This window comes from Taudactylus pleione, unplaced genomic scaffold, assembly GCF_031769625.1.
Source record: "Taudactylus pleione unplaced genomic scaffold, aTauple2 ptg002645l, whole genome shotgun sequence".
In the NCBI taxonomy this organism is placed as follows: domain Eukaryota; kingdom Metazoa; phylum Chordata; class Amphibia; order Anura; family Myobatrachidae; genus Taudactylus; species Taudactylus pleione.
Genome location: NW_028287022.1, coordinates 243,463 through 315,551, shown reverse-complemented (window position 1 = coordinate 315,551; position 72,089 = coordinate 243,463). Strand labels below are relative to the sequence as shown.

The window sequence follows — 72,089 nt, the reverse complement described above, 5'->3', positions numbered from 1 at the left end:
GTTACTGTACTTATGTACCAGTAATGTCTACACCCAGGCCTGGCATTGTGTCTGATCTATTGTACCCTCATTGTACCCAGCAGCAGCCGGTTACTGTACTTATGTACCAGTAATGCCTACACCCAGGCCTGGCATTGTGTCTGATCTATTGTACCCTCACTGTACCTCAGCAGCAGCCGGTTACTGTACTTATGTACAAGTAATGCCTACACCCAGGCCTGGCATTGTGTCTGATCCTATTGTACCCTCACTGTACCTCAGCAGCAGCCGGTTACTGTACTTATGTACAAGTAATGCCTACACCCAGGCCTGGCATTGTGTCTGATCTATTGTACCCTCACTGTACCTCAGCAGCAGCCGGTTACTGTACTTATGTACCAGTAATGCCTACACCCAGGCCTGGCATTGTGTCTGATCTATTGTACCCTCACTGTACCTCAGCAGCAGCCGGTTACTGTACTTATGTACCAGTAATGCCTACACCCAGGCCTGGCATTGTGTCTGATCTATTGTACCCTCACTGTACCTCAGCAGCAGCCGGTTACTGTACTTATGTACCCAATAATGCCTACACCCAGGCCTGGCATTGTGTCTGATCCTATTGTACCCTCACTGTACCTCAGCAGCAGCCGGTTACTGTACTTATGTACCAGTAATGTCTACACCCAGGCCTGGCATTGTGTCTGATCTATTGTACCCTCATTGTACCCAGCAGCAGCCGGTTACTGTACTTATGTACCAGTAATGCCTACACCCCAGGCCTGGCATTGTGTCTGATCTATTGTACCCTCACTGTACCTCAGCAGCAGCCGGTTACTGTACTTATGTACAAGTAATGCCTACACCCAGGCCTGGCATTGTGTCTGATCCTATTGTACCCTCACTGTACCTCAGCAGCAGCCGGTTACTGTACTTATGTACAAGTAATGCCTACACCCTGGCCTGGCATTGTGTCTGATCCTATTGTACCCTCACTGTACCCAGCAGCAGCCGGTTACTGTATTTATGTACAAGTAATGCCTACACCCAGGCCTGGCATTATGTCTGATCCTATTGTACCCTCACTGTACCTCAGCAGCAGCCGGTTACTGTACTTATGTACCAGTAATGCCTACACCCAGGCCTGGCATTGTGTCTGATCTATTGTACCCTCACTGTACCTCAGCAGCAGCCGGTTACTGTACTTATGTACAAGTAATGCCTACACCCAGGCCTGGCATTGTGTCTGATCTATTGTACCCTCACTGTACCTCAGCAGCAGCCGGTTACTGTACTTATGTACCAGTAATGTCTACACCCAGGCCTGGCATTGTGTCTGATCTATTGTGCCCTCAATGTACCTCAGCAGCAGCCGGTTACTGTACTTATGTACAAGTAATGCCTACACCCAGGCCTGGCATTGTGTCTGATCTATTGTACCCTCACTGTACCTCAGCAGCAGCCGGTTACTGTATTTATGTACAAGTAATGCCTACACCCAGGCCTGGCATTGTGTCTGATCTATTGTACCCTCACTGTACCTCAGCAGCAGCCGGTTACTGTACTTATGTACAAGTAATGTCTAAACCCAGGCCTGGCATTGTGTCTGATCTATTGTACCCTCATTGTACCCAGCAGCAGCCGGTTACTGTACTTATGTACAAGTAATGCCTACACCCAGGCCTGGCATTGTGTCTGATCTATTGTACCCTCACTGTACCTCAGCAGCAGCCGGTTACTGTATTTATGTACCAGTAATGCCTACACCCAGGCCTGGCATTGTGTCTGATCTATTGTACCCTCACTGTACCTCAGCAGCAGCCGGTTACTGTACTTATGTACCAGTAATGCCTACACCCAAGCCTGGCATTGTGTCTGATCTATTGTACCCTCACTGTACCTCAGCAGCAGCCGGTTACTGTACTTATGTACCAGTAATGCCTACACCCAGGCCTGGCATTGTGTCTGATCTATTGTACCCTCATTGTACCCAGCAGCAGCCGGTTACTGTATTTATGTACAAGTAATGCCTACACCCAGGCCTGGCATTGTGTCTGATCTATTGTACCCTCACTGTACCTCAGCAGCAGCCGGTTACTGTACTTATGTACCAGTAATGCCTACACCCAGGCCTGGCATTGTGTCTGATCTATTGTACCCTCACTGTACCTCAGCAGCAGCCGGTTACTGTACTTATTTACCAGTAATGCCTACACCCAGGCCTGGCATTGTGTCTGATCCTATTGTACCCTCACTGTACCTCAGCAGCAGCCGGTTACTGTATTTATGTACCAGTAATGCCTACACCCAGGCCTGGCATTGTGTCTGATCCTATTGTACCCTCACTGTACCTCAGCAGCAGCCGGTTACTGTACTTATGTACAAGTAATGCCTACACCCAGGCCTGGCATTGTGTCTGATCTATTGTACCCTCATTGTACCCAGCAGCAGCCGGTTACTGTATTTATGTACAAGTAATGCCTACACCCCAGGCCTGGCATTGTGTCTGATCTATTGTACCCTCACTGTACCTCAGCAGCAGCCGGTTACTGTACTTATGTACCAGTAATGCCTACACCCAGGCCTGGCATTGTGTCTGATCTATTGTACCCTCACTGTACCTCAGCAGCAGCCGGTTACTGTACTTATGTACCAGTAATGTCTACACCCAGGCCTGGCATTGTGTCTGATCTATTGTATCCTCACTGTACCTCAGCAGCAGCCGGTTACTGTACTTATTTACCAGTAATGCCTACACCCAGGCCTGGCATTGTGTCTGATCCTATTGTACCCTCACTGTACCTCAGCAGCAGCCGGTTACTGTATTTATGTACCAGTAATGCCTACACCCAGGCCTGGCATTGTGTCTGATCCTATTGTACCCTCACTGTACCTCAGCAGCAGCCGGTTACTGTACTTATGTACAAGTAATGCCTACACCCAGGCCTGGCATTGTGTCTGATCTATTGTACCCTCACTGTACCTCAGCAGCAGCCGGTTACTGTACTTATGTACCAGTAATGCCTACACCCAGGCCTGGCATTGTGTCTGATCTATTGTACCCTCACTGTACCTCAGCAGCAGCCGGTTACTGTACTTATGTACCAGTAATGTCTACACCCAGGCCTGGCATTGTGTCTGATCTATTGTACCCTCATTGTACCCAGCAGCAGCCGGTTACTGTATTTATGTACAAGTAATGCCTACACCCAGGCCTGGCATTGTGTCTGATCTATTGTACCCTCATTGTACCTCAGCAGCAGCCGGTTACTGTACTTATGTACCAGTAATGCCTACACCCAGGCCTGGCATTGTGTCTGATCCTTTTGTACCCTCACTGTACCTCAGCAGCAGCCGGTTACTGTACTTATGTACCAGTAATGCCTACACCCAGGCCTGGCATTGTGTCTGATCTATTGTACCCTCACTGTACCTAAGCAGCAGCCGGTTACTGTACTTATGTACCAGTAATGTCTACACCCAGGCCTGGCATTGTGTCTGATCTATTGTACCCTCATTGTACCCAGCAGCAGCCGGTTACTGTATTTATGTACAAGTAATGCCTACACCCAGGCCTGGCATTGTGTCTGATCTATTGTACCCTCATTGTACCTCAGCAGCAGCCGGTTACTGTACTTATGTACCAGTAATGCCTACACCCAGGCCTGGCATTGTGTCTGATCCTTTTGTACCCCTCACTGTACCTCAGCAGCAGCCGGTTACTGTACTTATGTACCAGTAATGCCTACACCCAGGCCTGGCATTGTGTCTGATCTATTGTACCCTCACTGTACCTCAGCAGCAGCCGGTTACTGTACTTATGTACCAGTAATGCCTACACCCAGGCCTGGCATTGTGTCTGATCTATTGTACCCTCATTGTACCCAGCAGCAGCCGGTTACTGTATTTATGTACAAGTAATGCCTACACCCAGGCCTGGCATTGTGTCTGATCTATTGTACCCTCACTGTACCTCAGCAGCAGCCAGTTACTGTACTTATGTACCAGTAATGCCTACACCCAGGCCTGGCATTGTGTCTGATCTATTGTACCCTCACTGTACCTCAGCAGCAGCCGGTTACTGTACTTATGTACCAGTAATGCCTACACCCAGGCCTGGCATTGTGTCTGATCTATTGTACCCCTCACTGTACCTCAGCAGCAGCCGGTTACTGTACTTATGTACCAGTAATGTCTACACCCAGGCCTGGCATTCTGTCTGATCTATTGTACCCCTCATTGTACCCAGCAGCAGCCGGTTACTGTATTTATGTACAAGTAATGCCTACACCCAGGCCTGGCATTGTGTCTGATCTATTGTACCCTCACTGTACCTCAGCAGCAGCCGGTTACTGTACTTATGTACCAGTAATGCCTACATCCAGGCCTGGCATTGTGTCTGATCTATTGTACCCTCATTGTACCCAGCAGCAGCCGGTTACTGTATTTATGTACAAGTAATGCCTACACCCAGGCCTGGCATTGTGTCTGATCTATTGTACCCTCACTGTACCTCAGCAGCAGCCAGTTACTGTACTTATGTACCAGTAATGCCTACACCCAGGCCTGGCATTGTGTCTGATCTATTGTACCCTCACTGTACCTCAGCAGCAGCCGGTTACTGTACTTATGTACCAATAATGCCTACACCCAGGCCTGGCATTGTGTCTGATCTATTGTACCCTCACTGTACCTCAGCAGCAGCCGGTTACTGTACTTATGTACCAGTAATGCCTACACCCAGGCCTGGCATTGTGTCTGATCTATTGTACCCTCACTGTACCTCAGCAGCAGCCGGTTACTGTACTTATGTACCAGTAATGCCTACACCCAGGCCTGGCATTGTGTCTGATCTATTGTACCCTCACTGTACCTCAGCAGCAGCCGGTTACTGTACTTATGTACCAGTAATGCCTACACCCAGGCCTGGCATTGTGTCTGATCTATTGTACCCTCACTGTACCTCAGCAGCAGCCGGTTACTGTACTTATGTACCACTAATGCCTACACCCAGGCCTGGCATTGTGTCTGATCCTATTGTACCCTCACTGTACCTCAGCAGCAGCCGGTTACTGTACTTATGTACCAGTAATGTCTACACCCAGGCCTGGCATTGTGTCTGATCTATTGTACCCTCATTGTACCCAGCAGCAGCCGGTTACTGTACTTATGTACCAGTAATGCCTACACCCAGGCCTGGCATTGTGTCTGATCTATTGTACCCTCACTGTACCTCAGCAGCAGCCGGTTACTGTACTTATGTACAAGTAATGCCTACACCCAGGCCTGGCATTGTGTCTGATCCTATTGTACCCTCACTGTACCTCAGCAGCAGCCGGTTACTGTACTTATGTACAAGTAATGCCTACATCCTGGCCTGGCATTGTGTCTGATCTATTGTACACTCATTGTACCCAGCAGCAGCCGGTTACTGTACTTATGTACCAGTAATGCCTACACCCAGGCCTGGCATTGTGTCTGATCCTATTGTACCCTCACTGTACCTCAGCAGCAGTCGGTTACTGTACTTATGTACCAGTAATGCCTACACCCAGGCCTGGCATTATGTCTGATCCTATTGTACCCTCACTGTACCTCAGCAGTAGCTGGTTACTGTACTTATGTACCAGTAATGCCTACACCCAGGCCTGGCATTGTGTCTGATCTATTGTACCCTCACTGTACCTCAGCAGCAGCCGGTTACTGTACTTATTTACCAGTAATGCCTACACCCAGGCCTGGCATTGTGTCTGATCCTATTGTACCCTCACTGTACCTCAGCAGCAGCCGGTTACTGTACTTATGTACAAGTAATGCCTACACCCAGGCCTGGCATTGTGTCTGATCTATTGTATCCTCACTGTACCTCAGCAGCAGCCGGTTACTGTACTTATGTACAAGTAATGCCTACACCCAGGCCTGGCATTGTGTCTGATCTATTGTACCCTCACTGTACCTCAGCAGCAGCCGGTTACTGTACTTATGTACCAGTAATGCCTACACCCAGGCCTGGCATTGTGTCTGATCTATTGTATCCTCACTGTACCTCAGCAGCAGCCGGTTACTGTACTTATGTACAAGTAATGCCTACACCCAGGCCTGGCATTGTGTCTGATCTATTGTACCCTCACTGTACCTCAGCAGCAGCCGGTTACTGTACTTATGTACAAGTAATGCCTACACCCAGGCCTGGCATTGTGTCTGATCCTATTGTACCCTCACTGTACCTCAGCAGCAGCCGGTTACTGTACTTATGTACCAGTAATGCCTACACCCAGGCCTGGCATTATGTCTGATCCTATTGTACCCTCATTGTACCCAGCAGCAGCTGGTTACTGTACTTATGTACCAGTAATGCCTACACCCAGGCCTGGCATTGTGTCTGATCATATTGTACCCTCACTGTACCTCAGCAGCAGCCGGTTACTGTATTTATGTACAAGTAATGCCTACACCCATGCCTGGCATTGTGTCTGATCTATTGTACCCTCACTGTACGTCAGCAGCAGCCGGTTACTGTACTTATGTACCAGTAATGCCTACACCCAGGCCTGGCATTGTGTCTGATCTATTGTACCCTCACTGTACCTCAGCAGCAGCCGGTTACTGTACTTATGTACCAGTAATGCCTACACCCAGGCCTGGCATTGTGTCTGATCTATTGTACCCTCACTGTACCTCAGCAGCAGCCGGTTACTGTACTTATGTACAAGTAATGCCTACACCCAGGCCTGGCATTGTGTCTGATCTATTGTACCCTCACTGTACCTCAGCAGCAGCCGGTTACTGTATTTATGTACAAGTAATGCCTACACCCAGGCCTGGCATTGTGTCTGATCTATTGTACCCTCACTGTACCTCAGCAGCAGCTGGTTACTGTATTTATGTACAAGTAATGTCTACACCCAGGCCTGGCATTGTGTCTGATCCTATTGTACCCTCACTGTACCTCAGCAGCAGCCGGTTACTGTAGTTGTGTACAAGTAATGCCTACACCCAGGCCTGGCATTGTGTCTGATCCTATTGTACCCTCACTGTACGTCAGCAGCAGCCGGTTACTGTACTTATGTACCAGTAATGCCTACACCCAGGCCTGGCATTGTGTCTGATCTATTGTACCCTCACTGTACCTCAGCAGCAGCCGGTTACTGTATTTATGTACAAGTAATGCCTACACCCAGGCCTGGCATTGTGTCTGATCTATTGTACCCTCACTGTACCTCAGCAGCAGCTGGTTACTGTATTTATGTACAAGTAATGTCTACACCCAGGCCTGGCATTGTGTCTGATCCTATTGTACCCTCACTGTACCTCAGCAGCAGCCGGTTACTGTAGTTGTGTACAAGTAATGCCTACACCCATGCCTGGCATTGTGTCTGATCTATTGTACCCTCACTGTACGTCAGCAGCAGCCGGTTACTGTACTTATGTACCAGTAATGCCTACACCCAGGCCTGGCATTGTGTCTGATCTATTGTACCCTCACTGTACCTCAGCAGCAGCCGGTTACTGTACTTATGTACCAATAATGCCTACACCCAGGCCTGGCATTGTGTCTGATCTATTGTACCCTCACTGTACCTCAGCAGCAGCCGGTTACTGTACTTATGTACAAGTAATGCCTACACCCAGGCCTGGCATTGTGTCTGATCTATTGTACCCTCACTGTACCTCAGCAGCAGCCGGTTACTGTATTTATGTACAAGTAATGCCTACACCCAGGCCTGGCATTGTGTCTGATCTATTGTACCCTCACTGTACCTCAGCAGCAGCTGGTTACTGTATTTATGTACAAGTAATGTCTACACCCAGGCCTGGCATTGTGTCTGATCCTATTGTACCCTCACTGTACCTCAGCAGCAGCCGGTTACTGTAGTTGTGTACAAGTAATGCCTACACCCAGGCCTGGCATTGTGTCTGATCCTATTGTACCCTCACTGTACCTCAGCAGCAGCTGGTTACTGTATTTATGTACAAGTAATGCCTACACCCAGGCCTGGCATTGTGTCTGATCTATTGTACCCTCATTGTACCCAGCAGCAGCCGGTTACTGTACTTATGTACAAGTAATGCCTACACCCAGGCCTGGCATTGTTTCTGATCCTATTGTACCCTCACTGTACCTCAGCAGCAGCCGGTTACTGTATTTATGTACAAGTAATGCCTACACCCAGGCCTGGCATTGTGTCTGATCCTATTGTACCCTCACTGTACCTCAGCAGCAGCCGGTCACTGTATTTATGTACAAGTAATGCCTACACCCAGGCCTGGCATTGTGTCTGATCTATTGTACCCTCACTGTACCTCAGCAGCAGCCGGTTACTGTACTTATGTACAAGTAATGCCTACACCCAGGCCTGGCATTGTGTCTGATCTATTGTACCCTCACTGTACCTCAGCAGCAGCCGGTTACTGTACTTATGTACAAGTAATGCCTACACCCAGGCCTGGCATTGTGTCTGATCCTATTGTACCCTCACTGTACCTTAGCAGCAGCCGGTTACTGTACTTATGTACCAGTAATGCCTACACCCAGGCCTGGCATTGTGTCTGATCTATTGTACCCTCACTGTACCTCAGCAGCAGCCGGTTACTGTACTTATGTACAAGTAATGCCTACACCCAGGCCTGGCATTGTGTCTGATCTATTGTACCCTCACTGTACCTCAGCAGCAGCTGGTTACTGTATTTATGTACAAGTAATGTCTACACCCAGGCCTGGCATTGTGTCTGATCTATTGTACCCTCATTGTACCCAGCAGCAGCCGGTTACTGTACTTATGTACCAGTAATGCCTACACCCAGGCCTGGCATTGTGTCTGATCTATTGTACCCTCACTGTACCTCAGCAGCAGCTGGTTACTGTATTTATGTACAAGTAATGTCTACACCCAGGCCTGGCATTGTGTCTGATCTATTGTACCCTCATTGTACCCAGCAGCAGCCGGTTACTGTACTTATGTACCAGTAATGCCTACACCCAGGCCTGGCATTGTGTCTGATCCTATTGTACCCTCACTGTACCTCAGCAGCAGCCGGTTACTGTACTTATGTACAAGTAATGCCTACACCCAGGCCTGGCATTGTGTCTGATCTATTGTACCCTCACTGTACCTCAGCAGCAGCCGGTTACTGTACTTATGTACCAGTAATGCCTACACCCAGGCCTGGCATTGTGTCTGATCTATTGTACCCTCACTGTACCTCAGCAGCAGCTGGTTACTGTATTTATGTACAAGTAATGCCTACACCCAGGCCTGGCATTGTGTCTGATCTATTGTACCCTCATTGTACCCAGCAGCAGCCGGTTACTGTACTTATGTACAAGTAATGCCTACACCCAGGCCTGGCATTGTGTCTGATCCTATTGTACCCTCACTGTACCTCAGCAGCAGCCGGTTACTGTATTTATGTACAAGTAATGCCTACACCCAGGCCTGGCATTGTGTCTGATCCTATTGTACCCTCACTGTACCTCAGCAGCAGCCGGTTACTGTACTTATGTACCAGTAATGCCTACACCCAGGCCTGGCATTATGTCTGATCCTATTGTACCCTCATTGTACCCAGCAGCAGCTGGTTACTGTACTTATGTACCAGTAATGCCTACACCCAGGCCTGGCATTGTGTCTGATCATATTGTACCCTCACTGTACCTCAGCAGCAGCCGGTTACTGTATTTATGTACAAGTAATGCCTACACCCATGCCTGGCATTGTGTCTGATCTATTGTACCCTCACTGTACGTCAGCAGCAGCCGGTTACTGTACTTATGTACCAGTAATGCCTACACCCAGGCCTGGCATTGTGTCTGATCTATTGTACCCTCACTGTACCTCAGCAGCAGCCGGTTACTGTACTTATGTACCAGTAATGCCTACACCCAGGCCTGGCATTGTGTCTGATCTATTGTACCCTCACTGTACCTCAGCAGCAGCCGGTTACTGTACTTATGTACAAGTAATGCCTACACCCAGGCCTGGCATTGTGTCTGATCTATTGTACCCTCACTGTACCTCAGCAGCAGCCGGTTACTGTATTTATGTACAAGTAATGCCTACACCCAGGCCTGGCATTGTGTCTGATCTATTGTACCCTCACTGTACCTCAGCAGCAGCTGGTTACTGTATTTATGTACAAGTAATGTCTACACCCAGGCCTGGCATTGTGTCTGATCCTATTGTACCCTCACTGTACCTCAGCAGCAGCCGGTTACTGTAGTTGTGTACAAGTAATGCCTACACCCAGGCCTGGCATTGTGTCTGATCCTATTGTACCCTCACTGTACCTCAGCAGCAGCTGGTTACTGTATTTATGTACAAGTAATGCCTACACCCAGGCCTGGCATTGTGTCTGATCTATTGTACCCTCATTGTACCCAGCAGCAGCCGGTTACTGTACTTATGTACAAGTAATGCCTACACCCAGGCCTGGCATTGTGTCTGATCCTATTGTACCCTCACTGTACCTCAGCAGCAGCCGGTTACTGTATTTATGTACAAGTAATGCCTACACCCAGGCCTGGCATTGTGTCTGATCCTATTGTACCCTCACTGTACCTCAGCAGCAGCCGGTCACTGTATTTATGTACAAGTAATGCCTACACCCAGGCCTGGCATTGTGTCTGATCTATTGTACCCTCACTGTACCTCAGCATCAGCCGGTTACTGTACTTATGTACAAGTAATGCCTACACCCAGGCCTGGCATTGTGTCTGATCTATTGTACCCTCACTGTACCTCAGCAGCAGCCGGTTACTGTACTTATGTACAAGTAATGCCTACACCCAGGCCTGGCATTGTGTCTGATCCTATTGTACCCTCACTGTACCTTAGCAGCAGCCGGTTACTGTACTTATGTACCAGTAATGCCTACACCCAGGCCTGGCATTGTGTCTGATCTATTGTACCCTCACTGTACCTCAGCAGCAGCCGGTTACTGTATTTATGTACCAGTATTGCCTACACCCAGGCCTGGCATTGTGTCTGATCTGTTGTACCCTCACTGTACCTCAGCATCAGCCGGTTACTGTACTTATATAACAGTAATGCCTACACCCAGGCCTGGCATTGTGTCTGATCTATTGTACCCTCACTGTACCTCAGCAGCAGCCGGTTACTGTACTTATGTACAAGTAATGCCTACACCCAGGCCTGGCATTGTGTCTGATCTATTGTACCCTCACTGTACCTCAGCAGCAGCTGGTTACTGTATTTATGTACAAGTAATGTCTACACCCAGGCCTGGCATTGTGTCTGATCTATTGTACCCTCATTGTACCCAGCAGCAGCCGGTTACTGTACTTATGTACCAGTAATGCCTACACCCAGGCCTGGCATTGTGTCTGATCCTATTGTACCCTCACTGTACCTCAGCAGCAGCCGGTTACTGTACTTATGTACAAGTAATGCCTACACCCAGGCCTGGCATTGTGTCTGATCTATTGTACCCTCACTGTACCTCAGCAGCAGCCGGTTACTGTACTTATGTACCAGTAATGCCTACACCCAGGCCTGGCATTGTGTCTGATCTATTGTACCCTCACTGTACCTCAGCAGCAGCTGGTTACTGTATTTATGTACAAGTAATGCCTACACCCAGGCCTGGCATTGTGTCTGATCTATTGTACCCTCATTGTACCCAGCAGCAGCCGGTTACTGTACTTATGTACAAGTAATGCCTACACCCAGGCCTGGCATTGTGTCTGATCCTATTGTACCCTCACTGTACCTCAGCAGCAGCCGGTTACTGTATTTATGTACAAGTAATGCCTACACCCAGGCCTGGCATTGTGTCTGATTCTATTGTACCCTCACTGTACCTCAGCAGCAGCCGGTCACTGTATTTATGTACAAGTAATGCCTACACCCAGGCCTGGCATTGTGTCTGATCTATTGTACCCTCACTGTACCTCAGCATCAGCCGGTTACTGTACTTATGTACAAGTAATGCCTACACCCAGGCCTGGCATTGTGTCTGATCTATTGTACCCTCACTGTACCTCAGCAGCAGCCGGTTACTGTACTTATGTACAAGTAATGCCTACACCCAGGCCTGGCATTGTGTCTGATCCTATTGTACCCTCACTGTACCTTAGCAGCAGCCGGTTACTGTACTTATGTACCAGTAATGCCTACACCCAGGCCTGGCATTGTGTCTGATCTATTGTACCCTCACGGTACCTCAGCAGCAGCCGGTTACTGTATTTATGTACCAGTAATGCCTACACCCAGGCCTGGCATTGTGTCTGATCTATTGTACCCTCACTGTACCTCAGCATCAGCCGGTTACTGTACTTATATAACAGTAATGCCTACACCCAGGCCTGGCATTGTGTCTGATCTATTGTACCCTCACTGTACCTCAGCAGCAGCCGGTTACTGTACTTATGTACAAGTAATGCCTACACCCAGGCCTGGCATTGTGTCTGATCTATTGTACCCTCACTGTACCTCAGCAGCAGCCGGTTACTGTATTTATGTACCAGTAATGCCTACACCCATGCCTGGCATTGTGTCTGATCTATTGTACCCTCACTGTACCTCAGCATCAGCCGGTTACTGTACTTATATAACAGTAATGCCTACACCCAGGCCTGGCATTGTGTCTGATCTATTGTACCCTCATTGTACCCAGCAGCAGCCGGTTACTGTATTTATGTACCAGTAATGCCTACACCCAGGCCTGGCATTGTGTCTGATCCTATTGTACCCTCACTGTACCTCAGCAGCAGCCGGTTACTGTACTTATGTACAAGTAATGCCTACACCCAGGCCTGGCATTGTGTCTGATCCTATTGTACCCTCACTGTACCTCAGCAGCAGCCGGTTACTGTACTTATGTACCAGTAATGTCTACACCCAGGCCTGGCATTGTGTCTGATCTATTGTACCCTCACTGTACCTCAGCAGCAGCCGGTTACTGTACCTATGTACAAGTAATGCCTACACCCAGGCCTGGCATTGTGTCTGATCTATTGTACCCTCACTGTACCTCAGCAGCAGCCGGTTACTGTACTTATGTACAAGTAATGCCTACACCCAGGCCTGGCATTGTGTCTGATCTATTGTACCCTCACTGTACCTCAGCAGCAGCCGGTTACTGTATTTATGTACAAGTAATGCCTACACCCAGGCCTGGCATTGTGTCTGATCCTATTGTACCCTCACTGTACCTCAGCAGCAGCCGGTTACTGTACTTATGTACAAGTAATGCCTACACCCAGGCCTGGCATTGTGTCTGATCCTATTGTACCCTCACTGTACCTCAGCAGCAGCCGGTTACTGTATTTATGTACCAGTAATGCCTACACCCAGGCCTGGCATTGTGTCTGATCCTATTGTACCCTCACTGTACCCAGCAGCAGCCGGTTACTGTACTTATGTACAAGTAATGCCTACACCCAGGCCTGGCATTGTGTCTGATCCTATTGTACCCTCACTGTACCCAGCAGCAGCCGGTTACTGTACTTATGTACAAGTAATGCCTACACCCAGGCCTGGCATTGTGTCTGATCTATTGTACCCTCACTGTACCTCAGCAGCAGCCGGTTACTGTACTTATGTACCAGTAATGCCTACACCCAGGCCTGGCATTGTGTCTGATCTATTGTACCCTCACTGTACCTCAGCAGCAGCCGGTTACTGTATTTATGTACCAGTAATGCCTACACCCAGGCCTGGCATTGTGTCTGATCTATTGTACCCTCACTGTACCTCAGCAGCAGCCGGTTACTGTATTTGAGTGCAGGATATACTTATACCCCACCCCATTAATTACTACAAAATCTCCACTAATGTAATTTCCATGACATCGCTATTAGATTAAGTCCCCATCATGACGGGGAAGATGAGAAACTGAATGGAGCTGCTGGATGAGTATTGTTCTATTGTATAGATGATTCTTGCAGCTCGCCATTGTGTGACATCTGTTCGTGTTCTCATTATACAGCAGACACAGAGCTGACTAATACAATCTGCATTGTGGTTTATCCCTTGGGTTCCGCAATCATTGCAGTGGCTGCAGCTGGCGTTGTAGTTCTCAGTACTTATTCGTAACCTCATTTATACATCGCTCCCAGTGCTGGAAATGACTGAAGACCCTCAGAGGGGACCTTGCAGCATTGCTGTACAAAACACGGGAACACTGTGTGTTCTACATAAAGCAGAGGCCCACATGTCAGAGGGAGACCCTGATGTAATGCAGATGGGTGGGGGGGGTGGCACAGTACCCCCAGCTGTCGTGTGTTTTCCAGGGAGCCAAAGATCTCCTAGGGCTGTCAGAATGTTCTAATTATCATATGTTTATTACACAGCGCTTTAATTATTTAATCATCCACATCAGTCACTGCCCCCACTGGAGCTTAGAGTCAGTTCTCTATCACATGAAGACCCTCACTCATTAACTCACCTTTACTCAAGGGTTAACCTTTTAGCATGAGTTTAAACTCAGGCAAACACAGGGAGAAAATAACAACCGTCATCCCTGTACTTAATGCGTCAAGTGTGCCCCGCACATATTAGACTGTAAGCTCATTTGGCCAGGACCATCTTTACCTTCTGTTTTATGTTAATGTATGTAATTTGTTTGCATAATACCCCCCCCCCAATGTTCAGTGTTGCATCATAAGTTGCCGCCTAATATATACAAGATGATGATAATATACAACCAGCGCACAGATAGGGTCCTGGTCAGAATGAGACGCACAGCCCCAGCGCTGTGAGGCAGCCACGCCATCGCCCATTGCCGCTAATTATCATAGGTCTGGGACATTTTACCATGTACAAGGTCTTTCCATGAGAAAATAAACGTATTTCAGCGATGGACTGGGAAATACATACAGTACAGTACTGATGCATTAAGTGAGATGAGAGGACCCTCGGTTCAGATTTTCCGGGACCCTCCGATTTTACCCTCCTATGTCGTTCATTAATTCTCTATGCGTTTGGGTGAATTCCATTATGCATATGAACTATGAGACTCTGACATGCTGGGGGGATAGTGAACGGAGCTACGCAGTGATTTATACATTTAATTTGGAAGAAAAAATATACAAACCTAGAATTACACCAGGTTACTAAACACGAAAATGTGACCTCTGTGTTAGGGCTCATCCTCTGGCAAGTAGAGGTTTCTGTCTACTGGGAGTCCGAATTGGAGAGTGGTTTGTATGGGGTCAGGAATGTTCATTGCAGATATTGGCTCCTCCTGGCCACTGTGGTCCTTTATTGCCATTTAATTCCAGTATCACTGCACAGACCCTTCTTTTAAATCCCCTGTGATTTTCTTATCTCAGAACGCAGGGAAAACCTCTCCGATGACCCCAGATCCAGAGACGGTGACCAAGCCGACCTGCCCCTTCCTCCGGAAATGCCAATACTGATTGATCGCCACGCACTGAAGGATATCCTGGGAGCGCCGAAGTATGAGATTGAGGTACGATCTTTCCCTGCCGAGGCTGAGGCCTGACCACGTCGCCTCAATCCCTTCCCATGCACGTACAATTCTTAGTATTGTTTTACAGATCCATTTATTAAGCACCGTTTGTGCCGTTATGATTTACAGCTGACAGTCTGGTTCTGTTCATTCAAACCGTTTATTTAAACGATGACACAGTAGGCAGCCATTTTGTTTAACTGCAGATTATTATTTTTTTTGTGGCGATTTGTAAATTGGAGTAAATCAGAATCATAATATAGTTTACATTACTTGCAATCTCTACTATTATACATGTATACAGCGCCTCAAGAATAGTGAGTTTGTTGGATATATTTTCAAGTGCAAATAAATATAGAGGACTGACTAGTTGTGTTACATATACATGGCGCAGAGAGCTTCATAGGGAGACCTACGGAGTCCGTCTAGGTACGGCCAGGAATCAGGATTATAACGGCTACTGTGAGGGACAAGGCGCCGCAACGGCGGGAAAGTGACGGGGGGAGATGTAGAGAGAGGTGAAAAGTGTGGAGAGGTTGCCCATAGCAACCAATCAGCTCCTATTTATTATTTTCTAGACTGTACTTGATAAATGCTGCTTCAAAGCTGATTGGTTGCTATGGGCAACTTCTCCCCTGGTCTCCACTGCTCAATACATCTACCCCAGGATTTGAATGAGGTTCTGTAGCCAAGTACATTATTATTATTATTATTAAAGCTACATTTTAAATATCTTGCTCCTCCCACACTGCCGGCAGCTCCTCCCTTATTCCAGCGCAATTCTGTGCAAATGAGGAGAGAGTGTAACATTATAACTGTGTAATAATGATGTCCCTGATAGCATTGTGAGTAGTAATGATGCTGCCGTTCCTTTCTATTTTTAACATTCACTTCCATGCACAATATTATTATGAGACGAGCTAGAAAATGTCATATATATGTAACGAAATGGATATGAAGTCCCGGTGTCATATCCCGACGCTGGCAGCCCGAAGGGAGACGATCCCGTCAGGGCGGGTAAGTACACTATCCCTACCAGTCTCCCTCCCCCCCTACCCACACCCTAAACCTAACCCTCCCTCCTAGGGGTGACTAACCCTAACCCCCCCCCCCCCAAACCTAACCTTAACCCCACAACACTCCCTAAACCTAACACCCCCCAAAAACAAACAAACCTTAACCCCACTACGCTCCCTAAACCTAACACACCCCCAAAAAACCTAACCTTAACCCCGCTATGCTCCCTAAACCTAACCTTAACCCAGTACACTCCCTAAACCTAACACCCCCCAAAAAAACCTAACCTTAACCCGCTACACTCCCTATACCTAACACCCCCTTCAAAAAACCTAACCTTAACCCCACTACGCTCCCTAAACCTAACACCCCCTTCAAAAAACCTAACCTTAACCTCGCTACGCTCCCTAAACCTAACACCCCCTTCAAAAAACCTAACCTTAACCCCGCTACGCTCCCTAAACCTAACACCCCCCAAAAAAAAACCAACCTTAACCCCGCTACGCTCACTAAACCTAACATCCCCCTAAAAAAACCTAACCTTAACCCCGCTATGCTCCCTAAACCTAACACCCCCTTCAAAAAGCCTCACCTTAACCTCGCTATGCTCCCTAAACCGAACACCCCCCCCAAAAAAGCCTCACCTTAACCCCGATATGCTTCCTAAACCTAACACCCCCCAAAAAAACCTCACCTTAACCCCGCTACGCTTCCTAAACCTAACACCCCCCTTCAAAAAAACCTAACCTTAACCCCGCTATGCTCCCTAAACCTAACCTTAACCCAGTACGCTCCCTAAACCTAACACCCCCCAAAAAAACCTAACCTTAACCCGCTACACTCCCTATACCTAACACCCCCTTCAAAAAACCTAACCTTAACCCCACTACGCTCCCTAAACCTAACACCCCCTTCAAAAAACCTAACCTTAACCTCGCTACGCTCCCTAAACCTAACACCCCCTTCAAAAAACCTAACCTTAACCCCGCTACGCTCCCTAAACCTAACACCCCCCAAAAAAAAAACAACCTTAACCCCGCTACGCTCACTAAACCTAACACCCCCCTAAAAAAACCTAACCTTAACCCCGCTATGCTCCCTAAACCTAACACCTCCCCCCAAAAAAGCCTAACCTTAACCCCGCTACGCTCCCTAAACCGAACACCCCCCCCAAAAAAGCCTCACCTTAACCCCGCTACGCTTCCTAAACCTAACACCCCCCCTTCAAAAAAACCTAACCTTAACCCCGCTACGCTCCCTAAACCTAACACCCCCCCAAAAAACCTAACCTTAACCCCGCTACGCTCCCTAAACCAAACAAAAAACCTAACCTTAACCCCGCTACGCTCCCTAAACCTAACACACACACCCCTTCCCCTCCCCGTGGCGAACGCAAAGGGTGCCCCAGACTTAACCTCTTTGGGGCTGGCGTCCTTTGGCATTCCGGCGTCCGGATTAAGATGGGCGTCGGTATTTTGGCGCCTATCTTAATTAAGTCCCTTGTCGGAATTTCACTACGGGGTATTGAGACCGGTGGCATCGCGGCCGTCGGTCTCATAACTACATCCCATATGTAACACCGTGGTTATATCGGGAAGATCTAAGGCCTTCGGCCTAAAGAGACAAGTGACTGACGGTAAGGGTCATTTACTATCCATGAAACACGGGGAGATTCAGTGCTTCTCATTTCATGCAAATGTGCCAACCTGCCTTCCGAGCCCACAACCCACCTTGGGAGATGCCAGGCACCTGGCAGACGGCACAGTTCATTGACGGTGAGGAAACCGGCGTCCACATCACACGATATAAGTATATAATGGTAAATACTACAGGATGTCCATATATAGCTGTTAGCCAAAAAGTATTAGGTGCAAAACAATGAGGGGGAAAGGGTGTAGACGGGTGAAGGAGGAAATGAAATGAAGTGACGTAGAGGACGGTGACGGGTGACCTAGATACAGTGAGACGTGTCACACAGGGGACTGCAGGAAACGTGACCAGAGAATAATAATCCATAAGAACAAGGTTAGTACTTCTTAGTGTGTATGGGTGGTAATGCTGCTGCTGCACCTCTTGGATGGTGATCACTACTAGCCACTAACCAATTACTATGGATCAGGACTGCTTAGGTAACGAGCAGAGGCTGCGCTCAGATCACCGGGATCATCTCAAACCGCATTTGTGCTTCTGTGACGGTCACAGAATATAAAGCCGTCATCTTGGCGAAGAAGAAAATCGGCTCCATAGGGGAAAGAGCCAGATCCTGGGGCAGCAGTCTCCTTGCAGTGCTCTACAATACATATTTGATGATGCACATTGGTATCGCATAAAATATTTCTCTAACGAGAGACCGCTCTGTGCCCGGCGCCGATCGCCACAGGCCTCAGCCCTTAAGTACTCTCCCGCTGCAGTACAGCAATACGCACAGATATTAAATGGAGGTTTTAATATATTCTGATTACATTTAGTGCACCTCTGGCACGTCAGGGCTTACCCCTTTTGCTGCCACAGCTCCGGGCAGTGAGTCTCCTGGTGCGGCAGCGGCCATATTGGCCACAATGTCTTTAGTTCCCGTATGCTGCCTGGCCATTGCGACTATATGCAGGTAGCAGACAGCCCTCCGCGTCACATTTACCAGACAAGCTAAAGCCTCACACCGCAGGGTGACCGCAAGGGAACGGAAGACTGGGGGAGGTCCCCGGGCAGGCCAACGGGCAGGCTCTGGAAAGTGAGAATATGAGAGGGGTTTATAAGATTGTAAGGGGTGTGGGGGTGAAGAGAGCGTGATTTGGTGAACTGCCTGGTATGATCACATTTCTGCCATTATTTGCCTAGTTGAATCATTAAACCATTGTTAAGGTGCTGTGAAGGCCAGGGGCAACTAATAAGGCTGACCTGCAGGCAAGTCTGGTGCCTACACACGGAGCGATCAGGCAACGATATCGATGTCTGATCGTTCTGCTCCCTCCGTGGTGCGCTGGATGATCTATATCGATCATCCAGCACACCACCAATTTACCAATGACTATAGCGATCGCAGGTCCTTATAGTAACCTGCTCGATATTGTGCAGGTTGGCCTGCGATCAACAATCGCGGGTCCTTATAGTAACCTGCTCGATATCGTGCAGGTTGGCCTGCGATCAACAATCGCGGGTCCTTATAGTAACCTGCTCGATATCGAGCAGGTTGGCCTGCATGCACGGCCGATGGACGATATCGTTATCATCCATACGTGCCCGCGCATCGCAGGTCGTTGGTGGGTTGGAAGGGGCCAAAAACTGAACTCAAATCGTCCAGTTTTGTCGTACCGTGTGTACGCAGCTTAACAACTAAACATTACCCTGGTATCCTCACTGCGGTCACCCACTAAAGCTGGAAAGTCACCTAATTGCATTATCTCCATCCCTTAATGCACAATTAAAGATCTCATCCCACAACTCCATATCTACTTTTGTACATAGGTGCATTCTGAGGCTCTGTCCGCAGACCCCACATTCAGCAGGTACCCACAGAAAACCAGGACTATCCCCTCCGTTGTTGCCTTAATCTCGGCACACCAAGCTATCCATCCACCTATGTGACTAGACGTAATCCGCCAAACATTGCTGCATGACGGCACCGAGCCCTCCTTATATTTGCGGCCTACTGTGCTCCTAATTTGGCGATTATTGTGAGGGCAGCTTTGTGTATCTCAGACATCCTGGATAACACAATACAGCCAGACACAGTATGATCAGAGTCCTGTGGAGAAGGGGACTCAGCTCGCAGGAGGCTTGTGCTGGGGACAGTGCGCTGCCTTCTGGGGATTTGAGGTTTTGTGACGGGGCACGTGCACCTGAAAGAAATCCTGCAACAAGGGATCTCCGCTGGCACAATGAGGCAATTGGAGCTCTTAAGTGGATTAAAACTACATCGGAAAAGCCATCCTTTGTATTCAGGCACGGCCCCTCCTGATGCTTCTGCTGCTGTAAGAGAACGAGGATAATGGGGTATGAATACAGCAGAAGGGTGATAAGACTGGGAGGATTGTGCCACATCTGTACCCAGCAGAATTCTGGTGTTTCCCGTGCTGGTCTCAGCCCATTATAGAGACCCTGGCATACAGTATGATCTGTGTGTTGCCAAAAGCAAGAATTTTGCATCTGATTAATTGTTTTTTACTGGGTTGAAGGTGAAATCCCTCCGCTCCTGTTGCGTGATTCATTCCGTGACCAAACCCATAACCAGCAGTGACGGGAAATCGCCCCTTCATATGAAGGTCATCTCCAACTTCTGATTGGCTTTTATTTTATATCCACAGATAATTTCTCTAAATCATCATAACCTCCCCACACTGCCATCCACCATAACCTTCCCTCACTGCCATCCATTCCCCACACTGCCGCCCACCGTAACCTCCCCACACTGCCGCCCACCGTAACCTCCCCTCACTGCCATCCATTCCCCACACTGCCGTCCTTCATAACCTCCCCACACTGCCGTCCTTCATAACCTCCCCTCACTGCCATCCATTCCCCACACTGCCATCCTTCATAACCTCCCCACACTGCCGTCCACCATAACCTCCCCACACTGCCATCCACCATAACCTCCCCTCACTGCCATCCATTCCCCACACTGCCATCCTTCATAACTTCCCCACACTGCCGTCCTTCATAACCTCCCCTCATTGCCATCCACCATAACCTCCCCTCACTGCCATCCATCATAACCTCCCCTCACTGCCATCCATCATAACCTCCCCTCATTGCCATCCACCATAACCTCCCCTCACTGCCATCCACCATAACCTCCCCTCACTGCCATCCATCATAACCTCCCCACACTGCCATCCTTCATAACCTCCCCTCACTGCCATCCATTCCCCACACTGCCATCCACCATAACCTCCCCTCACTGCCATCCATTCCCCACACTGCCGTCCTTCATAACCTCCCCTCACTGCCTTCCATTCCCCACACTGCCGTCCATCATAACCTCCCCTCACTGCCATCCTTCATAACCTCCCCTCACTGCCATCCATTCCCCATACTGCCATCCACCATAACCTCCCCTCACTGCCATCCATTCCCCACACTGCCATCCACCATAACCTTCCCTCACTGCCATCCACCATAACCTTCCCTCACTGCCGTCCACCATAACCTCCCCACGCTGCCGTCCACCATAACCTCCCCACACTGCAGTCCACCATAACCTCCCCACACCGTCCACCATAACCTCCCCACACTGCCGTCCACCATAACCTCCCCACACTGCCATCCACCATAACCTCCCCACACTGCCATCCACCATAACCTCCCCACACTGCCATCCTAGTTGTTATTATTCTGTATGTGTCATTGTAGATCGGAGCTCAGTGGTATGCCATGGCCAGCCAGTCTGTTCTCCATTATAACCTCTGTATCTTTACAGACCTCCCAAGGTTATGGCGACACTTACTATAAGTGTCAGGTAGGGTTTAAAAACAAGAGTATCGGAATACCGGCCCCACAGTTGGCCCAGTGTTTGGGTTCCATATTACATTACAGAACATGAAGACGGCTGCCGCCAGCTTTAGACCTGTAGCCAAGCTCATTCGCCAATAGAAGTGTCCTGGTACTGTGACAGGATACAATAATGCAATTATAAATAAGTCTGACTTCTTTTGAATAATTGCATTATTTATAAAGCGCGCACATATTCTGCAGCGCTTTACGGAGAATACGTCAGTCAGTCCCTACCCCGCAGAGCTTACAATCTAAATTCCCTACCATATGGGGGGACATACTCAATGGGGTTAATTTTTGTTTAATGTCGGAATTCACTTAACTTACCTGCCCTAGTATGTTTTTGGAGTGTGAGAAGAAACACATGCAAACAGAGAACGTACAAACTCCACACAGGTAGGGCCTTGGTCAGGAATAACCTCCTGAGCTAAGGGTGGGAGTAATGCTGACCACCACAATAACTGTGCTTTCGGCGATACCAGAATTAGGCCCTTGTGGCCGGCAGCTTGTGCTCGGTAATTAGCCGCTGTTGACCCCATATTTATAGGTTTCTGTTCAGTTTAGCTACTGCGTTGTGCTGCCCCTCAGGATCTAGTGCCTGATTGCAAATTACTAAGCATTGCTGGAGCTGGCACTGGGAGACAGCAGCCCCGGCGTACAGATTTGCATATTCTCCCGACAGCCAATAATGAGAGACGAATCTGCATCTGTAACAGATTCACATTTTGTTCTCGTACCTTAGTACATTGGAACCGTGTTGTGTTATCCGTTTATGTCCCAGGTATTTGAGCGACTGAACCAGCCCGGCGTAGCCATCGGTCTGGCCTGGACGCCGATGGGAGGGGAGATCATGTTTGTGGAAGCCAGTCGCATGGAGGGAGAAGGCCAGTTGACACTGACTGGACAACTGGGTGATGTCATGAAGGAGTCGGCGCATTTGGCGATCAGCTGGCTGCGCAGTAACGCTAAGAAATATCAGCTAACTAATGGTACGTGGCGAGAGGTTACCCTTGGTAGAACCCAATAATGTTCATCTAAATCTTGTCTTCCTCAAATCGCATTCACTATAGTGGATATATATTAGAGGTTTATAAGGATATAAGGTGCATATACACGTAACGATTTGTGTATCCAACGATTTTCCCTTGAAAAATAGAACAAATTTGTGTAATGAAATGAACGATTTTGACAACGATGATGGCTTTACTTATCGTTCATCGCCCATTCTGACGATTTCAGCTAACTACCAACTACAAAAGGGAGCACGCATTGGTAGTTATCGTTCATCGTTTTGGTCCTGAAACTGGACAATTATGTGAACGACTGAATGCTAACGATATCGTTAACGACCAATTGTTGAAAAAAATCGTCCCGTGTGTACGCACCTTAAGAGCAAGGTCACACAGGCTGCGTTCTAAAGCGAGGATACATTGCCCAGGTGTGAGAGAGAAATACACCTTTACTTTAAGCTTAGAGATCTGTTAGCGTTCACCAGGTATACAGTCAGGTGCATAAATATTGGGACATTGACAGAATTTTCATATTTTGGCCTCTGTTCACCACCACAATGGCTTTGAAATGAAACAAATAAGATGTGCTTTATCTGCAGACTTTCAGATTTAATTTGAGGGTAATTACATCCAGACAGGTGAACGGTGTAGGAATTACAACGGTTTCTATATGTGCCTCCCACTTTTTAAGGGGCCAAAAGTAATGGGACAAACTAAACAATCCTAAATCTAACTTTCACTTTTTAATACTTTGTTGCAAATCATTTGCAGGCAATTACAGCCTGAAGTCTGGAACGCATAGACATCACCAGACGCTGGGTTTCATCCCTGGTGATGCTCTGCCAGGCCTCTACTGCAAATGTCTTCAGTTCCTGCTTGTTCTTGGGGCATTTTCCCTTCAGTTTTGTCTTCATCAAGTGAAATGCATGCTCAATCGGATTCAGGTCAGGGGATTGACTTGGCCATTGCATAACATTCCACTTTTTAGCCTTAAAAAACTCTTTGGTTGCTTTTGCAGTATGCTTCGGGTCATTGTCCATCTGCACTGTGAAGCGCCGTCCAATGAGTTCTGAAGCATTTCACTGAATATGAGCAAATAATATTGCCCGAAACACTTCATAATTCATTCTGCTGCTTTTATCAGCAGTCACATCATCAATAAATACAAGGGAATCAGTTTCATTGGCAGCCATACATGCCCACGCCATGACACTACCACCACCATGCTTCACTGATGAGGTGGTATGTTTTGGATTATGAGCAGTTCCTTTCCTTCTCCATACTCTTCTCTTCCCATCACTCTGGTACAAGTTGATCTTTGTCTCATCTGTCCATAGGATGTTGTTCCAGAACTGGAATGGCTTTTTTAGATGTTGTTTGGCAAACTCGAATCTGGTATTCCTGTTTTTGTGGCTCACCAATGGTTTACATCTTGTGGTGAACCCTCTATATTCACTCTTGTGAAGTCTTCTCTTGATTGTTGACTTTGACACATATACACCTACCTCCTGGAGAGTGTTCTTGATTTGGCCAACTGGTGTGAAGGGTTTTTTTTTCACCAGGGAAATAATTCTTCTGTCATCCACCACAGTTGTTTTCCCGGGTCTTTTGGTGTTGCTGAGCTCTCCGGTGCGTTCTTTCTTTTTAAGAACGTTCCAAACAGTTGATTTGGCCACACCTAATGTTTTTGCTATCTCTCTGATGGGTTTGTTTTCATTTTTCAGCCTAATGATGGCTTGTTTCACTGATAGTGACAGCTCTTTGGATCTCATATTGAGAGTTGACAGCAACTGATTCCAAATGCAAATGTCACACCTAGAATCAACTCCAGACCTTTTACCTGCTTAATTGATAATGAAATAACGAGGGAATAGCCCACACCTGTCCATGAAATAGCTTTTGAGTTGATAGTCCCATTACTTTTGGCTCCTTAAAAAGTGGGAGGCACATATAGAAACCGTTGTAATTCCTACACCGTTCACCTGATTTGGATGTAATTACCCTCAAATTAAATCTGAAAGTCTGCAGGTAAAGCACATCTTGTTTTTTTATCATTTCAAAGCTATTGTGGTGGTGAATAGAGGCCAAAATATGAAAATTCTGTCAATGTCCCAATATTTATGCACCTGACTGTACGGATATATTACTTTAAGCTTAGAGATCTGTTAGTGGTCACCAGGTATACGGAAATATTTTCCAGCAGTTTATGAATGTTTTGCAGCACTGTGTAATATGACGGCAGGCTGTAGCACCTTAGTACCCATTCTCTTTCTCTCTCTCTGCGTTCCAGCGTCTGGCAGCTTTGATCTCCTTGACAACACCGACATTCATCTGCACTTCCCGGCTGGGGCCGTCACAAAGGATGGACCGTCTGCAGGCGTTGCCATAGTAACCTGTCTCGCCTCGCTCTTCAGTGGCAGGCTGGTGTGTTCAGATGTAGCCATGACTGGAGAGATCACTCTGAGGGGCCTTGTCCTGCCTGTAAGTTGCACAGCTGGCATCATGAGGAAAGTGATGGATATAGATAGATATATACATATATATATATCTATATCTCTGGCTTGTCCTAGACTAGACTAGGTGAAGTTCTGCACGAATTACACTGACTTGTACGTTCCTTTAGAAAAACAGCAATCAAGTGTTTATGTCCATCCCTACATTTGTAATTAGTAACAAAAATAATGAGATCCAGGATATTAATGTGTTTATCTGCGCGTGAAAGCGATGAGTAGGTGATATTGTGGTAGGGATCTCTGATCCCTATGCAGAGCACAGCATTCATGCACATGCACTTTACATATACACAGGTTGGAGTAAGTTACTGTAACCTACACACAACAGCACATGAAACATTCAGCATATTTTCCCTATTTGCATATCAACATGAATATTAATGAGTGACCATCCCACGTCCTGGCAGGAGCATGCTCACTGCGCCCCTGGGAAACCACCTGTGACATCACCACACTGCCAGCTTCCAGTACATGCTGGTCACATGTCACATAACCGGAGCATGGAAATTATACGGGTTAGTGGCAGAGAGGGAGAGGTGCATCTTTATGGCTGATTAGTCTGATGCACAGCTGTACTGTGTAATGGTGATAAATAACACTGCCGGATCACAATACAGACTATATTAGGAATACTGCAGTGTGCAGTGCAGACAGGTATTGAATGGGGGCTATTTTCTGTGTCTTTTAAACCCCTCTGTACTTCCCCAGGGATAACAATAGCCTGTCCCAGGAGAGCGCAGCTATAATCAGCACACACGTTATACAGCAGGTGCAGGACTGGACATGTGTGTGTGCGTACATGGAAAGTGACACCAAAACAAATACTATCGTTTTTAGACTGGGATCCTTTATAGAAAAGAGCACATGGAGCCTAATGCATTTATGTGATTGGCATAGTACCCCCAGCCGGCACCTGGATGGGAGGCGTGTTCTACAGGAAGCAGAATAGAGTAAGGGGTTTGTGCGAGCACATAGGGGTGGGTGGAGCTGTGCAGTGTCACCTCATGCTGCACAGAACAGGAGGCTGGGGCATTATCTGAGCAAGTGCTGCCAGACATTAAAAAAGACCCACCTAAACAGTGCAAAAACAAATCTGCGCTCACTCATTCTGAAATCCCAGAGTTGGAAGATCCAAATCCCAGGATCCCATCGATCCAGGGATTAACCTCCCTATTTACACATATACGCCTTGGAAACGGCTATTATCGTTACGTGCAGATGATGAAGGTCAGGGCTTGTGATGAATTACAAATGCAACGCTGATCAGTGATTTTTATGTTGCTTAGAGATGCATTGTACTTTTGTGCACATTTTGCCAACAATTGGTTATAAAGCTGTGTGAAGCATGACTGCTGCAAACATATTACTGGTGGCATCGTACACGTGTAGTTGCAGCTTTGCCTGTTCCAGGGTTTGCCAAACTCAGTCCTGAAGGCACCCTGACAGTCCAGATTTTAAGGCTATCCATGCTTGTGCACAGATGATTGAGGTACTAAATAAGTCACCTGTGCTTAAGCATGGATATCCTTAAAACATGGACTGTGAAGGTCGATCCAAGTTTTGGAACCACTGACCAACACTAAAAATTGCATCTGCTGCGTCAGGCGGCTGATGCACCGGTAATTCATGCCGGCAGCTCACAGGTAAGATGCCGGCACACAGGAGGCCATTATGGCTAATTTTCTTTAAACGTCCTCTCTTAGGTTGGCGGCATTAAAGACAAAGTGCTGGCGGCCCACAGAGCAGGGCTCAAGCGAGTGATCATCCCACAGAGGAACGAGAAAGACCTAGAAGAGATCCCGCCTAACGTAAGACAAGACCTGGACTTTATTTTTGCCGGATCACTGGACGACGTCCTGAATGCAGCCTTTGATGGGGGATTTCTGCTAAAGGGCGAGCAGGAGCTCCTGAATAGTAAACTGTGACTTACTTAGGAGCACCAGCAATGACATGGAATCAAGTCTTTGTGTTCCTGCACCTTATAGAACGTTAATATAAGAGAAACAAGAGTGGTCTCCGTTGTACGATACGGTGGGTTGGGGTTCTGTAAAAGAAAAGTTATATACTTATGTCAGCAGTAACATATGGGGACGGTCTTTATTTTGGGTTTCTCTACTCTTCCAGCTATACATTAAACATCATCATATGCGCTAGGTTTATAGAACCACAGCGCTCCCAAATGTAAATCTTCCAGGTAATCGCGCCCGTAGACACTGACATTGCTATAGAACGAGCAATTAATGTAATTGAGCGATGCCAATGGGGGAAAAAAATAAACTTAAAAGAGCAGGTAATTTTGTGGATAAGTCTAAATGTGTGTATCATTGATCCAAATTAATGTGACTGTCTTATACTAATTGTACATTAAATTTGAAATCAACATGTAACAGAATTAAAAGAAATATCCCGTTTTCTTTTCTGAAAGTGATGGTTAGTAAGTAATTAAGAAAAAATTGTTGGGATTTTATTAAGTGGGAAATATCTTCACCATGATGGAATTACTGCCGCCAGGGGAGAGCAATAAGCCACCGTTGTTGATATCCCAGCATGCCTTGCACCAGTTTAAGCGTGGCCGAGCAATTTATGGTGCATAGACACGTTCAGATCAGACAACGAAAAAGATATCGTTATCTGATCATCCTGCATGTGCTGGACGATCGTTATCCAACATCCAGCACAGCAACGATCGCAGGTCCCTATAGTAACCTGGTCGATATAAACCTGGTTGGACAGCATGCAGGGGCGATGGTCGTTATCAACCATCCATGCCCGCACATCATTTGGGGGTTGAAAGGGGCCAAAAAATAGACGAGATAAAGATAAACGTTTATAGTTTATATCGTCCTACAAAATCTGACCGTGTGTCTGCACCATTAGACACTCAGGGGGAGTCAATAACAGATATGGACGCGATGTGCTGATCTGAAAAAAAACACAACGCAGGTTTTCCCCGATCACAGCTGAGTTGCTATGTGCACAGCCAGGCATCACGGCAATTGGATTTCCCCCTGCACACATTCTGGAGGAGACCATGTGGTCAGCTGTCAACTTTCGTAAACCGGCATCATATTCCCAGTAGAGCTGGGTGCTGAAGACCCCACTGACCTTGGAAATGAGACTGGTGGGGGGGCAGGGTGGTGTGGAGGCTGGAAAACTAGATCTCACATTGTCAGGATAAGTTACATCTTTGATTGATCAATTCAGGCATTGTACAGCGTGTATGACCTTCAGCATTGTAGGTAAGACTGTGTCAGTCTGCATTCCCCTGTCCATCACCCAGGTTGCTGGCTAATACAGGAACACAGCATACACATGGAGAACAGTCAGGAACAGGGTAATATTAAATGGGGTGTCTGTTTAGCTGCATAAACTGGTCTTTGGGGGCCACGCCTTGCTTCTCTTATAACTTATCAAAGTAAATAAGTCTAAAACATGATTGAGTGCAAAATGCAGTATATTTGCCATTTTGATAGTTTAGTTTATTCATTAGCTTATGGCAGAGGTTCCCAAATGCGGTCCTCAAGGCTCCCCAACACTTCAGGTTTTAGAGATATCTATGGTTGAGCACAGGTGGTTAAATCAAATGGGATTGAGGTATTAAGGCACCTGTGGTCAAGCATGGATATCCTTAAAATCTGGACTGTTAGGGTTCCTTGAGGACCACATTTGGGAACCTCTGCCTTATGGTGAAAGGCTATCACCATTATTCAGTAAGAGAAGCACAAAAGGAGCGCCTGCTTGAGCTCAGGTGTGTAAGGGAGACCCACTACTTGACTTTCAAGTACCTGAGAAAGCACTGACCCAGGGTTTGCAGCCAACTCCACCATTAGCCCCAGCAATCACTAATACCCCTTTCACATCGCAAAAATAACCCGGGATATTGCCGGCTCGAGGTGCAGTGTGAACGCGCCACCCAAAAAAAAAAAACACTCCCAGGTCGAGCTCGTAGTGCAGTGTGAACAAGCCCTACCCGGGTTATCCAACCCGGGACACAGCAAACACAGCCGATTGGTTGTTCCTGGGCCTCACTTGATGATGTCAGCAGCCAGACACACAGGCAGCACCCTGCAGACAACAGCAGTCTGACAGGGGTAATACCACTACTGTCATTGGAGTGATGGAGAAGTGACCTGTACACTGCGCTGTCAGAAGCTGCATCATACTCTCACTGGCTGATCACACAGCAGTAACAGCACAAACACTCATGAACTCAGTGATAACACTGTACAACAAATTAATACTTTTCATTTGTTTCCTTTGTAAATAGTCATACATTACTAATTTGATGTCAAGAAAAACTAAAATTATTTCAGAATGTTTTTACTAGCTCTATATTTTTTGTACACTATACTGTATGTACATTAGTAATATAGTCATAGTGAAAATCTATTTTAAAATAATCTGATATTTTCTTGATTGACTTAAAACAACTGTTATTTATTTTCTATCAATCACAAAACGAAACACACATACAGCATAGGAAACACACATACAGCATAGGAAACACACATACAGCATAGGAAAGTACTATGTAATATAGTGGCCTATACATGGGGGAGCTTTCTCTTTGCTTGTCGCTTGTCCTCCTCCTCTGGGCATCTCTTGTCACTGTCACCTCCCCTGATATCTTTGTCCCATTGCTGAGATGTCTTGGTGGAATCGCTCCCTATGCTGTCACTCAGTGCACCACAGTTATCTTGTGGGGGTAATCCAGTGAATCGCATATATTTGAATAGGGGAGGAGACAAATAACTGATTCATTTAATTGGTAGGCCCCGCCCCCTCTGCACAGAACGCAGATTGCTGGTAAGATTCTCTCCATTCTGCCCACGTCACTAGGAATACCCCTACATCGTCATACATGGGCTATATCTCGGAACTCAGAGCTAACAGAGTTTTACATGTCATATTCATCCTTTGCATGCTGACATCAATTAGAAGTAACTATTTTCACATCGGAAACATTTTCATTGTTGTGCAGTGTTATCCATCAGCCATGATTCCTGCAATGCTGGGAGCACACTCTCTCCCCTCCCCACCCCCCCATTTTGTTCCCTTTTGTCATCTTATCTTTTTGTGAGTCTGAAAAAGTCAATTTTTAATGCCATTCATAGGGTTTTACATGGCTGACCCGGATACAGTGAGCGGGAGCAATCTGGGAATAACCCAGATTGAAAGTGCAGTGTGAAAGAGGTCTGACCCAGGTCACAGCTGGGTTGGACCAGTGTTCAAAATCCCAGGTCAGAGCTGGGTTTGCGATGTGAAAGGGGTTTAGGGAGGCCTCCAACAGCATATCGAGACAACCAATGTCGCTCCAACTGCTCGGTCATTCTATGAGGTTTAGTTTAGAGCCTTATCTTCAATAATCACAAAACCGCATTATGATTTGCGAAACAAAATCTTGAACCACACACACATTATAGAAAATAGGTGACATTTCCATGGTGTGTAACACACCTTTAACACATCACAACATGCGGTCACATCTAGGACTATAGAATTTACACCTTTAACAAGAACACTTGCGTCTCCCATTAACACCGGGACCACACGCTAATTACACATCACATGATAGAGCGCTACCCATTTACATTACACACTAAGCCTGTACAATCAGCGGCAGGTGGTGCTCTAGCCAAGGGTAGGATGCATCATCACATCTGACAAATGAGGTACCCAGGGAAGCATGTGGGCATTACATATCAGATAGCGCCATACACATGGAGATCGCCATTCTGCAGCAGCGTTCACAGGTCTTTGGGCCATACTACAAGTTATCAGTGAGGCACAAACATTTTAAATATATTGTGTATTAAAAAAACAAATAAATTGGGAAAGAACTTCCCATTCTCCATCTGTACTGGAGTTAGCATTGCTAGAGGGCGAGTGCTCTCACCCTATTCATCGGAGAGGCTACAGCTCTCACCCTATTCATCAGAGAGGCTACAGCTCTCACCAAGCCCGCCTCCACGTGCTGCAGATCATCAGAACCGTTTCGGACACTGAGAAACGTTCGGCAGATTTAATTACTCTCACATCAGATATTTGTTTAGATGAGTGGACGGCCCAAGGTCCATTTATGACTGACTGCGGTGTTGTTTGTCTATATACCCACTCTTCTAATAGAGGCACTTATAGATTGGATAATACACAACAGTAAGTCCTGATTTGCCGCAGCCCAGAAATGGCGTGGAGCGTAACGGCAGAACCCACTGCATGCCATTAACAAAACATTGTGCTTGAATGGCTATGAATGCATTTGCCCCGCACAGGTCTGACCAGCTGAAGTGCTCCTTGGGAAAGATGCCCAACGTACAGAAACTATATTGATCATTTGTATAATAAACTGCTGCTGTGTATTACCATGCAGCGTATTCTCACACCTAAAGCCGCGTATCCACGACGCAGTGTTACTGAGCGATTGCATGATTCCGACATCGTAATCGCTCAGTAATCTTGCACAAATCGGGCACTATTATGTCGGAAACGACTAGCGATGCACGCGCCCGCTGGTCATTTCCGACATCAATCATCTACTGAACATGCCGGTCAATGTGCCGATGACGACAGATTGCCCATGTTTAGAGATTATAAATGATCAATCGTTCAGTGTAGGCACTGCAGGAGGAAGGGGAACAACGGTACGATTCAAAATGTCGCAATCGTACGGTCATGCCGGTATCTGCTAGTGGATACGCGGCTTAACAGCCTCTAAAGCTGGGCACACACTACGCCGACCAAGCCGCTGATATGGTAAGCCTCAACAATAAGTATTTGGGTTAGGATACTTACAGACAGGTTTTGGTATCGTAACAGTCGGGATTCTGACCGCCAAGATCCCAAGTGCCGGCATCCCATACCCAACCCATCTGAACGACGCAGTTCATACACACATACAACGATGCACCACCATTATATCGTTCGTCGCTCAAACAATATCTCTACAAGTGTGTACCCAGCTTAAAGCCATTGTAGGGCAACAGAATAGCAGAACATTAAAACATCCTGCACTTAGTTACAAGTTTAAATGTTAAGACATCTGGTTATGGTAAGATGATTTACCAGCATTTACAGAGCTGCTCAGATGGGTAACGTGGATCCTTCGCCTCTAACCAGTCACAAGAATCCACGTTACTCGCGCTAGAAATGTGTGAGAACCACAAGCAGCAGCAGAAATTACAGCCGAGAAGTCTTTGCCAAGTATTATTTTAATGACAATTATAAAAAGATGGGAAACATCTCAGTTTGAGAATGCTCGTTAACAATATCTGGTTTCAGTTATAGTTGTCAGACAATGGAGGAGCTTTGCACTACAAAACAAACCCATCTACAAGAAAGCTTTCAAAACTGCTCTTTAAAGCCATTCTCAGAGACCACGCTACCCATCAGAAACAGACATTTCCTCATCTGCAGGACACAAAGTTATCTTTTAATACAGTCATCTTCCATTATTTTGTGGATTCAGTTACCTAGAGTGCCCATCGCCTACACGCTGAATGGGTAGCCATCTTGCGGCCTGAACCGAGCCAAACGAGTGTGCGGCCTATCCATTCGTTAGGGAACCGTGACGTCACCGATTCTTAATCAAATCAACAGGCCAAGTTATTGTTTCAACACACAAAGTGACAGCCTATGATGTACGAGACATGCCCACTAAAGCAACCAAAAAAAAAAAAAAAAATTGCAGCTAATCGTTAAGGCTGTAATTTAGATCGGGCCCTAGTCATTATCTTTCGGAAGAAAGGCAGAGACTTGAGCATTTGGCCGGTTCAATCATGGTGATATCCTGCAACGACCAAATTAAAAAACATTGCCTTGTTAGGAAATCTTCCACTCACTGAAAATGTAATTTTTGGGGGGGAAGCGGAAGGGGGCGGGGCTAAAAAAAAAAAAAAGTGTGTGCGCGCTTATTATATATATATATATATATATATATATATATAGAGTCAGATTTATTGAATGATGAAAAACAAAAAGTTAATAAAAGTTAGCAATACACAGAAAATGTACACAAACAGCAGCAATTCTATATAGTGACTTACAAATGAGGGGCGCAGCAGCCAGGGGGGGCCACGCAGAATGGCTTGTCCGTCAAAAGGTAAGGAAAGGAAACAGACAGCATTTCACTGTACAAACTACCAACACAAATTAATTCAGGGTTATTTTACTTTTTTTTTTTTTCTCTTCAAACTTTTTTGAATAATATATATATAAAAAAAAATGCCCAGGTACAGGGTCTATAGGTTTGTATTTTTTATCAGTGGTTGATTTTTTTAAATATTAGTGTTTTTGTTTTTACATGCAGCGGTTTCCTGTACTTCTAGTTACTGTTCTCTGGCCACGCATCCACGCCCAGAGTCCATGGCGCCAGCTGCGAAAGGTCCGTAGTAACTAATATGTGAAATATAAAGCGGAAAAAAAGCCTTTAAACACTGGCCTGGGAGGTCTGCCGTTCCCACTCTAACACATGGAGATGGTCACATTTATCCCTAAATTGCCATTTTCCGCAAAGAGTTGCGCAATGCTCGTGTCAAAGACTAGGCAGTCGCTGTTCATAATGGCGGTTGCGATGCCCTCGTGAATAGAGCGAGGAGTCGCTTCCCAAGTCAATCGTCGCCGGTGACCATTTAGCTCCAGCCGGTAGGCGAAGTTCTCCGCTTGTTTTCGTGTCCCTATTAGCTGTACAATCGCAAAGAATTGTTGGTGCCCGTCGTATTTTTCCTGTTTCTCCAAGACCAGCATAAAATGAAATCCGAAACAAGACTGCATCATGACCCAATCCACGGCCCCGGGGAGGTTAATGTCCGTAGCAAGAAAAACTATATCCTCTCCTTGCAATGTAGTTATGGATTTGTGCTGGTGCATGAGGTGCGGCATCACAGCATCCAAGGACCCTTGCCATTTACAAGAAGCCCCCGGGCAGGGGCAAGAGTACGGCCGGAACTCGCACAACTCCTCGTGGTCCGCTTTCTCGGTGTGCGGCAAAGTTACCTCGCAGCCGGAAGAAGCGTATTTGCAGGGGAAGAGGACAGAGTTGGCAACTTTTTCCATTGCCAGGTTCCGGATGGATCCCAGCGGCCCCCTGCAGGTCGGGCAACATGTGAGCTTCGGGCGACAGTTGCTGCACACAAGGTGTCCGCTCTGACATTGAAGAATAGGTGGTAAGACATAGTCAAAGCACACGGGGCATTCAAAGAGGCTCGCCAAGTCATTGTTTGAAGCCGTTGTTCCAGTCAGAGCTGGCACCCGCTGGGAAGGTGGGCACTTTGAAGTACCAGTTGGGATGGCTGCAGCGGTCTGACGGCTCATTTCTGGAACACAAATATAATAATTAGTTTTCAGGGGGGGAAAAGGAACCGCTTGGTGAGCTATGACAATAACAAAAAATGATACACTTGATGTAACCACTCTCATTGTCAGCTGAAGACTGGCAGCATAGTAGCACTAGAGTGATCTCGTGTTAATGGACAATATAATCTGCTGCTCAGTAATGTTTAACTCGTGCACGGACTAGGGATGAATGGTCTAGTGAAATATGTAGTCTAATGGAGCATACACACGGTCAGATATCTCAGATGAACGATTGAACGATCTGAACGATTTGAACTATGAACAATTTTTGACTGCATTAAAATGAATGGAATCGTCCAAATCTGACTGCAAACATATCAGATGTTAGATATCGTCATCTGACCATCGGGAACGCGCATCGTTCAGATATGTCAGAGTTTCCTTCAGATATGAACAATTTTTTAAAACGCGATCGTTCAGATCTGAAGAAAAATCTGACCCGTGTGTATGCTCCGTTATAGTTATCCTCTGCATTAAAAGTTACCTACACAAGGTGTTTACAGTCTATCAATTCACTAGGGCAGAGTTTCCCAAATCCGCTCCTCACACCCCCAAAAAGCTCCAGTTTTCAGGATATCGGTCTTCGGAAACTGGTATAGTAATTACAGAGACAGCCATTTACACTGGGTCACCAGTGTGTGACGAAATAAATCCAAAATCATGTTCTACTGTAAGGGGACGGGTGCAAGGACCAGAATTGGGAAACCCTACACTAAGAAATAGTGACCTCACTGACTGCATATCGGCCATCAGCTAACTATATTTTATGTAGTGAGAAAGTGCTGTGCATGTAATATAATAATATATATATATATATATATATATATATATACACATACACACACACTGATCAGCCATAACAGGAAGGACCACCGGTGAAGCAGCGACAGTATCATGGGCGCCCAAGCCTCATTGATGTACGTGGGAGTGAAGGCTGGCTCTCATAGAAAGGTGTCAGAACACACCGTGCCCATGCTGTTTTGGTGGCACAAGGGGGACCTACACAACATTTGGCAGGTGATTATAAAGTTTTGGCTGACGGATGTGGTATCTCTCGCTACAGCAAGCCCTTTACTGGTATCATTTCTTTTACACCACCTAAGGAAGGCCAAGCTGTGCCGCCTGGCAAGATACTAGACAAACCGGGGCACCGGACTACCAGTGTGACAAGTACCAGGGTCAGCAGCCAAGCCTGGGCACAGCCCTAGTGAGGGAATAATCTATACTTTTTGTTACATTAAATACTGCTAGGCCACTGGTAATCCAGCGGACCCTAACCCCAAACAGTCCAGGTTTTAAAAATTCTATTCACAGGTGGTTGGATCAAAATGAGTGAGGCAGTATGGGAGGGATTCAATTCTTGCCACCCGCAGCAGCATTGCGCGCTCTACCGCAGCTATATAATATAATTGTTCCCGCCAACGGGCATGATAGCATGATGTCTGCACGCACTCTCCGGAGGAAACGAGCAGAAATAGTTGAAAAGTCCTGGTTTCGGGTGCCTGAACTGCTGTTTGGGTGCGCTAACCAGGACTTCAGTTTAGCCGCTTTACGTCACCCCGTCAGTTTAGACAGGAGATAAGGAGGAATCGGGCGCAAAAACAATTGAAACTGTCTCCTATACTCCTCACATATATGGGAAACATTACAGTAATGGGTTGTTACGGTTACAATGTCATCCATGTCCCAAAAACAAGAAGATAAGGGTCCTAGGGAAGAGTACAGGGTTCTACAGACACAATATATAGGTCCTAGGGAAGAGCACTGGGTTCTGCAGACACAATATATGGGTCCCTGGGGAAGAGTACTGGGTTCTATAGACACAATATATGGGTCCTTGGGAAGAGCACTGGGTTCTGCAGACACAATATACGGGTCCTAGGGAAGAGCACTGGGTTCTATAGACACAATATATGGGTCCTTGGGAAGAGCACTGGGTTCTGCAGACACAATATATGGGTCCCTGGGGAAGAGTACTGGGTTCTATAGACACAATATATGGGTCCTAGAGAAGAGCACTGGGTTCTGCAGACACAATATATGGGTCCTAGGGAAGAGCACTGGGTTCTGCAGACACAATATATGGGTCCTAGGGAAGAGCACTGGGTTCTGCAGACACAATATACGGGTCCTAGGGAAGAGCACTGGGTTCTGCAGACACAATATATGGGTCCTAGGGAAGAGCACTGGGTTCTGCAGACACAATATATGGGTCCTAGAGAAGAGCACTGGGTTCTGCAGACACAATATATGGGTCCTTGGGAAGAGCACTGGGTTCTGCAGACACAATATACGGGTCCTAGGGAAGAGCACTGGGTTCTGCACACACAATATATGGGTCCTAGAGAAGAGCACTGGGTTCTGCAGACACAATATATGGGTCCTTGGGAAGAGCACTGGGTTCTGCAGACAATATATGGGTCCTAGGGAAGAGCACTGGGTTCTGCAGACAATATATGGGTCCTAGAGAAGAGCACTGGGTTCTGCACACACAATATATGGGTCCTTGGGAAGAGCACTGGGTTCTGCAGACACAATATATGGGTCCTAGGGAAGAGCACTGGGTTCTGCAGACACAATATATGGGTCCTAGAGAAGAGCACTGGGTTCTGCACACACAATATATGGGTCCTAGGGAAGAGCACTGGGTTCTGCAGACACAATATATGGGTCCTTGGGAAGAGCACTGGGTTCTGCAGACACAATATATGGGTCCTAGAGTAGAGCACTGGGTTCTGCAGACACAATATATGGGTCCTAGAGAAGAGCACTGGGTTCTGCAGACACAATATACGGGTCCTAGGGAAGAGCACTGGGTTCTGCAGACACAATATACGGGTCCTAGGGAAGAGCACTGGGTTCTGCAGACACAATATATGGGTCCTAGAGAAGAGCACTGGGTTCTGCAGACACAATATATGGGTCCTTGGGAAGAGCACTGGGTTCTGCAGACACAATATACGGGTCCTAGGGAAGAGCACTGGGTTCTGCAGACACAATATACGGGTCCTAGGGAAGAGCACTGGGTTCTGCAGACACAATATATGGGTCCTAGAGAAGAGCACTGGGTTCTGCACACACAATATATGGGTCCTAGGGAAGAGCACTGGGTTCTGCAGACACAATATATGGGTCCTAGAGAAGAGCACTGGGTTCTGCACACACAATATATGGGTCCTAGGGAAGAGCACTGGGTTCTGCAGACACAATATATGGGTCCTTGGGAAGAGCACTGGGTTCTGCAGACAATATATGGGTCCTAGGGAAGAGCACTGGGTTCTGCAGACACAATATATGGGTCCTAGAGAAGAGCACTGGGTTCTGCAGACACAATATATGGGTCCTTGGGAAGAGCACTGGGTTCTGCAGACACAATATATGGGTCCTAGGGAAGAGCACTGGGTTCTGCAGACAATATATGGGTCCTAGGGAAGAGCACTGGGTTCTGCAGACACAATATACGGGTCCTAGGGAAGAGCACTGGGTTCTGCAGACACAATATATGGGTCCTAGGGAAGAGCACTGGGTTCTACAGACAATATAAGGGGGTCCTAGGGAAGAGCACTGGGTTCTGCAGACACAATATATGGGTCATAGGGAAGAGCACTGGTTTCTGCAGACAACATATGGGTCCTAGGGAAGAGTACTGGGTTCTACAGGCACAAAATAAGGGGGTCATAGATAAGAGCACTGGGTTCTGCAGACACAATATAAGGGGGTTCTAGGGAAGAGCACTGGGTTCTACAGACTCAATATAAGGAGGTCCTAGGGAATAGCACTGGGTTCTGCAGACACAGTACACAGGTCCTAGGGAATAGCACTGGGTTCTACAGACTCAATATAAGGAGGTCCTAGGGAATAGCACTGGGCTCTGCAGACACAGTACACAGGTCCTAGGGAAGAGCACTGGGTTCTGCAGACACAATATAAGGGGGTCCTAGGGAAGAGCACTGGGTTCTACAGACTCAATATAAGGAGGTCCTAGGGAATAGCACTGGGTTCTGTAGACACAATATAAGGAGGTCCTAGGGAATAGCACTGGGTTCTGCAGAGACAGTACACAGGTCCTAGGGAAGAGCACTGTGGGGAAGACTGCGGCCTGTAACCGTACTCTGCGTGTGCATTTCCTCTGCTGTCACTTAGGCGAGTCATTGCACTTGGTGTAAAGTGCACCAACCGATCTAGAGACAAATATACAAAAATAAGATGAGCTTGTACTTAGTCTGAAATTAAATGTGCAAAACACGAGCACAATAATAATAATAATAATAATAATAACTCTTCTGCCATTCAGTTCTACCCAAAGACACAACACAAGGACTCCTCAGCCAGCATTAGCAGGAAAGCTGCAAACTGACCATTACATAATTATGCACTGACACTAACACACAGTGTTGCAGAGGCTTGGGACTGTACGTACACCAGATTCCCTTGCAGTGAGCTTTGAGAAGCGTCTATAAATAGCCTTAGGAGCGCAGGGTAATGTTACTCTCCACATATCTGGAGCCCAGGCTAGATATGAAGCCTGCAAATGCAGCTTTCACTTAAGTGTTCTAACAGCCCCAGAGACAGCAGGCATCTCCACACACTCGGAGAGAGGAGTCATGTGGTGCCAGCTTCCAGGAACCCGGGCAGACGCAAACAATCCATATCAGAAATGCTCAACCAGGGTATGAGATACATCTACTGGAAATATGTCACACTTTACTGAAAGAGTTGTAACAACAAGACACAATAGTAACAATGCCTATGAAGCGTTAGTGATGCCAGACACAGCTCCTGCAGCTGGCACATCACACAGACAAGGCCTGCAGAAAGTGATGTGGAACGTACATATACACCAGAAGCGTAACGGGTCGCTCACATCTTTCTAAATCTGAACGATGCCGGCCGCAAGAACCACCAGAATAGCCAATAGGCTACACAGACCCACCAGTGCAACAATCTAACAACCAAGCATAACTATGGTATCTATATAGGTTCCAGCACCATCTGCTTGCTTCATTAAGGGGGGGTCCCTCGTAGGAGGCTGAAGACACACACAAGACTCAGCATTTGCAGTTGTCCATAACAACCAAATGGGGGATAAGCACCCTAAATAGACAAGTAGGCAGGATGTATCCCTGACACATCAATGCAATTAGAACTGAACACTTTAGCATGGAAATATATCCCCTAATTTTCACTTGTAAACAAGCTTAGAGGCCCCCCCCACACCCTTTCCTTCCGACATAGAAATTCCTTTGTGTTATTGTGCCAAATCCATGGTTCACTGACAATGGAGAGTGCACAGCTCAGGATGGCCTGTCTCCCCGAGTACAGGAGATAGTATATGTATACATGTACACACACAGCTCAGGATGGCCTGTCTCCCCGAGTACAGGAGATAGTATATGTACACACACAGCTCAGGATGGCCTGTCTCCCCGAGTACAGGAGATAGTATATGTACACACACACAGCTCAGGATGGCCTGTCTCCCCGAGTACAGGAGATAGTATATGTATACACACAGCTCAGGATGGCCTGTCTCCCCGAGTACAGGAGATAGTATATGTATACACACAGCTCAGGATGGCCTGTCTCCCCGAGTACAGGAGATAGTATATGTACACACACAGCTCAGGATGGCCTGTCTCCCCGAGTACAGGAGATAGTATATGTACACACACACAGCTCAGGATGGCCTGTCTCCCCGAGTACAGGAGATAGTATATGTACACACACAGCTCAGGATGGCCTGTCTCCCCAAGTACAGGAGATAGTATATGTACACACACAGCTCAGGATGGCCTGTCTCCCCAAGTACAGGAGATAGTATATGTATATATGTACACACACACACACACACACACACACACACACAGACGTAAGCACATGGCTTTGGGCAGCGATAAAGCCCACTCATGATGCCATGTTTCCTTTCATTTTCCGAGGGTCACCCCCAAACAGGCATGGGAGCAGTACCCCTTAGTACATACACACACAAACACACAGCCCACCTCCCCTGGTGGCAAGTTACCTTTCCTCCTCCTGAGGTTGCCCCCGGATAGACAGTTGAAGGGCATCTATTAGCATGGGATAGATATCCCTATATACACAAACGGACAGACAGATACACACACACACACACACACACAGAGCTCCCTGCCCTGGTGCCAGGTTACCTTTCCTCCTCCTGGGGTCACCCCCGGACAGGCAGGTGAGGAGCACCCCTTAGTACGGTATATATACAGACAGCCCCCTCCTCCCCTGGTGCTAGGTTACCTTTCCTCCTCCTGGGGTCACCCCCGGACAGGCTGGTGAGGAGCACCCCTTAGTACAGAATATATACACACAGCCCCCTCCCCTGGTGCTAGGTTACCTTTCCTCCTCATGGGGTCACCCCCAGACAGGCAGGTGAGGAGCACCCCTTAGTACAGGATATATACACACAGCCCCCTCCCCTGGTGCTAGGTTACCTTTCCTCCTCATGGGGTCACCCCCAGACAGGCAGGTGAGGAGCACCCCTTAGTACAGGATATATACACACAGCCCCCTCCCCTGGTGCTAGGTTACCTTTCCTCCTCCTGGGGTCACCCCCGGGCAGGCAGGTAAGGAGCACCCCTTAGTACAGAATATATACACACAGCCCCCTCCCCTGGTGCTAGGTTACCTTTCCTCCTCATGGGGTCACCCCAGACAGGCAGGTGAGGAGCACCCCTTAGTACAGGATATATACACACAGCCCCCTCCCCTGGTGCCAGGTTACCTTTCCTCCTCCTGGGGTCACCCCCGGACAGGCAGGTGAGGAGCACCCCTTAGTACGGTATATATACACACAGCCCCCTCCTCCCCTGGTGCTAGGTTACCTTTCCTCCTCCTGGGGTCACCCCCGGACAGGCTGGTGAGGAGCACCCCTTAGTACAGAATATATACACACAGCCCCCTCCCCTGGTGCTAGGTTACCTTTCCTCCTCCTGGGGTCACCCCCGGACAGGCTGGTGAGGAGCACCCCTTAGTACAGAATATATACACACAGCCCCCTCCCCTGGTGCTAGGTTACCTTTCCTCCTCATGGGGTCACCCCCAGACAGGCAGGTGAGGAGCACCCCTTAGTACAGGATATATACACACAGCCCCCTCCCCTGGTGCTAGGTTACCTTTCCTCCTCATGGGGTCACCCCCAGACAGGCAGGTGAGGAGCACCCCTTAGTACAGGATATATACACACAGCCCCCTCCCCTGGTGCTAGGTTACCTTTCCTCCTCCTGGGGTCACCCCCGGGCAGGCAGGTAAGGAGCACCCCTTAGTACAGAATATATACACACAGCCCCCTCCCCTGGTGCTAGGTTACCTTTCCTCCTCATGGGGTCACCCCAGACAGGCAGGTGAGGAGCACCCCTTAGTACAGGATATATACACACAGCCCTCTCTCCTGGTGCTAGGTTACCTTTCCTCCTCCTGGGGTCACCCCCGGACAGGCAGGTGAGGAGCACCCCTTAGTACAGGATATATACACACAGCCCCCTCCCCTGGTGCTAGGTTACCTTTCCTCCTCATGGGGTCACCCCCGGACAGGCTGGTGAGGAGCACCCCTTAGTACAGGATATATACACACAGCCCCCTCCCCTGGTGCTAGGTTACCTTTCCTCCTCATGGGGTCACCCCCAGACAGGCAGGTGAGGAGCACCCCTTAGTACAGGATATATACACACAGCCCCCTCCCCTGGTGCTAGGTTACCTTTCCTCCTCCTGGGGTCACCCCCGGACAGGCAGGTGAGGAGCACCCCTTAGTACGGTATATATACACACAGCCCCCTCCTCCCCTGGTGCTAGGTTACCTTTCCTCCTCCTGGGGTCACCCCCGGACAGGCTGGTGAGGAGCACCCCTTAGTACAGAATATATACACACAGCCCCCTCCCCTGGTGCTAGGTTACCTTTCCTCCTCCTGGGGTCACCCCCGGACAGGCTGGTGAGGAGCACCCCTTAGTACAGGATATATACACACAGCCTCCTCCCCTGGTGCTAGGTTACCTTTCCTCCTCCTGGGGTCACCCCCGGACAGGCTGGTGAGGAGCACCCCTTAGTACAGAATATATACACACAGCCCCCTCCCCTGGTGCTAGGTTACCTTTCCTCCTCATGGGGTCACCCCCAGACAGGCAGGTGAGGAGCACCCCTTAGTACAGGATATATACACACAGCCCCCTCCCCTGGTGCTAGGTTACCTTTCCTCCTCCTGGGGTCACCCCCGGGCAGGCAGGTAAGGAGCACCCCTTAGTACAGAATATATACACACAGCCCCCTCCCCTGGTGCTAGGTTACCTTTCCTCCTCATGGGGTCACCCCAGACAGGCAGGTGAGGAGCACCCCTTAGTACAGGATATATACACACAGCCCTCTCTCCTGGTGCTAGGTTACCTTTCCTCCTCCTGGGGTCACCCCCGGACAGGCAGGTGAGGAGCACCCCTTAGTACAGGATATATACACACAGCCCCCTCCCCTGGTGCTAGGTTACCTTTCCTCCTCATGGGGTCACCCCCAGACAGGCAGGTGAGGAGCACCCCTTAGTACAGGATATATACACACAGCCCCCTCCCCTGGTGCTAGGTTACCTTTCCTCCTCCTGGGGTCACCCCCGGACAGGCAGGTGAGGAGCACCCCTTAGTACGGTATATATACACACAGCCCCCTCCCCTGGTGCTAGGTTACCTTTCCTCCTCATGGGGTCACCCCCAGACAGGCAGGTGAGGAGCACCCCTTAGTACAGGATATATACACACAGCCCTCTCTCCTGGTGCTAGGTTACCTTTCCTCCTCCTGGGGTCACCCCCGGACAGGCAGGTGAGGAACACCCCTTAGTACAGGATATATACACACAGCCCCCTCCTCCCCTGGTGCTAGGTTACCTTTCCTCCTCCTGGGGTCACCCCCGGACAGGCAGGTGAGGAGCACCCCTTTCCACGAGTAGAGCACGCTGTGGGTGGCTTTGCCAGTCATGGGTTGGACAGTTCATATCGGATCCCGGAGTGAAGCCTCGGCAGTGGGGACACACACATAGACCGTCCCGGGACCCCGATCCGTGCAAGGTGCAGACACTGTACACACCGCGGCTGCTTCGTCCTAGCTACGTCCCCGGGACTCTTACTGCAGCTCGGGTCCCAGCACCGACCACACCCGCAGCAGGAAACGCATGCGCCGTACCCTCCCCTCCTCGCCGCGTCCCAACCCGACTCCAGCACTCAGCTCACTGGCCGGAGCCTCAGCCCGGCCTGTGACGTCTTCATGCGACACCGTCCCTCCCCCCTATCCTTCTCTGCTGGGCTGGCTGCTATTCTGCGCCAGACACCGAGCGCTGCAGCACCCAGCTGCTAATAAACCATTAGGTCTGTCACTGCATGCCTCTGAGCTCTCTTCCCTGCTGCCCCTAGTATGCGCCAGGCACCGAGCCTGCCTGATCTCTCTTTCCTGCTGCCCCTAGTATGCGCCAGGCACCGAGCCTGCCTGATCTCTCTTTCCTGCTGCCCCTAGTATGCGCCAGGCACCGAGCCTGCCTGATCTCTCTTTCCTGCTGCCCCTAGTATGTGCCAGGCACCGAGCCTGCCTGATCTCTCTTCCTTCCCGGCTGGTGCCCCTAGTATGCGCCAGGCACCGAGCCTGCCTGATCTCTCTTCCCTGCTGCCCCTAGTATGCGCCAGGCACCGAGCCTGCCTGATCTTTCTTCCTTCCCGGCTACTGCCCCTAGTATGCGCCAGGCACCGAGCCTGCCTGATCTCTCTTCCTTCCCGGCTGCTGCCCCTAGTATGCGCCAAGCACCGAGCCTGCCTGATCTTTCTTCCCTGCTGCCCCTAATATGCGCCAGGCACCGAGCCTGCCTGATCTCTTCCTTCCCTGGCTGCTACCCCTAGTATGTGCCAGGCACCGAGCCTGCCTGATCTCTTTCTAAAGCTGCTCTCCAACCATTGAGTCTGCCACTACCTGCCTTACCTCTTCCTTCCCTGGCTGCTGCCCCTAGTATGTGCCAGGCACCGAGCCTACCTTATCTCTTCCTTCCCTGCTGCCCCTAGTATGTGCCAGGCACCGAGCCTGCCTGACCACTTCCTTCCCTGGCTGGTGCCCCTAGTATGCGACAGGAACAGAGTCCTGCACCCCCAGCTGCTCCTCAACCACCAAATCTGCAACTGCCCACGCGATCTCTTCCTTCCCTGCTGCCCCTAGTATGTGCCAGGCACTGAACAGTGAACCCCCAGCTGCTCCCAAACCATTGCGTCTGCCTGCATGCCCGATCTCTTCCTTCCCTGCTTCCCCTAGTATGTGCCAGGCATTGAGCCCTGCACCCCAGCTGCTCCCCAACCATTGCGTCTGCCTGCATGCCCGATCTCTTCCTTCCCTGCTTCCCCTAGTATGTGCCAGGCATTGAGCCCTGCACCCCAGCTGCTCCCCAACCATTGCGTCTGCCTGCATGCCCGATCTCTTCCTTCCCTGCTGCCCCTAGTATGTGCCAGGCACCGAGCCCTGCACCCCAGCTGCTCCCCAACCATTGCGTCTGCCTGCATGCCCGATCTCTTCCTTCCCTGCTGCCCCTAGTATGTGCCAGACACCGAGCCCTGCACCTCAGATGCTCCCCAACCATTGCGCCTGTCTGCATGCCCGATCTCTTCCTTCCCTGCTGCCCCTAGTATGTGCCAGACACCGAGCCCTGCACCTCAGCTGCTCCCCAACCATTGCGTCTGTCTGCATGCCCGATCTCTTCCTTCCCTGCTGCCCCTAGTATGTGCCAGGCACTGAGCCCTGCGCCCCAGCTGCTCCCCAACCATTGCGCCTGTCTGCATGCCCGATCTCTTCCTTCCCTGCTGCCCCTAGTATGTGCCAGACACCGAGTCCTGCGCCCCAGCTGCTCCCCAACCATTGCGCCTGTCTGCATGCCCGATCTCTTCCTTCCCTGCTGCCCCTAGTATGTGCCAGGCATTGAGCCCTGCACCCCAACTGCTCCCCAACCATTGCGCCTGTCTGCATGCCCGATCTCTTCCTTCCCTGCTGCCCCTAGTATGTGCCAGGCATTGAGCCCTGCACCCTAGCTGCTCCCCAACCATTGCGGCTGCCTGCATACCCGATCTCTTCCTTCCCTGCTGCCCCTAGTATGTGCCAGGCATTGAGCCCTGCACCCCAGCTGCTCCCCAACCATTGCGTCTGCCTGCATGCCCGATCTCTTCCTTCCCTGCTGCCCCTAGTATGTGCCAGACACCGAGCCCTGCACCCCAACCATTGCGTCTGCCTGCATACACAGCCACTTACTGCATGCTAAATCTCCCCCGAGCCACATACACAGGCCGATGCGATTGGCAGCAACATGCCTGCTGGGCATACGCTGCCCAATTATAGGCAGATTAGCCTATAATCATTTGAGCAGGACAATAATTGAGCCGTGTGTTGCCACGACCAATCAGTAATTATCGGCCTGTTGGACAGGCAATATCCGATATATACGATAATGTTGGGTGTATCGGTCAGTGTATGTACACAGCCGGCCGCCTGACATCTCCCCTGTTCCTTCACAGGGGAGAAATGCAGATATCACGGCCATAACTGTAATATATCTTGCCATGTATGGCCACGTTATCTGATGGTATTAGCGTGTCATATTTATTTATTAACATTTTCTTATATAGCGCAGCAAATTCCGTCGCGCTTTATAATTTGAATTAACATTATACTGGGTTGTAAAAGACATACATACAGATATATATATATAGTGTTCCCTCTAGCTCCGGCGGCAGGCAGGGCGCCGGAGCTAGAGAGGGCAATCTTGTGCGCGCGGCGAAGGCGCGCGCGCGTCCGAAAAGGGGGCGTGGTTATGAAAAGGGGGCATATCTATAAGACGCGTCCCCTTTTCGTCATACTTGGGGGCGTGCCCGGCGCTTACGGACATGCCGGGCAGCCCCCAAGCGCTGCAGAAAGGGAGAATAGATGCCGGCGCATGCGCCCGGCGTCTATTCTCCGGCGGTGACCGGGTCACCGCATGTTTGTCCACCCGCAGGACACTGCGTCCTGCGGGGGAGAACGGCTCCCGCAGGCTGTTAGGGCAGGGCGCTTTTTGCCCTCCAGAAGAAGGGCAGGGCGCCGCGGCCCGCTAAAACAGCCTAGCGGGAACGCTATATATATATATATAAATAAAAGACATACATAAGGGCAAGAGGGCCCTGCTCGCAAGCTTACAACATATAAAAGGTCTCGTCTGTCTGACAGACTTTATTTCACAGTGTATACCCAGTTGTCAGACGATGATAGTCGGTCACTCTGTGCATTCAGGCTAAACATCAGGAACCAGTGATCTGTTCAATAGCTGCAAAACACAGCATGGACACAGCCACCCACCTACCTGTCCTCCCAATGACCTGTGATGGCTCTACCAGCGGGATCGGTACCAAATCACGACGCCGGAAGACCAGCAGCAGTGAAGAAGATCCTGACAGCTAAACAAGGTAAGTCTAACTAACTCTCTCCCCCCCCCCCCCCCCCAACCCTCCCTTAGGGGAGCCTAGCCTATCCCTAACCTCCCCCCTAGTGCCTAACCCTCCCGTCCCCGCACGTTAAACCTAAGTGTCCCGGGGGGGGGGGACACTTAGGTTTAGGCTGCGGGAACGCGGGAGCCTAACCCTCGCGGGGGGTGGTGCCTTACCCCAAGAGCCCCTAACCCCCCCCCTCCGCTGCTGTCAGGCTCCCGGCGTAGGGATAATTATAGGCATCGGGATTTTGAAGCCTATCATTAGACCCCTGCCGGGATTTGACGGTCGGCATTTCGTCCGCCGGCTTCCTGAGTGCGTCCCCTACCAGCATCTGCCCTCCTGACAGACTCCACATCTCATTATGCACAGCACAGGGCCTCAGCATTGATCAGTCAGGAAACCTGGGAGCCACTAGTCCTTCCTAATTACACCAGTACAGCTATTACAGTACAGTTAGCAGCCCCTCCAGGAGACATCAGACAGAACATATAGCACTGTGTACCACCCCTGATCCCCTGTGCTGTGGCAACGACAGCCCAAATGCTCTGATCCACTGTGCCACAGGCACTGCCAGCCCAGATGCCCCAATCCATTAAGCCACAGGCACTGTCAGCCAAGAGCACATAGTGGAATTCAGTTTAATCAGTATATAAAACACAGAACATGCACAATTCAATTTATTAATAGAAAAAAAACACACACACACCAGGGCACTGGTGAGAATAAGCACCCAGCACTGTATGCCATCTGCACAGCAGTGGGTCATACACAGCCTGTGGCACAGGTCTGGGTGAGTCATGTCACTGCTGGTGTTTATACTACACAGCAGTAAATGGCATAAACATACGTGGTAATAGCATCACACACTATCATGGGTAATAATAACAGTCCTCCCTTACAGGATGGTCAATTACTCCAGTTTCTGCTAACAAAAAGTTTGCATCAGTTACAGCAGGAAATTCATTGGGCTCAATTCAACGCGAAATGAATAGTGCCGGGAATGAGCTCCCAGAGCTATTCAATTCAGCGCGCTGCCAAATGGGACAAAAGTACAGGTCGATGCTGTTTTCTGCCCTTAGAGCGGCGGAAAGAGCATCGCGCTGGGAAGTGTAGTCGGAGAATGCCCGTTCTCGCCACTAAACACCCTGTTTAAGACGCGAGAGAACGGGCATTCCCCGACCTAACAGCGCACAGAATTGAATAGCTACGGGAGCTCCTTCCCAGCGCTAATCAATTCACGTTGAATTGAACCGAGCCCACTGATTGAGACGGCACTTTTCCCTCTCCCACACAATAACATAACACGACACAACATGCCTTAACTGTGTAGCTTCACATCCGCTGGAGAAACAATTCTCACATACATATCTGTTCTGCCAGTGAGGTGTAAGGAGAAAATGCAACCACATCTCACACACACACACACACACACACACACACAATAAATTGACAATTATGTTGATATATGTAATGGGTGCCCGACTGAGCAATTCAATTGCTGCTCCGAACGGGCCACATCACTGAAAATGTAATTGCTCAATCTGGCACCGATTACTTATGGGAATGCAAAAGACAATTGAATTCTCCCTTACAGCTCAAAACTTTAAGTACATCCAGATCATACTCTAGAAGCCAGTGACATCACTAAAAATGTAGCCTATCCATTCACTAGGGACCAGTGACATCACTGAGAATGCAGCCTATCCATTCACTAGGAGCCAGTGACATCACTGAGAATGCAGCCTATCCATTCACTAGGAGCCAGTGACATCACTGAGAATGCAGCCTATCCATTCACTAGGAGCCAGTGACATCACTGAGAATGCAGCCTATCCATTCACTAGGAGCCAGTGACATCACTGAGAGTGCAGCCTATCCATTCACTTCAACACAGACCAATGACATCTCTTAGGTACTGGTCTATTAGTGTGCAGACACTTGAGAGGATTCAATTCAGTGCAATGGATGTAATGTGGCGTTCCGAAGCTGCTCATTGCGACAGTCGAAATCACAAGTTTTCTCTTGCAAGGGAAAACTTGCGATGGCGGCCCTACCTTATATGGCCGATATGTGTGCAGCCCTCGGCACATTGTTTTCAAATTAATTCCCCCCATAATTTGAATACTGGTCCAGCTCCCAAAGCCCCCGCTTCTGTTGCATTTGAGCAACAGTTTTACATGGGAGCTGCTGGTAAACCAGACAAGCTACAAAGCATAATAAAGGCTCGTCTATTTGGAAAGAGCTTCCGGAAATGTATTAGAAAGATGTATGGCTACCACAGGACACTATCACAACTTGTTTTTGTTTCTTCAAAGCCAAATGTGAATAGCCACTGGCTATTAGCGAGGGGCCGTTGCAGCTGGCTATGGAGCGAGGGGCCGTTGCAGCTGGCTATGGAGCGAGGGGCCGTTGCAGCTGGCTATGGAGCGAGGGGCCGTTGCAGCTGGCTATGGAGCGAGGGGCCGTTGCAGCTGGCTATGGAGCGAGGGGCCGTTGCAGCTGGCTATGGAGCGAGGGGCCGTTGCAGCTGGCTATGGAGCGAGGGGCCGTTGCAGCTGGCTATGGAGCGAGGGGCCGTTGCAGCTGGCTATGGAGCGAGGGGCCGTTGCAGCTGGCTATGGAGCGAGGGGCCGTTGCAGCTGGCTATGGAGCGAGGGGCCGTTGCAGCTGGCTATGGAGCGAGGGGCCGTTGCAGCTGGCTATGGAGCGAGGGGCCGTTGCAGCTGGCTATGGAATATTAGGTTCTGACTGTATGTAGGTGGGGAGCTGTACTAGATCACTCATTTACTTACCTAATAGTGGCTTCACTGCAGTCCTTTTGTACAGATCACCATGTCAGTTATTACCTTCTGAATGTTGCCTCATCTGCAAAAATTGAGACACCACTTTTGATTGACAATAAACCTGTATAACACTACAAGCACGGTCTTTATACAGGTGAGGCAATAATGGAATGCATGCCTCACTCACTCTCTAGATGCTGCATCAATCTGATCTATCTACAGATGTGTCCACACACACACCTATTGCTCAAGTAACCCCGTTTGGCGCACCATAGACTGTGAATTACCCAAGCCATGTGCCTTATTCTTAAAATATACATTTTACATAATCTGGTACTTTTTACCAATTCCTTTGCGACAAGAAATACCAATCCTAAGTACTTAGTACACTATTAGCTACTTATTACTATTATATTTATAGTCTACTTATTAGTGTAGGATGATGCAAAAATCGTGAAAAGGACTCAATCGTGGGAATCGCTACCTGTGGAGAATCATCTCGCACCATATGGCGCCATGAGGATAGGTGTATGACAACACATCTGAGGACAATGGGATCCATCAATGTCTCATTCTGTTGAACATCTCGCCAGTTCCATCACATCATGCACAATACAGTTATTATAAGAGAAATGACCATTTTGAAGGTGCGTACACACTGAGCGACATTTTGGATGACGGAAGGATAACTATACCTTCATCGTTCAGTCGTCCAAAATATCGTTCAGTTTTTGCGCAAAATTGATCAACGTTAACAACCAACAACCAGCGATGCGCGCTCCCGCTGGTTGTTGGTCTTTGACGTTCATCGTCCGAACATGCAGGCCAAGCTGACGATATTGTCAGGTTGTTGCATGTTCGGGAATGAGAGAGGGAGCCCGGTACTGAATGATATCGTTCAGTGTTTGTGCTCAGTGTCGTTAACGGCACTGAGCACACCCCTTCCGGGGACACACTAGACGATGTCGCTCATGGAGCAAATAGTCTAGTGTGTACGCACCTTTAGGCCCGGATTTACTAAATGTCCTTTTTTTAAAGGATTGGCGCCTTGACCAATGGATTTCAAAAACGGCAACAGTAATTAATGCTAAATCGGGGCTTTTTAACTTGAATTACCATTGCCGGGTTTGAAAAAAATATGAGATATGGTAAGAACTTACCCTTGTTATCTCTATTTCTACGAAGTCCATAGGGTTCCACAGGATACCTTGGGGTATAGGTGTGACGTCAGTCGCAGGGCACCAAAGAGTTAAGCTTTCAGCCTCCCAGGATGCACTAGGTCCCCCTCCTATACCCCGCCCCCGAGCCAAGGCACCTCAGTTAGTTACCAAGCCATAGGCCGGAGGAGGAGAAGGAAGAGAGAGAACAAAGATCTGGACACATACAAGAATCACATTCTCACCAGAGGGAGACGGAAAACCGGTGACCAGAGCAAAGCCCATCTGCAGCACAGGTGCGACAGGGCGGGAGTCCTGTGGAACCCTATGGACTTCGTAGAAATAGAGATAACAAGGGTAAGTTCTTACCATATCTCATATTTTCTACTTCAGGGTCCATAGGGTATCCACAGGATACCTTGGGGATGTCCCAAAGCAGTATCCTTTAAGGGTGGGGACGCTCCTGTGCAGAAAGGAGAATCCGCCGCCCGAAGGAAGCATCCTGAGAGGCGAAGGTGTCAAACCTGTAATACCTCACGAAGGTATGGACAGAAGACCACGTAGCAGCCTTGCAGATCTGAACTGCCGAGGCACCACGTCGAGCTGCCCACGAAGGACCCACAGACCTAGTGGAATGAGCCTTCAGAGAAGGAGGGACCGGTAGGCCTTCATGAAGATAAGCTTCAGAAATAGCCATACGGATCCAGGCTGCCAAAGTTTGCTTTGAAGCAGGCCAACCCTTTTTACGGAAGCCAAAGAGGACAAACAAAGCGTCCGACTTCCTAAACGAAGAAGTGCGGTCAACATAAGTCCTTAAGGCCCGCACAACATCCAAAGAGGCCTCACCCACGGAAAGACCCGGTGAGTTAAAGGCCGGAACAACTATTTCCTCGTTAATATGAAACTGGGAAACAACTTTGGGAAGAAACTCGGGCCGAGTGCGGAGCACTGCCCTGTTCCCATAAAAAACCAAGAAAGGGGGTCTACAAGAAAGAGCCCCTAACTCAGAAACACGTCTGGCCGAAGCAATGGCCAGAAGGAAAACAGTCTTAGCTGTTAGCCATTTAAGATCCACTGAGCCCAGTGGTTCAAACGGCGGTCCTTGGAGAGCCCTCAGGACCACAGCCAAATCCCAAGGCGCCACAGGTGGAACAAAGGGCGGCTGAATGCGGAGAACACCCTGCATAAAGGTGCGCACATCCGGGATTGTAGCAATCCTACGGTGAAACCAGACAGATAGGGCCGAAACCTGTACCTTCAAAGAAGCAAGGCGAAGCCCATGATCTAGTCCCGCTTGCAGGAAGGCGAGAATCCGAGACAGACGAAACTCCCGCGGTGCATAACCTCTCGGTCGACACCACTGGAAGAACGTATGCCACACGCGATGGTATATCCTCGCGGAAGACGGTTTCCGAGCTCGTAACATGGTACGCACCACAGAGCTGGAAAACCCCCGGGACCTCAGCATGGCCGTCTCAACAGCCACGCCGTCAAAGACAGCCGAGTTAGGTCCGGGTGAAGGCAAGGACCCTGAGACAGAAGGTCCGGTCGTAGCGGCAACCGCAGAGGAATGTCCACGGACAGACCCTGAAGGTCTGAGAACCAGTGCCGTCTGGGCCACGCGGGAGCTATCAACAGGAGCGTCCCTCCTTCCTGTTTGAATTTCCGGATTACCCGTGGAAGAAGGGAGACCGGAGGGAACAGGTATGCGAACCGGAACGTCCACCGGACGGACAGAGCATCCACCAGAGACGCCCCTTCGTCTCTTGTGCGAGACCCGTACACCGGCAACTTGTTGTTGTGCCGGGACGCCATGAGGTCGATTTCTGGAAGACCCCACCTGTCCACCAGTAGTTGAAAAACGTCCGGGTGCAGGGACCATTCCCCCGGATGAACGTCCTGGCGACTTAGAAAGTCCGCCTCCCAATTGAGCACTCCCGGGATGAAAACCGCTGATATGGCCGGAAGATTGCGCTCCGCCCAAACCAGGATCCGAGAGACCTCTACGAGAGCCGCCCGACTGCGAGTTCCTCCTTGCCTGTTTATGTAGGCCACGGTGGTAGCGTTGTCCGACTGGACCTGCATCGGGCGACCCTGGAGAAACCGCTGTGCCTGCTGGAGAGCATTGAAGACCGCACGGAGTTCCAAGATATTTATTGGAAGCTCCGCTTCTGTCGGCGTCCACCTGCCCTGGAACAAGTGTGGACCCGAAACTGCTCCCCAGCCCCGAAGACTGGCGTCCGTTGTCAACAGGACCCAATTTGGAACCCAGAACGGACGTCCCTTGTTGAGGTGGGTCGTCTGTAACCACCACGTAAGGGACAGGCGAACCTCCTGGGTGAGCACAATCGTCTGGGACTTCAGAGACTGAGTCAGCCCGTTCCACTTGGACAGGATCAGGTGCTGCAGAGGTCTGGAGTGAAACTGGGCGTATTCCACCATGTCGAACACCGACACCATGGAGCCCAGTAACCTCATCGCCGAGTGTAAGGACACCCGGCGGCTGTGCAGACAACTGCGCACCCTTGACTGTAAAGCAGAGATCTTGTCCTCCGTCACGAAGATCCTTTGCTGTCCCGAGTCCAATAAGGCTCCAAGATGCAGAATCCTCCGAGACGGGATTAGAGTGGACTTCTGCCAGTTGATTAGCCAGCCGTGCCGTTGCAGCAGTGCAATGGTCAGGTCCAAGTGGCGTAACAGGAGCTCTGGAGATCCTGCCACCAATAACAGGTCGTCCAAATACGGCAACATGCGGACTCCCTGCAGCCGCAGAGAAGCCGCCATGACCGCCATCACCTTGGTGAAAACACGTGGTGCTGTTGCCAGGCCAAAAGGTAACGCCCGAAACTGGAAGTGGTCGCTGCTGATTGCAAACCTGAGGAACTGTTGATGGCGCCAAAGAATAGGGACATGCAGGTAAGCGTCCTGTATGTCCAATGACACCAAGTAGTCCCCAGGTTCCAGCGCCAGAATGATGGACCGTAGGGTCTCCATCCGAAACTTCGGGACCCGCAAAGACTTGTTGAGTGCTTTGAGGTTGAGAATCGGACGATATGACCCATTGGGTTTCTGTACCAAAAATAGATTTGAATAGAAACCCTGGCCCCTCTGGGAGAATGGAACCGCCACTATAACTCCAGCCTGGAGCATAGTGTGCAATACCTTCCGCAGCTCCGTAGCCTTGTTCCGGTCTGATGGGAGACCCGTGGTGAAGAAGCGAGCCGGGGGTCTGTGCCGGAAGGAGAGGGCGTATCCGTGGGAAACCACCTCCAGAACCCAAGTGTCTGTCGTAGTAGTCGACCAACACTGGGCGAACTGTAGCAGGCGGCCTCCCACCCTGGGATCCCCCAAAGGGAGGCCCGGACCGTCAGGCCGCAGGCTTGCCATCTGGCTTGGGGGCCGGACGTCTGGTACTCCATGCCTGCTTCCGGGGCTTGACCGATTTCTTAGGGCCAGCCTGTCGAGGAAACGACTGTGGTTTGGGCCTGCCCTGGGCCCTAGATGACCGAAAGGACGATGGTCCCGAACCAGAAGGAGCAGCGGCCGACGGGAGACAGGCAGATTTGGCTGCCGCCAGCGTGGCCACAATCTTATCCAGATCCGGACCGAAGAGAACTTCTCCGGTAAACGGCAACGCTTCCAGACCTTTCTTGGAATCTGCGTCCGCCTTCCAGGATCGCAGCCACAAGGTGCGACGAGCAGCTACCGCTGCTGAAGAAATTCTAGACACCAGAGTACTAATGTCTAGAGCCGCCTCGTTGATGTAGGTGGCCGAATCACGGAGATTGCCAATCAACTCCGCCTGATCGGCCGGACAGTCGGATTCAAAAGAAGCCTCTAATGAATCCGCCCAGCGCTCCATCGCTCTGGCAACCCAGCAAATGGCCATAGCCGGCCGTGCTGCCCCCCCTGCAAGGGAATAAGCGGACTTCAGGCAGATTTCTACCTTGCGGTCCGTAGCATCCTTAAGGGAGGACATGGATGGCATCGGCAATGTGGCACTACGGACAAGACGGGTCAAGTGAGAATCCACCTGTGGAGGGGATTCCCACTTCGCAAAATAATTATCCGCGAACGGATAAGCCACCGCCAGGCGTCTCTGCGGCTGGTATCTTTTGCCAGGTTGTTTCCACGCCTCCTCTAAATGGTCCACCAACTGACCCGAAAGAGGAAAGACTGTGGCATCGCCCTTCACATCTTTGAAAAAGGCATACTTAGATTTAGCCGCTGGGGGAACTTCGTCCTCAATCACCAAGGCTGTGCGGACCGCCCGAATAAGTCCAGGAATATATACTTTGGACTTAGCATCAGCGTCCTTAGTATGGAGAGGTTCCTGATCGTAAGGATCTAGAATCTCCCCATCATCAGACGTCCCTTCGTCATCCTCATAAGGAGCGGACAGAGACGCCACCGGCCTTTTATGAGACCGCATCACAGACTCCCCTTGCAACACATCCGACAAGTGCTGTACAGAACTCGTCAGGGAGTTAACCCACGCTGGCTCCTGAGAACCCGGGAGCGGGGAAATAGGGAGACTGTGGGGTACCACCAATTGTCGTGGGAACCCCTGCATGGGTGACGACACCACAGACTGCTGGGACAAACCCATCGGAGTAAACGCGGGCTGCGGAGCTAACTGGCCCACTAAAGCTGTTAACGCCTGAGCGAAACAAGCCCAGGGCGGCTCCTGTACCGGTGCTGTAACCGTAATAGGCCGCGCCATGGACAAACACTGCCGGCAAAGGCCCTCCGCGCTACCCTCCCCCTCCGCTAACGGTACTTTGCACGTGGTACACTGTAGCCGGAGGGGAAAATCACTTTCAGACATGATGGCACCACGTATGTGACCTCTCTCACCAATTAAGTATTAAATAGGCGAGAGACCACCCTGCAGCACCGCACCGCAAGGGCTTTAGCAGAAAGAACAGGGACAGTAATAAAGCTGACAGTTTAGAGAGAAAAGATTACAGGCAGCAGCGCTAGCACAGTCACATACAATGCAGAAAAATAACAATTCCTGCACTAACAGCGCTGATCACTCAACTACACAGACACAGGGCCTGGTAGGACACAGCGCTGCATACACAGACCTGACCACAGCGGAGGAGAGGTATGCGGGGGGACCCAGACCACGATGCTTCCTTCCAGCGCTTCCAGCAGCGTTCACCATGCGTTCTGGAGAAGATGGCCGCCGAGGAGCAGAGAGGAGGCTGGCCTGGGGGAGGAGCGCTGCCACAGGACCAGTCGGCAGCATGCAGAGAGGGCTGTGTGCAGCGGGGGAGGCGCCGGCTGTGAGACAGGGAAGGCGCGCTCCCCTGGCATGCATTTAACCCCTGGGACGCCGCAGCGCTACCGCTCTGCTGCGGTCCGCTGTCCCAGGGGGTAGTGGAAGCGCAGGTTGGTCGCCTGGCTCCACGCTGCAGCCAGTCCCCAGGGAGCCCCCTGCCTGGGGACTTAGGACCATGTGATCAGCGGGGACCCACCGCGGGACCCCGCTGCTTACCTCTGTCCCCCTTGAATCCGGCCATGGTCCGGAGCATCTGGGGTCACCGCTAGCTGTGACCCCAGACGCCCACCAGCATCCCCGGATCAGTACCGGCGTTCTGGTACCGGCGGGGTGTAGGGAAGACAGCATGGACGTCAGGACTGACTGTCCATGCTGTTCATCCAGTTGTGCAGCCACAGCTGCATAAAGAATAAGCTTCAGGGGCTCTTCTAGCCCCCACTCCAACAGGTGCACCCGACTCCGGCCGGGCACCAAACTAAACTGAGGTGCCTTGGCTCAGGGGCGGGGTATAGGAGGGGGACCTAGTGCATCCTGGGAGGCTGAAAGCTTAACTCTTTGGTGCCCTGCGACTGACGTCACACCTATACCCCAAGGTATCCTGTGGATACCCTATGGACCCTGAAGTAGAAACACTGAATCGTAAATCTACCCCTTAGTCTCCTGCTCATATAGGAGTGGTCACAGAAGTACAGAGTATTTCAGAGGACAAGGGATCTGATCTTGTAAAGACAACAATCTGTCCTCTCGTGATTGTGAGGAGTACAGGTAGACCACCGATTTTCCAGCAACCGACGGTCCGGTGCCTCTTTTAATCTGGACACGCTAGCCTATAAATGAAATCGGTGTCCCAACTTTCCCAGTTCACCTGTGTTCCCAGTTATACCCCAACCACAGAATAAATTAGAATCATATCCTGCGCATGCAGAACATTATTAAAGGCAGTGAAATGCAGAGCAGCATGCAGCTATGCAGATTTAATAAGCGGCACATGATGCAGAAAGAATACAGACAAAAGGCTCATTATATAGCACTAGGGAACAGTACACTACTCACAGTAACTGGATAGGACAGCTTATGGATGATTTCCCCTCCGTACTGGTACAACGCTCAGGTTTGGGAAAAGATAAAAAACAGAAGCCAGAACATCAAGCCTAATTATAAAAAGGGCTGGGCAGAAAATTACAATACTGGAGATTAGCGAATCAATAAAACAAGCTAAAAATTCAGATTCCAAACGGAGACTATGCAAAAACCACCCTCATACATGTAAAAGCCAACAGCTGGTAACAGGGAGCTCGTGGAGACCAGATATAAATAGGACAATTAGTTTGGGATTGTGACATATTAATGGTCAAGAAACCATCAAAAATTACATATAGAAGCCATTCGGACAAATCTAAAGCCTGAAGTAACAGGTTCATCAACCCTACATTTAAAATGAAGATATTTGTTCGATATATAAATCAGTATTCTCCCCACGCTATATTTCGCAGGCGGTCCGCCCCGGCAAAATCTCCATGGCGCCCAGCACTGCGACGCATCCGAAAGTCACGATGCACTGACGTTTCGTATAGAAAGGTCACATCAGAGCGACTTATTGGCCGTGTCACAGTTGCAGCTCACTGCTCGGAGCTGCCCTCGCCAGGAGGATGCCTGTCGCCCCCTACATCTCGTCAACGTCCCTTGGAGGAAGGTACTGCAGCTTCACGGCCTCCCCCTTTCCTACCCGGTGCCTGCCAAACAGTAGGTGAGATGCTGGATGGGAAGGTGCACAATGGGCTGCTGCTTACCTGCTGCGATAGGGTTCGGTCCATTACCCCCAAAAGGTTTGCACCTTAACCCCTCCTGCAGTTCAGGCTATATCAGCAACAAGCACTGGCTTCTTGGCATATTAATATTGGGGAGGGAGGGGGGGATTACTACACACACTGCAAAAGGGGAGCAGCGGTAAGTACCCTTTACAGCGTGATACTTTTATAGTACATTCATTATGCTGCTTGACGTATAAATTGATGACAGGTAGGTGGTTAAAATGCAGCTCCCTTTACCCCCGTTAATGTGGTTTAAGTGATAACCAAATGTCTTTTGACCCCATGTACAAAACAATTACTACTTTGTGCTTTTTAAGCATATTTGTTGTGTGGAGATCACATTTTGTAGCTGCTGGGCAAAATCACCGCTAGGTTTAAAGTCATTTTTCTTTTACTTTCACATTCACCAAAAAACCCAATAGTGATGTGAATACTGGTTCTCAGGCCTTACCCACAGCCTGTCCAATTGACCAGCGTAACACCCCTAAAGAGACCAAGGATATAACAGGTGGTCTGACCTCTCACACATGCTTGTAATCAGGTGTGCAGTGCATTGTAAGATCATCATTGTGACTAAATATAACATTTAGTCACTAGTAGACCCTGAACTATTGCCTTACATATAAAGTTTCCAAAGCAGCGGTCAGTATACGAACAGTCTGCTTTGGTGAAATGCAAAGAATTTGCAAATAAGCAGAACACAGGTTATAGGTAAATAAGTGAGGCAATCCTTATTTACGTAGCAGAATACCCAAAACAGCCGGCACACACCGCCACAGTCTGCTCCTGAAACCGAAATAGTTTCTTTACAAAACCACGGCTGCCTACACGGCACCTTCACTGCTCGGGGAACCTACTGTCGACACTGAGAGGGTTAAGAACAGGAGAGTCCATAAATAATAATTAAAAAGTAAAACGTGTGTAAATCTTCCGATATGACAAAAATGCATTCCACGTGGGAAGTATGAGTACACACATTTAGGAGGAGGGTTTGGCTTCCATATGTTCTAACGTCAGTTCCCACAAGATTAGCAGGGTCATCTCACTGATACCTGACAACAGGCGGCTGTATGCCACACGTACCACACACCTGACTGACAAAGGAATACAGGACAAGCGGTGGATTACCCTGTATAGCCATGACATATCCTATTAGTTATTCATTTATTAAATTACATGGAGGTGCTTCTCCAAACACATGTACAAACTAATTAGCAACAGAAGAGAGAACAAGTATTTGAGGCACTCCCAAGGTATCCACTAGGGGCAAAAGCAATTTGCATTAAAAACCGTAAATGCATTAATATATTTTAAAATAACTTCTTAGGGGGTGATTCAATTGTTTTATCGCACACAAAGACAAAAACCCATCAAAAGTCCTGGTTAGGGCGCCCAAAACCAGGACTCCTCACATTTCTCAGGTGGGCAGAAGAAATGCCATCACAATCGAACGGAGCAACAATTTAATTTCTCCGTCAGGCACCCAGTAGTTAAAGCCGACGACTTAAACAACTGAATTCCCCTCCACTAAGAATCTTGACCAATCTCACTGAGATATATAGTTTATCACTATATACACAGATCTATACAGGTACCGGTCAGCTGCTGCTACTGAATAGACCTTCAGGCATTGAAGGAGTAGATCCCCATGGGGTACAAAGAACATGCTAGGATTCTATTCTGTAGCTAAGCAAGTCAGCTCCAATTTGGGCAAACCAGTGCTGTACCAATGGCCCCCTTGAACTTACCTAATCTTTGAGGATCAGAGGTGATGATAGAGAAGCATAGGCCAAAAGATATATATTATCTTAGCACTACGCGGTTTGTTCGGTGTACCAGAGTTGTGAGACTCTAAGGGGTCTATTTACTAAGCAGTGATAAGGTGCCAGCCAATCAGCTCCCAACTGTCATCTCACAGGCTGTGCTTGAAAAATGACAGTTGGGAGCTGATTGGCTGGCACCTTCTCACTTTTCACTGTCTCCTAACACTGCTTAGTAACTAGGCCCCTAAAATTCATCACTATTCTTTAATGAATCTGGTCTCCCTCCAACAATGGGGGGAAATCAATTAAATGCAATGTTGAACAGCACTGGAAATGAGTGGCCGGAGCTATTCAATTGTCCCTGTACTTGGAAATGCAGTTTACTACGCCTAATGACAGGGGGTTTAGTCGCAGTAAACCGCATTCTCCGACTTAAAAGCCAGGAGGGATGAAGTTACCGCAACTGGCATCGCGGCACTAGTTTAGTTGGATTTCTGCTCGCACCTCAAAAAGGTGCAAGCAGAAATCTTCTAGTCACAGGTTTACAGCGCAGACAACTGAATAGCGCCAGACACTCATTCCAGGTTCTATTCAATATCACATTTAATTGAGTTCCCCCCCAATAATCCCTTGTGGAAGGGCGGGTGGGTTCTCCTCTACAGATCCATCGGGAGCAGAAAAATTCCAGACAAAGTGCCCAGCCTTGAAGAAATCACACAAATGGATCTTCCATTATCCAGGGAATTACTTTGTTCAGATTTTCGATTGACTTCCACTTGCCTAGGGGCTACCCCTCTCCCACGGCTTCTCAGATAGCAGAGCTGCCTTGGTAGAAGCCATTTGTCTCCACGTTTGGCACTTCTTGGCTGGAAGGAAGGACATCTGTTCCTCAGTGTTGTGAAACCCCCAGACAACAAACGGTTACTTCAAGGGGTCAAATCTGACTTATCCTGGTTTATCAAGAAAACCATACTTACCAGAATGCTCTATGTACAGGGTATGTCAAAATTATATTCCCGATTTCAATGATCTTTATTGTAACGTAGATAAACACAATACGTACTGATGAAAAGGAAAACTTATTACGTTTCTTTCAGACAAATTATAAATGTTCAATGTGTGCCCCAAGCGTAGCGAGGCACACATCCAGCCGGTAAGAAACTTCCGCCAAAACCCTTTGTAGCATGCGGGGGCCAATTTCTGTAATGATGCAGGACAACCAGTGTCGTTGCATGTGGTGGTACAAACACACGATCCTTGATGAAACCCCACAAGAAGAAATCACATGGGTGAGATCTTGGGAACGTAGTGGTCAACGCATCAAGTTTTGATATGTCGCAGTTGTTCGGCCAACCAATCTTCCTGGCAACCGGTTATTAAGGTGGCCCTGAATGCCGTTATGGTAAGGAGGATGAAACATGAAGTCAGCCCTGACTGCGCCAGGCTGCGAGAGGAGCCAGAGATCCAGCATGTAAAGGTAGGTAGCTCCTGTTACAGTGGCTTCAGTGAAGAAAAAGGGCCCATAAATCTTTTGATTACAAAAGGCACAGAAGACACTGAGGGTGATTCAATTCAGCGGGAGATGAATAGTGCTGGGAAGTTGGTCCTGGAGCTATTTAGTTCAGCGCGCTGTTTAGTCCGACACTTACAAGTTAAGTTGTAGAATGTCGGTTCTCGCGACTTATCCTCAGGAGGGTGTGAGAAGAAATCATTTAGTCAACCCAACAACGCGCTGGATTGAATATCTCCGGGAGCTCCCTCCCGGCGCTATCAACAGCAACGTGAATTTATGCCAAGAATGGCACCCTGCAGCCAGAATCTATGCAGCAGTGCTGCCTGGGGCGTCCTTAGGATGCTTCAGACGGTCACACCGTTGCCCTTACAGCTCCCTGGAGCATCCTCAGGATGCTCCGGGCATTGCTGTAATCACCGGCGATTGTGGCATCACATGGAGGAGGCGTGGCCTGCACCAGTCCCACGAATGTTATATATATGAAAATGGCCCTCGGCAGAAAAAAAGGTTCCCCACCCCTGCTTTAGACGGTCTAATTCAGCATGAAAGGCTTCATTTCTTATGCTGTGCAGCTTTCTCATTGTGCTCAGTGGTGTAACTTTAATGCGAGGACCCTTCATTTCTTATATGTTGGAAACAACCCTCTACCAGGGGTCTAATTTCTACTCTTTACTCTCTATTAAGTGAGGAAGTTAAGTCCTAATCGGGACTCTCATACATCGGCACGGAAACGGGATTTGGGACACTCTATAGATGCTGACGATTGGATGGAAATTTGGGACGTCGCTTCCAGTTCCATTTGCGTCAAAATCAAGGAAAATATTTATAAATTATTATATCGATGGTATTATGTACCTTCCCAACTAAAAATAATGTTTCGGATAGGTGCTGGAGGGGAAGTCGGGGCGAGGGTACCTTTTTGCACATCTGGTGGTCCAACCCAAAACTAGCCAGTATATGGCAGGAGGTCGTCTGGCTCCTCTCGAGCCTCTTTGAGACAACTATTCCCTCCGATCCTCAGCATTTTCTCCTTCCCTTGTACCTGCCCACCCTATCCCGGCATCAGAATAAGTTGTTCCGACATATCGTATAAACGCTATGACCTGCCAAATAGCAGCTGATTGGTAAAATTCCACTCCTTCTCCTATGCAGGCTATATTATCATGTATTTGGTGTGTCTATAAGTTGGAATACATGACTGCTATATTACGTATTTAAGTATTATAATACCTCTAAGTATTTAGATAAAATATGGTCCCCTTGGTTGACATACCAAAACATTTCCTCCCCATTCAACACTTAATTTTTCTCTATACCACTTAGTTTGAGGGGTTCTTTTTAATTAGAGTCCACCCCCCTTAATGTCTACTTATTTCCCCCCCCCCCCTTATTTCTATGATTTTCTCTTTTCTTACTGTTATTTAGTTCCTTTATTTCCTGACGGCTTACCACAATAATCACTATATTGCTGCTTGAATTATTACAGCTCTTATAACATAAGCATATTATGTGCGGTTTGTATTTTGGAATATTGTCTGTATAATTTTATTGTGATTCGCTCAATAAAAAAAGAGATTGAAAAAAATAAATAAAAAAAGCTTAATTTCATCACAATTATCCATACGGTAGCTCGATCGTGTGTCAAGCACGTAGTACCAGCCATTCACCTGACTTCTGTACACCAAGATGATTTACACAACACAGCTACTAACATCACCAGTACAATCTGAGGACAGCATAGTCACCATACTAGTAAAGCTTCCCTGGACTGAGATAACAATTATGGAAACCACCAGTGACTCACTGACGCAACAGTAACAAATGTCTGGAGAGCAGATTGTGATGCAACAACGCTAACATCGCACAGCTTTGGCTACCCGTATGGCTTTTCAGCCTGTAGTGCGTTTATTCCTGGGCACATCCAAGTGGTTCAACGCAAAAAAGATGCCACTATGTATGTCGACTTAAAATACAACGAAAAGTTAGGAAGAAGCACAGACAACTGACAAAGCAAGAGACAACATTGAAGCAGAGGCTTTGGTGTGCCTTTGGTTCCATGTGATGCTCTCTACACCATAAAAGGTCCTAAAACAGGAATAGGCAACATCCAGCTGCTGTTAAACGACACATCTTAGCAATACACAGTATTCGCATGCCCGTACAGCAAAACAGTACCGGGCACGCTGGGATATGTAGTTCCAGAGCAGCTGGAGTGCCACAAGTTGCCTACCTCTGTCATACAGTTGTGTCCTTATACACTATTGCTGCAATTGCACAAAACAGCCCCTCTTGGCATACCAGGTCCTGTGCGACTCCGCTAGTGCCGAGCGTCTTTTTTGTCTCCCGAAAATGCATCTTGGTCATAATGTGATGCCACTACGACGCACCAGAGACTGCGCTGATGAATTTGATATGCATCACTTTTATATCTGTGTGCGACTGAGTCGCAATCTTTATACAAAGTGCTAGGATGCAGTGGCCGTGGCTTTTTCCATGGAAAGTTCCGTTGTGCTTTGTATGCTAATTCAGTTGCACACAGATATACAAGTGTCGAAATCTAATTAACCTGTGCAGTCTCTTGGAGCATCTTAGTTGCATCTAGGACACATTTTTGGGCAACACAGACACAAAAAAAAAAGACGGTCATTGCTAGCAGTCGCACAGGACCCGGCAGCTCTCACCTGAGCCAGGCGTCTCGCGCCATACTGGGGCGCTATGTGTATGAGAATACATCTATAGGATGTATATAAAATATATGACCATTACCACAGATATTTAAAGAAAAGATAAAATAGGAATGAAAGAGATTTCTTACAGTAGATCACAGAAATATTAGAAGTCACAGAAGTTCTGTAAACCTATAAAAACCATAAGGCTGTGGGAACCAAAGGTGACGTATAACATCTAATAGTGGGTGGATTCCACAAACGTGGAAATTACAACAATGGAATTAACTTGAGGCATGACTTACTTACTTTACATCAGGGGTGGGGAACCAATTTTTTCTGCCGAGGGCCATTTTAATATGTATAACATTATTCGCGGGCCCGGTGCAGGCCACACCCCCTCCATGAGACGTCACACCGGGGCGGGTTCACAATCGTTGGTGATTACAGCAATGCCCGGAGCATCCTGAGGATGCTCCGGGGAGCTGCATGGGCAGCGGTGTGACCATCTGAAGCGTCCCAAGGACGCTCCAGGCTGCACTGCTGCATAGATTCTGGCTGGAGGGTGCCAGATGAGGCTAGCAGAAAAAATCTCCGAGGGCCATACCAAACAATTCCGCGGGCCTTAGGTTCCCCATCCCTGCTTTACATGAATTCAAGCCATGATACCAAATAGACCACGCTGGACCAATGAACACAAGGAATTAACTCATGTGAACAAAGTTGGGGGGGATGGGGTTTGGGGGTCTAATATCCAGACTGATTGGTAAGTGGAGATTTATGACCAATGAGTTTTATTTCCATCATTATGCTAAATTACGCTGCAGATGTCCTGTCCCTTCCTGCACTACGCCTGGTGTCACCCTCTTCATTAGACTGCTTATCAGCGCAGGTCACAGTGACAGTATGATGAGGCCCTCGGAGATCATATCTGTATATGATATTACTACAGACACGCAGCACTGCCTGGATAACGCCGTATGTAGAGCATAGCCCATAACAGAATTATTACACTGACTGCTAAACAGAAACAATACAGTGATGCATAAAGTCATTCTGGGCTGATAAACCATGCTTTCAGAATTAATCTTCAAAGCTTGTCACAATGCTTTTATCTACCATGACAATTTGCCCCCAGTACCTTGGCCATCTCCGGAGGAATCACGTTCTGCAAAGGAGACCATTCAGCTGGAACTCCCGGAGATCAGTCACAACACTAACAATACCAGTCTCTAGAAGCAGCGTGACCGGCGCTGAAAGTGTAAGGACTGGCCTGTCACAACTCGGATAGATTGCAATGACCTGGCAAGTCATGCAACACATAGCACACGGTCCATGGAAGACACAGCCAGGCCCGGTTCAGTGCAGGGAGAGGTTATCCCTGCCGCCACATGCTGCTGCGAACAATAGATGTGTCAGTGAAGAACCCCCCCACACACACACACACACACACACACACACACACACATACATACATTGCAGGATCCCTGCAAGACTGCAGCTGGGTCCCCACCATGCTGGCACAAACAACATCCCCTCTGCTGCTCTGCAAAAGCACCACAACAAAGCCAGGTACTACAGGGACACATCACAGGGGATTAATGCAGCCAGCGCCACACGGCAGAAACACATACATCCACCGGCGGTCCGCGGCTCCCTGTAAGGGCACACACAATAATCATTTTATGTATATAGCACTACCCTCCAGCAGGGCTCGAGGCGCTTTTGGCAACAACACACCAGTAAATATTTATATTTACCCTCCACAGGGAAATGCACCTGATTTGCATGATAAATGTGTTATTTAAATTAGAGATAAACATAGAAATATGTAAAATATCCCTTACTCCAGCAATATGGCAATGGGGCCTCAATCACCACACTGCAGCAGTGTTACACGCATGCAACATGGGTACAGGAGGCACCACATACACACACACGGAACATGTCACATGTACAGGAGGCACCACACACACACACGGGACATGTCACATGTACAGGAGGCACCACACACACATGACATGTCACATGTACAGGAGGCGCCAAACACACACACGGGACATGTCACATGTACAGGAGGCACCACACACACACACACAGGACATGTCACATGTACAGGAGGCACCACACACGGGACATGTCACATGTACAGGAGGCAGCACACACACAGGACATGTCGCATGTACAGGAGGCAGCACATACACATGGGACATGCCAAGTGTACATGAGGCACCACATACACAACATGTACAAGAGGCACCACACACAGGAAATGTAATATACAAGAGGCACCACACACACACATAATTTGTAAGATGTACAAGAGGCACCACATAAGCACGCAGGACATGTACAGGAGGCACCACATAAGCACGCAGGACATGTACAGGAGGCACCACATAAGCACGCAGGACATGTACCATGTACAGGAGGCACCACATAAGCACGCAGGACATGTACCATGTACAGGAGGCACCACATAAGCACGCAGGACATGTACCATGTACAGGAGGCACCACATAAGCACGCAGGACATGTACCATGTACAGGAGGCACCACATAAGCACGCAGGACATGTACCATGTACAGGAGGCACCACATAAGCACGCAGGACATGTAACATGTACAGGAGGCACCACATAAGCACGCAGGACATGTAACATGTACAGGAGGCACCACATAAGCACGCAGGACATGTAACATGTACAGGAGGCACCATATATACACAGACAGATCTTGGATGAGGGAATGGGGGGGTTGGGAATTGGGGGGGGGGGGGGGGATTAGGCCGCTGCCTGAGGAACAATAACTCGCAGGGAGACAATACGGCGGCCGGTGTGTGGGGAGGGGGCAGATGGGGGAATGGAGGGGGGTGTCAGTCTGACATCACATCTACACGGAGGCTGTGAGGCCTCACTCCCACCCCCCTCTCGCCCGGCCGCAGCCACCAGGCGACTCACCTCTGCTTGGCCCTCGCCGTGGTGTTGGTGCTGTGAGGTGAATGGCCGGTATCCTCCTCCTCCGCCGCCTCCTCCTCCCCCCGGTTAGAGCTCTCCCAGCCGTTACCGTGCCCAGCGCGCGGCCGCCCCTCAGCCCCAGAGGGAGGAAGAAAAAAAAAAAAAAAAAAAAAACACAACAGAGACACTGCGCGTGCGCGGAGCCGGGGAGGGGGAGCGGGCGCGTCGCAGCGGGGGCGCGCACGCAGCCCGCTTATAGACAGTGTGAGGGGGAGGGGTGGGAAGAAGTCGATGATGAGAGAACTCCGGCCGCTAGCCCCGCCCACCTATCCTTCCTCCAGAGACCCCGCCTCCTCCAGCGCCGATGGCCCCGCCCCTCCCCGTCCTCCTGTGTGAGAGAGTGACTGTCCGCGCGCACCCGCTTCCCGCCGCCGCCGCCGCCGCCGCCGCCGCTGCTGCCTCGTCTCTATAGTAATGTTGTTGTGAGGGTGTAAGCACCCGGCTGCTGCCACAGTCCCAACCTTGTCCCTATGCTCAGTACTCACCGGCTGACGGAAAGCTCAAATAGCAATTACCCTGTGCAACAAAGAAATGCTTCTATCCATGCGCTGCAGCCATTCGCAATATAGGGCGATCGTCCTTTGTACCCGAGGTCTCGTAGGTTCCCCTTGTAAACGACGTTAGTCATTTTCCCTCCTGTCAACGCGAAAAAGATTTAGAGCCGTATTCAATTTGAGCCGAGCCACGATACTTTTCCGCCTCCCGGACTTTTCGCCTACATCGCGTGGTTAAATATCGCGCGTATCGCCGTAATCAATTTAAAAGTAGCCCCCAAATTCAAAATAATTTTTTGGGAGTGTCTGAAGGCTGCACGGGGGTTCATGCAATGTTGCACCCCAAAACCCCAATTCTGCACTTTTTCCCGCCTGCTATTCATAGGCAAAACTTTTTTCACTATTACAATGCATTGAGTTTTCGCCTAGGCGGAAAGTCTTTCAAATCGAATACGGCTATACTTTTCCCGCCTGGTGAAATGACGTCGCCGAAAAGTTTCCGCCGAAAACACGCGAAAAATGGCTTTTCGCCTCAAATTGAATATGGGCCTTATGCGGCCGGCAGTATTTCATACCGATTCCGTTTCAATCAATCGCTAATTAGAACAAAACGAAACAATGGAAAGTCCTATCTCATGTAGTGGCCCATTCATGAGAGCGTTTTCTCTCTGCTTGTCGCTTGTGCGCCTCTTCTGGGGCAACTCTTGTCTGACGGTAGTCAGCCAGCATAGACTCGTTCCACCTACCCTGATATCTTCCTTCCATTGGTGACGTGTCTTAGTGGCATCGCTCACCGTGCTCGCCACTCACGGCAAAAGAGGATTTTGAGTGACATGTTGCAGCCTAATTATACTTTTCTAGAAGGTTATTTACAATCTCAATATAGTTTCTAGTTCTGTGTAGGGATGGCCATCGGTGGTTTTCCATCTATGGTGCAATAACCATCTACGATGAACTATCAATGATTTACACCTCTCGAAGGCCACCACTGCCAGGTGCCTGGCAAGCTGCGGGCCAATCAAAGAAAGGAGAACAGGGCTTAGCAGTCTGCCAGGTGGCGGGGCTAAGCTCCATGTCCGGACCATTAAAGAAAAAACATGGTCCTACTTTACCATCGATGGCAGAAAATCATTGGCTCTACTCCATCGATGGCAAAACCATTGACCATCAGACGTAAACCATCAATATTTGTAAACTAACGATGGACGACGGCCATCCCTACTTCTGTTGCCCAAGAAGCCATGCACGACCCCTTTACAGGCTTCCCAAGCCGCTTGTCATTAACCTGGAGGACTTGGTTGAAGTTTTCACCCTCAAGAAGTTAACAAATTTGCAGAGAAACAAAGATCCCTTCCTGAACTTTAGCATCACTCAAAAGTTACATTTTTCCTCTCAGGTACTTGAAAGCGTCTCTATCTTTGTTCATCCCCTTTACAGAGTTCTTCATAAATCTGATGTGTAAATGGGATAGAAGAATTTTGCTATGATCAACCAGAGGACTGTGATGGACAAAATAATAATAATTTTATTTGTATAACACTTTTCTCCAGCAGGACTCAAAGTTGCTTTACAAACATCAATAACATAGCACCAATAGTATTATGGAAAGTATAAACCAAACCAAAAATTAAAAGAATGATCATAATAAAGACAATGCAGGGTTGATGCAGCCATTTTGGGTAATGACTTTCACGGATTATATGACCCTTGCCTGAAAGGTACCAGCTGAGGCAGCCATTTTGGGAGCACCACATAGGTAACCCTGGATGGAATAGACAAAACATGGCCTACAATGACTCAGCATTCCTGTATTCAGGTTTGCCAACATATACAGTCAGGTGCATAAATATTAGGACATTGACAGAATTTTCATATTTTGGCCTCTATTCACCACCACAATTGCTTTGAAATGAAACAAACAAGATGTGCTTTAACTGCAGACTTTCAGATTTAATTTGAGGGTAATTACATCCAAATCAGGTGAACAGTGTAGGAATTACAACGGTTTCTATATGTGCCTCCCACTTTTTAAGGGGCCAAAGTAATGGGACTATCAACTCAAAAGCTATTTCATGGACAGGTGTGGGCTATTCCCTCGTTATTTCATTAACAATTAAGCAGGTAAAAGGTCTGGAGTTGATTCTAGGTGTGACATTTGCATTTGGAATCAGTTGCTGTCGACTCTCAATATGAGATCCAAAGAGCTGTCACTATCAGTGAAGCAAGCCATCATTAGGCTGAAAAATGAAAACAAACCCATCAGAGAGATAGCAAAAACATTAGGTGTGGCCAAATCAACTGTTTGGAACATTCTTAAAAAGAAAGAATGCACCGGAGAGCTCAGCAACATCGGAAGACCACGGAAAACAACTGTTGTGGATGACAAAAGAATTATTTCCCTGGTGAAGAAAAACCCCTTCACAACAGTTGGCCAAATCAAGAACACTCTCCAGGAGGTAGATGTATATGTGTCAAAGTCAACAATCAAGAGAAGACTTCACAAGAGTGAATATAGAGGGTTCACCACAACATGCAAACCATTGGTGAGCCACAAAAACAGGAAGACCAGATTAGAGTTTGCCAAACAGCATCTAAAAAAGCCATTCCAGTTCTGGAACAACATCCTATGGACAGATGAGACAAAGATCAACTTGTACCAGAGTGATGGGAAGAGAAGAGTATGGAGAAGGAAAGGAACTGCTCATGATCCAAAACATATCACCTCATCAGTGAAGCATGGTGGTGGTAGTGTCATGGCGTGGACATGTATGGCTGTCAATGGAACTGGTTCCCTTGTATTTGATGATGTGACTGCTGACAAAAGCAGCAGAATGAATTCTGAAGTGTTTCGTGCAATATTATATGCTCATATTCAGTCAAATGCTTCAGAACTCTTTGGACAGCGCTTCACAGAGCAGATGGACAGTGACCCAAAGCATACTGCAAACGCAACCAAAGAGTTTTTTAAGGCTAAAAAGTGGAATGTTAGGCAATGGCCAAGTCAATCCCCTGACCTGAATCCGATTGAGCATGCATTTCACTTGATGAAGACAAAACTGAAGGGAAAATGCCCCAAGAACAAGCAGGAACTGAAGACATTTGCAGTAGAGGCCTGGCAGAGCATCACCAGGGATGAAACCCAGCGTCTGGTGATGTCTATGCGTTCCAGACTTCAGGCTGTAATTGCCTGCAAAGGATTTGCAACAAAGTATTAATAAGTGAAAGTTAGATTTAGGATTGTTTAGTTTGTCCCATTACTTTTGGCCCCTTAAAAAGTGGGAGGCACATATAGAAACCGTTGTAATTCCTACAACGTTCACCTGATTTGGATGTAATTACCCTCAAATTAAATCTGAAAGACTGCAGTTAAAGCACATCTTGTTTGTTTCATTTCAAAGCCATTGTGGTGGTGAATAGAGGCCAAAATATGAAAATTCTGTCAATGTCCCAATATCTATGCACCTGACTGTATATTTTCTAGATGCCAAAATGTATCTATATTTAACTAAATACCCCTATTTTCACTTTGGAAACATTTTCACTGTTGCGCATTGTTTTTTTCTTCTACCATCCACCCCCATTTTCCCAGGCATCATACAAGAATATTTACTTGGGCAAAAGGTTTTTAAACTGCAAAAAAAAACAACAGGGTATGTTTTCATGGCATTCAGTGACATATGGAGATAACATATGATTATATCATGCATGCCCATATACAACTATACAGAATAGTACCTCCATAAGGATGGGAATCTTTTTATCCAAAAGATGGATACAGGACTGGTAATTGGCCATCCCCCACCTCCGTGTCAGCAGCTGTAGATTACAAAAACATTTTCAAGTAGAAAGCATATTTCGCGTAGCTAGGGTAACCAACTGTCCTGGTATGCCCAGGGCCCCCCTGGTTTTGATTAACTCCCTCCCCGGGAAGTCTAAAGCCCCGACTTTCTTCAAAGCGTGTGAAATTAAATGTAACATACAAGCAACAACGTTTTTTTGGTGTCCCGGGTTGGCCCTGTAAAACGTTGGTCACCCCACACATAGGACCTCATTCAGAGTCGGTTGAAGCGGCCGCATGGTCGTACGCCACCGATGTTCGCTATACTGCGCATGCGTAAAGTTCGCAATGCGCGTGCGCAAACTAGCCGCTACGATCAGAAATTTCTCCTTGAACACAGCCAGGTCGGTAGTTTGAGTGACAGATGGAGGCGTTGGTCAACCTTAAGCTCTACGACCAGTTTCGATGGTCTCGATTAATCATATACCCGGAGATGACGTGTAATGCGTACGAGAAGGCGGCGTATTTTTTTGTCT

General features: G+C 48.5%; 2 protein-coding genes across 6 annotated transcripts; one reads left to right on the top strand and one right to left on the bottom strand.

Moving 5' to 3' along the window:
• Nucleotides 1-15,274: 15,274 nt before the first annotated feature.
• On the top strand, nt 15,275-27,858 carry LOC148431221 (lon protease homolog 2, peroxisomal-like; the record flags this gene model as incomplete). The annotated part of the gene is made up of 4 exons (XM_088466195.1): nt 15,275-15,414; nt 22,703-22,910; nt 25,222-25,412; nt 27,148-27,858. Coding segments are annotated over 4 exons (761 nt in total), but the record flags the coding sequence as incomplete, so codon positions are not given.
• Nucleotides 27,859-32,540: 4,682 nt separating this feature from the next.
• On the bottom strand, nt 32,541-67,379 carry SIAH1 (siah E3 ubiquitin protein ligase 1). 5 transcript variants are annotated; one of them, XM_088466207.1, is made up of 3 exons: nt 67,225-67,379; nt 50,077-50,149; nt 32,543-34,755 (listed from the first exon to the last, which is right to left on the bottom strand). In XM_088466207.1, exon 3 carries the CDS (start codon nt 34,751-34,753, stop codon nt 33,905-33,907), a length of 849 nt encoding a protein of 282 aa, XP_088322333.1. In that variant the 5' UTR covers nt 34,754-34,755; nt 50,077-50,149; nt 67,225-67,379; the 3' UTR covers nt 32,543-33,904. The 5 variants fall into 5 exon arrangements, with proteins under 5 accessions (XP_088322329.1, XP_088322333.1, XP_088322331.1 ...); XM_088466205.1 differs by lacking the exon at nt 67,225-67,379 and adding an exon at nt 57,565-60,188; XM_088466203.1 differs by lacking the exons at nt 50,077-50,149; nt 67,225-67,379 and adding an exon at nt 43,688-44,043 and having other exon boundaries at nt 32,541-34,755.
• Between the last annotated feature and the right edge of the window lie 4,710 nt (nt 67,380-72,089).

Excerpts from the sequence above, each read along its gene's own strand:
- SIAH1 (XM_088466203.1), bottom strand. The coding sequence starts at position 43,778 with ATGACTGGCAAAGCCACCCACAGCGTGCTCTACTCGTGGAAAGGGGTG. Across the intron at positions 34,756-43,687 it reads TGACCCCAGGAGGAGGAAAG|AAATGAGCCGTCAGACCGCT; the intron begins GTAACCTAGCAC and ends TTTGTGTTCCAG.